Source organism: Muntiacus reevesi, chromosome 22 (genome assembly GCF_963930625.1).
Source record: "Muntiacus reevesi chromosome 22, mMunRee1.1, whole genome shotgun sequence".
In the NCBI taxonomy this organism is placed as follows: domain Eukaryota; kingdom Metazoa; phylum Chordata; class Mammalia; order Artiodactyla; family Cervidae; genus Muntiacus; species Muntiacus reevesi.
In genome coordinates this window covers 821,483-888,070 of record NC_089270.1, presented here as the reverse complement: position 1 = coordinate 888,070, position 66,588 = coordinate 821,483, and the positions used below count along the sequence as shown (strand labels likewise).

At 59.7% G+C, this 66,588-nt stretch overlaps 4 protein-coding genes across 5 annotated transcripts in view; 3 read left to right on the top strand and 1 right to left on the bottom strand.

Moving 5' to 3' along the window:
• The window catches only part of LOC136153064 (basic salivary proline-rich protein 4-like), a 2,990-nt gene extending 2,737 nt beyond the window's left edge, over positions 1-253 (top strand). The window contains exon 6 of the mRNA XM_065914706.1: positions 1-253. This exon is cut by the window's left edge and continues 287 nt beyond it. Within this exon, the coding sequence (XP_065770778.1) occupies positions 1-253 (253 nt within the window).
• Positions 254-9,629: 9,376 nt separating this feature from the next.
• TACC3 (transforming acidic coiled-coil containing protein 3) lies at positions 9,630-19,467 on the bottom strand. Of its 2 annotated transcripts, none has more exons than XM_065914219.1 (16): positions 19,046-19,467; positions 17,332-17,494; positions 17,023-17,165; positions 14,844-15,734; positions 14,257-14,311; positions 13,963-14,116; positions 12,832-12,884; positions 12,498-12,586; positions 12,209-12,413; positions 11,929-12,033; positions 11,506-11,582; positions 11,338-11,381; positions 10,835-10,995; positions 10,214-10,320; positions 9,981-10,101; positions 9,630-9,862 (listed from the first exon to the last, which is right to left on the bottom strand). In XM_065914219.1, exons 2-16 carry the CDS (start codon positions 17,491-17,493, stop codon positions 9,797-9,799), a joined length of 2,433 nt encoding a protein of 810 aa, XP_065770291.1. In that variant the 5' UTR covers position 17,494; positions 19,046-19,467; the 3' UTR covers positions 9,630-9,796. The 2 variants fall into 2 exon arrangements, with proteins under 2 accessions (XP_065770291.1, XP_065770292.1); XM_065914220.1 differs by lacking the exon at positions 19,046-19,467 and adding an exon at positions 17,952-17,988.
• Positions 19,468-19,597: 130 nt separating this feature from the next.
• On the top strand, positions 19,598-24,085 carry TMEM129 (transmembrane protein 129, E3 ubiquitin ligase). The gene is made up of 4 exons (XM_065914221.1): positions 19,598-19,937; positions 21,308-21,782; positions 22,255-22,414; positions 22,546-24,085. Exons 1-4 carry the CDS (start codon positions 19,733-19,735, stop codon positions 22,792-22,794), a joined length of 1,089 nt encoding a protein of 362 aa, XP_065770293.1. The 5' UTR covers positions 19,598-19,732; the 3' UTR covers positions 22,795-24,085.
• Positions 24,086-26,766: 2,681 nt separating this feature from the next.
• Positions 26,767-39,973, top strand: SLBP (stem-loop histone mRNA binding protein). Its single transcript, XM_065914522.1, has 8 exons — positions 26,767-26,909; positions 27,028-27,144; positions 31,577-31,681; positions 34,156-34,215; positions 34,517-34,654; positions 35,194-35,343; positions 36,807-36,888; positions 39,062-39,973. The coding sequence occupies exons 1-8, from the start codon at positions 26,851-26,853 to the stop codon at positions 39,176-39,178; spliced, it is 828 nt and encodes a 275-aa protein (XP_065770594.1). The 5' UTR covers positions 26,767-26,850; the 3' UTR covers positions 39,179-39,973.
• The last annotated feature ends 26,615 nt before the right edge of the window (positions 39,974-66,588 follow it).

The window sequence follows — 66,588 nt, the reverse complement described above, 5'->3', positions numbered from 1 at the left end:
GCAACAACAAGCATGCGTGCCCGCCCTCCTGGGCACCCCCCGGACCCCTCCTGGCCTCCCTCCGCCCAGGCCCCGCGCCTCCCCGCCGGGACTCAGACCAGACAAGGCCGGCCCCCCACTCGCCGGCCCTGACCGCCGGGTGCCCGGTCTCTGCTGCCCACTGTGTCCTCCCTCGGCTCCCCCGTCGGGCCGTCTGCGTGAGGACATGTGGGCCCGGAGCCCGCCCCCCCAGGAAGCAGAGGAGGGCGGGTGACCAGGGCAGGGTGGGGGCGTGGCCGTGGGCGAGTCTCCTCGCCAAGGGGTGGGCCCTGTGGGGTGGGCCCCGTGCGGCCCGCCCTGCAGGGTCGGGGGGGATGAGATCACGCTCCGTGCGGGCGGGCTCGCAGGTCGGGACAGGTACCCGGCCGCACCCGCCTGGCCTCACGGCCGTTGGGCTGGGCTTGGCCGCCCCAGGGCATGCCGAGACCCTCCTGGCATGGGGTAGGCGGGGCTTCTGGTGCCACCCTCAGGAGAGAGGCCCCCGCCTGGCATACCTGATCCTCTAAGAAGTCCCCAGACCCCCAGGCCAGCCCACAGCAGTGCCCTCACGGAGAGGAGGGGGGAGTGGCTAGCCTGACACGGAGGCCTAGGCTTCTCGGGTGGCGTGGGGTGGCCAGGCCTGGACGCTGCTCCTGGCTCTCTGCTCTTGGGCGGTAAGCAGAAGCCCCCTCCTGCCCCCCGAGGCCTGTGCTGTGAAGGTGGAGGCGTTGACTCTTTCCTCCTTGGGTTCTCTAGATGCTGGCCTGGGGGTGGGAGTGGCATGCTCCTGAGAGGAGCCCCCACGTCCAGCTCCCACCTCGACTGGAGGAGCTGGGCGTGCAGGCCTGAACCTCCAGGCAGCGGGAGCAAGCAAGCCTGGCTGTGTGATGGCGGGGCGGAGACCGGGAGGCAGGGCCCCAGTGGGGCGGGCTGGTGAGGATGGGTGGTTCAAGGATCCTGCCGTCGGGGTCCCGTCCTGGCTCAGCTCCATGGTGAGCCGCCCGAGGACTGGATGAGTTGGCTGGACGTGTGTTTCTGGTTTCTTGATGCGTGCCAGCGTGGAGCTCGTGCGAGAGGCACCCCCTTCCTCAGGGCAGGAGGACCTGCCTGTGGCCCCGGCTCGTGGCGTGGGGCTGGATCCCAGTGGGAGGACCCACTTGCAGCCCTGGCCTGTGGCGTGGGGCTGGACCCCGGTGGAAGGCTGTCTTCCAGGCTCGGAGAAGCCTATGGGTCCTTGGCTCGTGACCTCCTGCGGCTGGGAGAGGCTGAGAGGTCTGCCTGTTGTTCGGGAAGGGACAGAGCCTGGCCAGGGTACGGGTCCAGCCCCTCCCTGGGTCACCCCCGCTGCCCCGGCCTCTGGCCCTCGGGCATCAAGGACTCTATCCAGCTGTCCTGGACAGCAGGCACCCCAGGCCGGGAAGCCTGGTGGGTGGGGAGCCAGCATGCTGAGCAGGGATGGGCAGGGTGCTGTGAGGACGTGGCCTGAACTTGCTGGCCGGAGGGGCCCCCAGGAGCTCCCTCAAGCAGCTGCAGCCCTGCCTCCCTGCCCCCCTCTGCCGCAGTCAACCCACCGACGAACTCTGCGATTGCTCATTCATTCCTTCATTCCCCACTCGCCCACCCAACACCCAGCCAGAAAGCTGACTCCACCAGGGCAGCGACTAGATGGGTTGTCCGCGCTGACCCCAGGGCCGGGAAGAGCGCATGGAGCCGGGAAGGTGCTGGTGAACTAAAGAGCCAACGGCTGAGCGTGTGGAGCAGTCGTTGGATCTCGGGATCACACGCCTGCTGATGGCTGGGGAGCAGTGAGTAGGGGTCTGGACAGGAGTCTACCCGGAGTTCGAGGCCCCCAGCACCCCTGCTACCTGCTGGAGCTGTTGGGGACCCAGCCCTGGGCCCTGGGAGGGGGCGGGCATGGATAGACAGGAGCCCCGGGGCCCCACCCCGTCTGGGAATCACCCCTGGGCCAGGCACACGGGGAAGGGCGCCCCGTCTGGGGGGACCCCTCGGGCCCGCTCGCTGTGACCCCAGTGCTCTGGGGGCCCCTCACCCTCCCCGCCCCACCCAGCCCCCAGCTTCTGCCCACACTGGCACCTGCCTGGACAGGCCCTCACTGATGCCCTGTCCAGGCGAAGACCTGGTGGGCAGACAGCAGGTCAGGTCGGTGTCCCGCCCTGCGCTCCCATGGACGTCCACGGCGGCCACTCGGCCAGGCCTGGTTGGGCTCTGGGCCTCAGGCTCCTGCTCCCTTCACGATCTAGCTGCTCTGCCCCCGTCCCAGCCCTGCAGCTGGCTGGTCCTGTCAGTGGCCCCGCTCGGGAGGGGGCACATGGGGGGTGGGCAGACGGGAAGCAGGGCATGAGGAAGGGGGATACGACAGGGCACCCCTGTGGGGACCAGGCCGCCACCACGTGGGGCACAGCTTCACCCACTCACTCACTGAAACGGGAGGGAAGGGGCCGGGCCACAGCAGTTTAAAGAACAACGGAGCCCAAGGACAGGAGATAAACTGATTGGAAACAATAGGTCCAAAATGGCAGAAGAGCTGACTTCCACTAGACCTTGAGCCTCAGAGCTCATTGTGATGGATCAGCAAGCTAAGTGACGCGCGCGCAGGTGCCAAGGCAGTTTGGAGGCCCACCATGAAGGGTCACAAAGTGGGCAGTGGCCCAATTCCTGGAAATCCCCACCCCTTCCCCAAGCTACCCGGAATACTCCGCCCACTCATTAGCCTACGCAATGCATATGTGCATCCTCTGACTCTCTGCACCCTCAGTTGCCTTTACCACTGCACCACCTGAAATAACTCACCCTATAAACTCTGATAGCGCAGTTTAAAGAATCCGCCTGCAATGCAGGAGACCCCAGCTTGATTCCTGGGGTGGGAAGATCCCCTGGAGAAGGGAAATGCTGCCCACTCCAGCATTCTGGCCTGGAGAATCCCATGGAGTGGATAATCCCTGGGGTCGCAAAGAGTCAGACATGACTGAGCGCTTTTCCCTTTCAGTATAAGCACTGACAACCCCCGCACCCTAAGGCTGCTCTAGCCCTCTGAGATGACCCGGAGTCTACAGGGCTTGTTTCTCTCTGAATAAATCCACTTCTTAGCTGTCACTTTGTAGCTCACTGAATTCTTTCTGCCGTGAAACATCTTTAGCTTCATTAAGTCCTGAGACCAGGTGTGTGATCTCAGTTAAAAGGGGGACTTCTCTGTGGCCCGGTGGCCAAGACTCTGAGCTCCCAATGCAGAGGCCCAGATTTGAACCCTGGTTGGTAAGCTAGATCCCATCTGCTATGGCAGAAACTAACCAGGCACCCCGTATCGCTAGCCCTGATCCATCCTGTTCTCCCCACCCATTTTACCCGCAGATGTTTGTCCTCCGACTTTCTTGCTTAACTGCACTCTGAAAATGAGTGCCCTCTCGCTACACCTGACATTTACCCTTCCAAGACAACACTCCCTAACTCTCCCTTCCTCTGCAAGCAGTCTTCATTGCAGAAAGAATGTCACAGTGATGGTGACCCTGAGGACCCCCAAACCTGCCCTGGAATCACCCTAATGATCTCAGTGCCGCCAGGAGGAGAACGCCCAACCACACCAATAACCCTCCTTATCTTCAGCCTGTTTTCCATCCTAAACCATAAGACCTCTTCCAGCTTCCCAGGAACGGGGGCACAGTCTTGGAAGCGTCAGCTTGCTGTGGTCCCCTCTGCCTGGCAAAGTAACAAAGGCACTCCTTTCAGCGTGGTCGCTAAGTCGTGTCTGACTCTGTGCAGCCCTGTGGACTGTGGCCCGCCAGGCTCCCCTGTCCACGGAAGTCTCCAGGCAAGAACACCGGAGTGGGTTCCCATTTCCTCCTTTCTACTCCTCCAAAACTCTGTCTCCATATTTACATTTAGCATCAGCGAACAGAGGCCAGTTCTTCAGCAACACACATGCTAAAGCTAAGCCTTTCCATGCCGCCACTAGAGATCCTATGCGCCGCAGCGGAAATCAAGATCCCACGTGTTGCGGTGAAGACGGTGCCCAGCCGAGACAGAGAGCGGGGTGGGGGGGGCTGCAGGGCGAGCCCCAGGCTGTCTCGCGGCTCTACTCCTCCCCATCCCGTCACTCACTCACTCACTCATTCGTTCTTTCACTCGTGCTCTTATTCACTCGTTCGCTCCTTCACTCATTCATCCATTCGCTCCCTCATTCACTCACTAGCTTATTGCTCATTTCTTCACTCACACTCGCTCACTCGCTCATTCCTTCATTCACTCGCGCTCTTATTCACTCACTCACTTGCTCATTCATTCACTCATTCACTAGCTCACTCATTCATTCACTCATTCATTCACTCACTCATTCACTCACTCTCTTGCTCATTCATTCACTCACGCTCTTATTCACTCACTCACTCACTTGCTCACTCATTCACTCACTCATTCACTGACTCACTCATTTATTCACTCACTCGTTCACTTGCTCATGCATTCATTACTATTTATTCACTCACTCATTCACTCGCTCACTTATTCATTCATTCACTCATTCATTAGCTCACTCTCTTCACTCATTCACTCACTTGCTTACTGATTCATTCATTCACTCACGCTCTCAGTCACTCACTCATTCATTAGCTCACTCATTCATTCACTCATTCACTTGCTCACTCACTCATTCATTAGCTCACTCATTCAGTCATTCATTCAGTCACTCACGTGTCAGGTCATCCCAGCCACTGTCTACAGGAGCCAGGACTCGCCCTTCCTCTCTGCTCTGGATCCAGGTAGGCTGCAGGAGGTCTCTGGGTGCCTGCCCGCCCATCCACTCGTTCCCTCTTACCAAACTCCTGAACTGTCCCGTTGGTGCCCAGCACCAGGTCTGGGACAAAGGCTGTGTCTCCTGCTCAGCCCAGCCCACTGCTGGGTCATTATAGACGTGAAGGTCGTGAGTCCAGCACTTCGTGTGCCTGTGTGTCTGGCTGGGGGGGATGGCAGCACCCACCCCTCTACGAGGGAGCCTGGAAAAGTGACTGGACAAGGCTGGGCTGGGGAGGAAGGTGGGGGGGCCCTGCTGTGGACGGTGCCACGGCCCAACCCTGGGCTTGCTCAGACCCTCGGTGGCGATGGTGTCGGTCAGCTCCCCGCCTTCCCTGGGCCTGGGCCCTGCCCACTGGCCCCTGTGTAGTGGGTGGGCCTGCCCTCCACAAACGCGGGTCTGGGCCAGGCACAGGGGTCTGAAGAACAGAGGGCACTGTGGGAGGGCAGGACCTCGCCCCAGACAGCCGGGCAGGGGACCAGGGAGGCGGCCCCTGGACTCCTTCTGGTGAGGGTCCCAGAGACCCGGGGAGCAGGGGCCGGGCTGGATCCTCGATGCGGTGCGCACCGCCAGCGGGCGTCTCAGGCTGGCCCAACACTGCCCCCTGCAGGTCGCCTGCGCTCCCGACTCCCAAGGGGCCACAGCAACCCGGTGAGTGCATGGGGACTGGGCACCTGAGGGTCCGGGGAGCGGCGGCCGGGGGCGCACGGGGGCCTGAGACCCGGGACCAGGCGCCGGGGCCGGGAAGGGCATGTCTGTACTGACACGGACAGCCCCGCCGTGTGCCTTCTGCCCCGGGGACACGCCCCCACGCGGCCCCGGGACACGCCCCCACGCCGCCCCGGGACACGCCCAACACAGCCCCCGAGGACACGCCCCCACGCGGCCCCGGGGACACACCCCACACATAGACCCGGGGACACGCCCCCACGCGGCCCCGGGACACGCCCCACACATAGACCCGGGGACACGCCCCCACGCGGCCCCGGGGACACACCCCACACATAGACCCGGGGACACGCCCCACACAGCCCCCAGGACACGCCCCACACAGCCCCCGAGGACACGCCCCACACAGCCCCCAGGACACGCCCCACACAGCCCCCAGGACACGCCCCACACAGCCCCCGAGGACACGCCCCACACATAGACCCGGGGACACGCCCCCACGCGGCCCCGGGACACGCCCCACACATAGACCCGGGGACACGCCCCCACGGTGCCCCGGGACACGCCCCACACAGCCCCCGGGACACGCCCCACACAGCCCCCGAGGACACGCCCCCACACAGCCCCCAGGACACGCCCCACACATAGACCCGGGGACACGCCCCCACGCGGCCCCGGGACACGCCCCACACATAGACCCGGGGACACGCCCCCACGCGGCCCCGGGGACACACCCCACACATAGACCCGGGGACACGCCCCACACAGCCCCCAGGACACGCCCCACACAGCCCCCAGGACACGCCCCACACAGCCCCCGAGGACACGCCCCACACAGCCCCCAGGACACGCCCCCACGCGGCCCCGGGACACGCCCCCCACATAGACCCGGGGACACGCCCCCACGCGGCCCCGGGGACACACCCCACACATAGACCGGGGGGACACGCCCCCACGGTGCCCCGGGACACGCCCCACACACACCCAGGCAGGCCCCTGCCCCCCTCACCCCCCCAGGAAGCCCCCAGACAAGCCCCGCTAAGTCAGGAGGGCCCTGCTCACGCCCTGCCCAGGCGGCTCCGGCTGCTCCCCACCAGCTCGTCTCCCAGTGACCCGGGTGCCGCTGGGCCCCCCCTTCTGGGCCCCCACCCCAGACTCCGGAAGAGGAGCCCTGCACCGGGGCAGCCAGGGGCAGGGAGGGAGCTCTGGGGGCGCGCCCGGGTCCCACGGGCCCAGACGGACGCCACCGGTGGGCTCTCCCCGGGGGCCGGCGGCGTGGAGGGGTGGCCAGCCCCAGGGAGAGCCGTGTGCCTGCCTGGCTGCACAGCAGTCCGCACTTGCTTGGACTGTGAGGGGCTGAGGGGGTTTGGGGTTTGGCCTCTGCTGGGGATCGCTATGCATGCAGGCAGCGCTTGACTGAGGGGGGGAACCCGTGGCTGGAGAGGGCTGGGGTCACCCCTGGGAGTGTGGCAGGGTGGGGACACAGAGGCTCAGCGGGGAGCCCCGTGGTCAGCCTACTCTGCCCAGCACCCCAGCGAGAGGGCTGAGACGGCCCAGGCGGGCCCTCTTGGGGGCCGGAGGCCGGCGGTGATACCCATGGACCTGGGCGTCTCCATGAGGCGAGTGCCAGCCCGTGGTGGGTGCGGCCACAGCTGCCCGGAGGACAGGCCTTGGGTGAGACGGCACCCTGGGTGGTGGGGTCGTGAACTGCTCTGGCCTCCACTGCAGGGGACACTGATCCCACAGCCCCTGAGGCTGGAGGGTCACGATCTGGCGGCTGTCGCTGGGCTTCGGGATGCGGGGCTGCGTCCCGCCGACCTGCAGACGCTGCCTTCTTGCCGCGTCCTCGCGGTGGAGGCAGAGAGGCCTGACGTGAGGACACTCGTCCATCCCATCACGGGAACCAGCCCTCAGTTTCCCCCAAAGGGCCCACCGCCTCCTGATTCCATCGCCTTGGCCTTAGGACTCCAGGCCCTGAATCTGGGGGCACGAACGTCTGTTCTGTAAGTGGGGTTCTGGGCCCCTCCCCACTGCCGGGAGGGGCTCACTGACTATGCGTCCAGAGGTGGCTGCCAGGGCTGGGCCCACGCAGCCTCCGCAGCCTCCTCGCTGGCCGACCCCTTCCCGCCCGGCAGAGGCCCCCGGCCATGGTGATGGCGTGCCAGCGCAGGGGTGCGGAAGCCAGGGCTGGGGCTGCGTGCCCGGCTCGGGTCATGTTTACCCACAGGAGCCCGGTGCCAGGCCCCCGCCCGGCCTCTCGGCCCTGAGTTGACTCGGGCCCCAGGATAAACACCCATTCAGCTGCACAAGGCCCCTTTGTCCAGGGCGAGGCTGCCGGCCCAGGACGCTGTCCGGCGGCCCGTGTCCTCAGCGTGGCCAGCCGCCGCTTGTGGCCTTGTCCGGGCCCTGCTTAGAGGCCTCAGCTGGGGACAGGGCCCTGGGTGGCTTGTGGAGTGGCAAGCAGCAGGGGGCAAGCCTGCGGGCGTTCTCGGAGCGGCTGGACCCCGACGAGCCATGTCGCTACAGCCTCGGGGCCCCCCCGCCCTCGCCAGGCACACGCGGGAAGAGGGGTGGGGGGGACCCAGCGCTGCAGGCATCCCTTGCCCACCCCAGCCCCTGCAGGTGGGCCCACAGACCCCTGGGCAAGGCGCGGCCAGCGAGGGCAGGGCCTGGGGTCAGAGGTGGCCGGCCTGGGCCTCGAAGGCTCAGTCTTGGGGCCAGCGGGGGTGACTCTGGTGGGAGACCCGGGACCCTGCAGCCCTGCCCCTGGCTGGGTTCGGGTGCCGAGGACGCCCCCCCAGGAGTTAAGCGGAGTTAAGGGTCCTGCAGGCCCAGCCCAGCGGCTTGGCCCTGACGTGGGAGCCGCGACAGCTTCGTGAGCACAGGAGGGCTGTGTGTGACTCAGGTCAGGAGAGGCCTGCTGGCGGCTTTACTGAGGACGGGGAGTCGGGGGACCCACAGGGTTCCCCGCAGGCTGGACAGGAGGGACTCGAGTATAGGCCCCAGGAAGCCTGGGGCTGGGAGGAGCGGCCCCCCGGTCCCCGCCCCTCTGGCGACAGTGGGGGCTGCAGGGGCGCCCAGGGTGGGGGTGGGGGGTGGGCATCGCCAGGGTCCTGTCGTCCTGCAGCTTGTGGCCAGCAGCGACCCCTGGTGGCAGCCAGCATGCCACTGCGGCCCCCCAGGGGCCTGCCCTCCTGAGGGTGTCGGGGGCCTGCTGCCCCTCTGTGGGGACCGCCACTCCGTGTGCTGGTGGCCCCCTCCTCAGGCCAGCGCCCTGGGGTCGGGGTGGACGTGCAGACCCTGGGAGTGCCCTGCGGCCGTTCCCGGGTCCCGCCACGAGGAGTAACAGCTCCAGAGGTCGACCTTCCGTGACCGGTATCCAGCCAGCGGTCCGGCTGCATCCTCCAAGGCCCCACTGCCCTGAAGGCTGGGCCTGCTAGGTTCAGAAGGGCCCCTGAGGCCGCCCAGCCTCACTGCCCCCAGGCCAGGAACGCCCAACGCCATCCCCACCCCGTGGGAAGGGGCCCAGGAGGAAGACGCACTCTGTGCCGGTGACCAGGGTCCGGTCGGCGGGGACAGCCTCGCCTGGGGAGCAGGCCGCTGGCACTGGGGGTGGACTCTGAGCCCCTTTCAGACTGTACTTCTGAGCCTTTTGTCAGGAGCGGCGGAGGTCTGTCTGGCAGGCCTCTGCAGGGAAACCGCTGTGGAGAGCCCCTGCCCCTGTTGCCATGCATGGCGGCTTCCTGGGTCTCAGGGGACTGGGGGCTTCCAGCTGGGGGGGCAGGTGGGAACTGCCGGTTGTGCGACAGACCCCTCACCCCTGCGAGCGTCCCACTGTGGGCCGGCAGCCCTCCATGGGACAGAGAGCCGACCCCCGCCGCGGTGTCCTTACTTCCACGAAGGCACTGGTCTGCGAGATCCGTGGTCGATACGGGCAGCGTCTACCCAGCACCACGTGGCTGATCAGGCACACCGGGGGGATCGGGGCCCACTCAGCCGACACTCAGGAGGCGCTGGCGGCCAGTCAGGCGGCTGCGAGGTGCAGGGCAGGGACAGCCCGAAGTTACCAGAGGGACGGCGGCTGTGGTCAGGTCAGCAGAAACTGCCCCTTTAATGAAGACCAGGACAGCTCTACTGCTTAGATTTAAGGGAAACTTTATTTTTTTCCTAAAGCAACCTAGTTTAAAAACGAATTGAAAAAACAATTGACACCAATAGAGAAGAAAACCCTAGACAGACAGACAGACAGGCAGGCAGGCACATAGACACACACACAGGGAAGACGGCAAGGTCAGGGCCACTGCATCAGATTCTCTTCATCTTGGAAATGAGGTCGTCGCAGATCCTGGTCAGCTCATCATTCTCTTTAGTCTGAAGAGGAGAATTGGCCCCTGGATTTCTCACAGTGCTTGGAACCTGGAGCCCCCCAAGCCGTGAGGGCTGCCCGCCCCTGCCCCCTGCTCCATCCGGCCTAGGGTTGTGCGCCCACCTTCTGCTCCACCACCTTCTCCAGGGAGTGGACACGCATCTGCTCCTTCCTTAGGACCGCCTGCAGCGCCAGAGCATCTGTCTGGGCCTTGCTCCGGACCTGGGCGATCTCCTCGCTTGCCCTAGAGCAGCAGAGGGCCTGGCTGAGCCGTGGGTGGGGCCAGGCACCCTGGCTCCTGCCCCCCCCCCCAGAGCCCCCCACCCAGCTCCTGCCCCCCGAGCCCCCCCACGCACTGCTGGAGCTTCTCCTCCGCCTGGGCCTTCAGCGCCTGGTACTTCTGGGCTTCCTTCTCCACCCTTCCTATGTAATCCTCCACACACTTCTTCAGCGACTCTTCGTTCTAGGAGGAAGATGGACGCTGAGCCCCGAGCGGAGACTCAGCTCTCTGGGGGGTTCCTGGAGCAGCCGTGGTCGAGGCCACATGGGAGCAGCCTGCCTGTTTCCCTGCAGACAGCCTAGGCCCCCTCCCGACCCCCACTGGGGACCCTGAGCGCCCCTCGAGGCCCTGCCACGGGGTTCCATCCAGGCACTGTGGGGGAAACTGGTTCAGGCACCAGGCCCACGGAACAGCCTGTCCTGTTCCCCCAGCCCCGGGCTCTGGGGGCCGGGTGCCCTGCCGCCCAGCGGTGGGGGTGGGGAACAGCGCAGCGGCCAGCACAGGCCCCCTCGCAGGCACCCGTGTCCAGCTGCAGTTAACAAGCTGAGAGCCCGGGGTGTGGGCAGAGGCAGGGCTGAGCCTGGCCTCACCTGCAGGCCTGCCTTCTCCCCTCTCGCTGGGCTCCACACCAGGGCGCTCAGCCCCTCCTCCTGCAGGACCCCCACCGCCCCCGCCCCCAGGCTGGCCCAGCACCCACCTTGCGGTAGCCTTCGATCACCACCTTCTGTTTCTCAAACCGCTTGAAGAGGTCGGAGAACGACTTCTCCGTGGAGTGCAGGTCTGCCGCCAGCTGCGCCTTCTCCTTCAGGATCTTCTGCATCTCCGTCTTGGAGAGCTCCTTCTGTTTCTGAGCCTCCTCTGGAGGGGAGACCAGCACCTCGGATCGGCAGGCGGCAGGGGGTCTGCCTCTCCCGGGACCTCCCAGGGCGGACCCTCGGGGCTCCAAACGCTCAGAAAACAGCCGTCTCCACACCAGCTGCGCCCGGAAACCGAGGCAGCTGGCAGTGAGCCCAGACCTGTCCCAAACTCGGGGCTTCCAGCCCGGACACGGCTGGTGCCCAACATCCACGGAGGCCACAGCGGGACGCACCCCCCCCATGGCAGGGTGGACACTGCAGCGTCAGGGAAGGGACCCAACCTGCCCACCGCCTCACCCCGGATGGAGTGGAGGGGAGGGGAGGGGAGGGGCGGGGCACTCACCCATCACCTGGTACACAGTCCCCTCATAGCTGTCCATGATCTTCCTGTGGGAGGGGAAGAGAGGAAAGCAGAGGCGTGAACCAAGCTCCGCACGCATGCAGGCAGGCACGCACGCACGCACGCACGCACGCACGCACGCACGCACGCGGCGGGGCCGGCCGCACTCACCCCATCTCCAGGAGTCTCCCCTCCAGCGCCGTGCACTTGCCCTGTAGCGCCTCATTCTCCTTCTGCGTGGCCTCCACCTGCGTGGCCACACGCCTGCGTTGGCCCAGGTCCCCCCCCCCCCCCGCCCCGCTTGGTGGACACCTCCCGACACGGGCGGGGCGGGGCGGGGCGGCCTGAGGTGGGTGGGAGGTGCTGGGAGCCGCAGGGTCCAGCCTAGGCCTCCACCCGCTTAAGACATCGCCCCAGCCTCGTGCCATCACCCAGTGAGGAGGCTGGAGGGCATCCCCCTGGGACAGCGCAGACCCTCATGCCACTGGTTCTGTGACACACGTGGGACGGAAACAGGATGCCCGGCTGCGAACCGCCCCATTCGGGCGCGGCAGGTGGAGCCTGCGACTCTGCCCGCCCCAGCCCCGCGCTCACCGCCGCATCCAGGTCTTTCTGGCTGTACTGTAGCACATCGACGATCGGCCCAACAGGCAGCAGTGGGGCCCCGGGCCTGAGGTCACATGGAGCAGGGCAGGGCGTCTACGGTTGAGACCGGCGGGGCTGTGAGCTCCCCCACGCGGCCCTCTGCCCCACCGGCTCCCCACAGCACAACGCGGCCAGAGGCGACCCCTCGGCCACCACCCACCCCATGACGCCTTCAGATCTGCAGCACAGGAAAGCCGTGCCTCTAAACCAGACGGGACGAAGCACTTACGGGAATGCCCAGGGCTCCTGGGAAGTCCAGGTCAAGCAGCTGGGCCTCCGGGGGGCTTCCAGAGGAAGGCGCGTCCACACCGCGAGCACCGAGACCAGGAGAGAAGCCGCCTGCCATCTGCGTGCGGCCGGGGCTCTCCTCGGAGGCCAGAGGGCCGGTGCTCGGGACAGGTGGGCCCCACGGCCTGTCAGGCGGCCTGCCTCTGCTGTGGGCACACGGGAGCAGACCAGCTCACTAACCAGGCCTCGGGGCGCCGCCCCCGCCCGTCCTTGCCGCTGGCTGGGCATACCTGCTGGGTGCCAGGGCCCAAGGACTGTCCTGCAGGAGTGGGTCGAAGTTGAGATACAGTGACTGCTTCCTCAGGGCCGACTCTTTAAACTGAGAGGGAGGGAGCAGGGTCAGCAGCGTCCCCAGCATGCCTGCCTGCCCCGTCCCTCGGGGGAGCCCAGCACATAGGAGACGCCTCTGGGGCCTGAGCCAAGTGGTCTGGGGGCCGGGGGCGGGGGCCGGGGGGCTGGGTGCGCTGAGCAGAGTGGCTGCAGCAGGGGCCTGGGGTGACGCCTCCTCCAGGGATGCAAAGCCTGCCCCTGGTCAGCGGGGCTGCGGCGACGCTGGGTACTCACCGAGGACGCCCCAAACTGCTCCAGGTAGTCCACCTCGGCCCCTGCACCTAGGACTGAGAGGGGGTCAGCAGCCGCCCCCGCCCGCCACGGGCTGCCCGCCCCCCATGGGCCCCGGATGAAACACGGCCAGGTCAGCCACGTGCCCCCCAGCCTGGTGCTTGGCCGTGCACAGCACCCCTTCCTGCGCTCCTGGACCAAGCAGCCTTTGCTGTAGAGCAAGGCTGCTCAGGGTGCCGGGGGCTGAGGGTTGGGCGGGCGTGCTGTGCACTCCGGAGGCATCACAGAAATGTTCCTTGGGGACCAGGTTGCCCTGGTTGAGAACCACCATGGGAGGGCCTTTAATATCTGATAATCCAAATTCTGCTTAAAAAAACCCAAGGGTGACTCACACCATAGACAAAAAGTTTAAATTGACACCAAAAGCCCAAGCAGCAATGGAACAAATTGGGTTTGAAAGTGGACCTCTGTGCTTCTGAAGACACCATCAAGAAAGTGAAGACAGTTTTTGCAAATCATGTACCTGACAAGCAATTCTTATCTGGATTATATTAGAAATCGGTATAGCATAATTAAAAAAACAGTTCGAGTAAAACCAGGCAAAGAATCTGAGCAGATGAAGGTCAGGAGCACGCACACCGCTCAACATCAGGGAGCAAACCCCCCAGGCAGCCACCCTGGAGGGCGGCACAGGCTGGACCTCAGACCCTGCGGAGACGGGCTGGGTGGCGGCTCCATGAGCACACAGGGTGGGCCCCCAGGGCCTCTGTCCAGAGACAGACAGAGAGCACCTCTCCGGGCAGCCCACTCCTGAAGGCCAGAGCAGCTGCTGGGCCAGGAGAGAAGCCCTGACTCGCCCTGACCCGAGGCAGAGTGTCACCCAGTGACATGTGACGCCAGGGCCCCTGGGGCAGAGCGAGGCGCCTTCCCACTCCCGGCCCTGAGGTCACGGTGAGGACCCCACAGAGACCCTCGAGCTCTCCCGGCCCTGAGGCCCCGCCGCGCCAGGGGGGCTCAGCCTGTGCCCTCGGGACGGGCGGGCGGCTCCTCCTCCAGGGGCCTCGTTCTCACAGCCCCTACCAGCTCGGCGGCCCGCCACCTCCTGTGCCCACGCTTAGGATGGCGACCACGTACCCTCCACAGGGTCCCGGAACTGCTCCCCACTCAGGTCCAGGGTGGGCTCCGGCCCCCTCTCAGTGGGGGGCGTGGGGTTGGTGGGTGCAGTTGGTGGCTTGCTGCTTGGGCTGGCGAGGGGCGCCGACCCCCCGGAAGAGCCTGCGGTCCCCTCCTGAAAGGGAGGCCGGGGTCACTGCGGGGCTGGCTGAGACGAGAGGGTGCGGGGGAGCATGGGCAGCCGGCGTGCCCACCCCTCCCAGCCAGCTTCCCTCTGCCTGCAATGCCCCGCAAACGTAGTGCCCGCGCCCGTACCTCACCCGCCGCTCCTGGGGTCCTTGTCCCGGGTGTGTCATCTGGGCACGCCTGCCTGAAGAGACGGGGTCAGCAGGGCCTGAGCCCACCCCCAGCTCCGCGCTGCCAGGGTCTTGCGACCCCTCCCCTAGAAGCCAGGCTCAGGGCCGCATCGGGGGCCCCACAAAGCCACCCCCACAACCTCGCCTGCACAAGAATCGCTCCTCAGAAGTGGGCAAAGCACCATGAGTCCGTTTCAACTCAAGTAAAAGCAAAAATAAGTGAATCCTATGGCTACTAGGAAATGGCAACAGCAGCCAGCTGGGGAGGTTGGGGCCCAGGCTTGGCACTGTGCGCCCCTGGGAGTGGGCGGCGGGAGGCAGGTTCACTCTGGGAGGGAGACACGGCGCTGGGGGGTATTCCTCGACCTTCCAGAGGCGCAGACAGCCCCCCTGGACTGCGTGAGCACCCTACCCATCCCCGGGGGGCCCCGCAGCAGAGGGATGCTTCCCCGCTGGGCCCCAGGGCCCCACCTGGGGAACATGTGGCACCTCTGGTCTCACGGCTGCCCTGGAGCAGACGACCCGCCCCTGCCAACCCGTGCTCACCGGCTCAGAGGCGAGGCCTCTGCAGTCTGGCCGCTCCGGGGGTGCTCCACGGGCCGGGCCTCCCCACCGCCCACGGCCGGGTTACAGTCTGGGTCGTCCGGCTTGTCCCAGCTCGGGCCGCTGGATTCATGGAGAGCAAGCTCACAACCTTTGCTCGCCTCCTGGGCGGCCTTTCCGGGCCTCGCCTCTGCTCTCCTCAAGGGGGGCTTGAGACCCAGGGTCTTCCCTCGCTTCCGCAGTGGGGGCGGCCTTCTGCTGGTGGCGTCAGAGAAGTCAAACTCCAGCCGGATGGGCCCGCTCCTCAGAGAGCCGGCGGCCTGGCCACCGGCCTCCTCCCTCCAAGCACCAGGGTGTGTGTCCCCTGCGGCCTCTCCGGGGCTGGTCAGGGCCATGTTCTCACTGCCAGCGGCATCCGTGGGGCCCATGGGGGCCTCTCCAGGCAGGTCCATGAGGGGCTTTTCTCCAGGGTGGGCACCAGAGGGTGAGGTGGGCCCAGCAGGGGGAGCAGGGACGCCTTCTGAGTCCCCTCCCGTAGCGCTGAGCGGGTCCTCTGCCGTGTCCCGGGATGCCACCTTGGGGGGCTGTTCTGGAGCCGCGGGGCCGAGGGGCATGCGCTCCTCTGAGGGCCCCGGGGGGACGTGCTCCTCCTGGGCGCACTCGGGGCTGCCGGGCGCTGGGCCTCGGGAGGCCTCGGGGCTTTCCACACTCTCTGGGATCTGGGAAGAGCTTGAGGGACCCAGGCTGACCAGGGGAGCTGAGGGGGGCCCACCAGGAGGCTGGTCTTCGGAAGCTGGTCTCACGTCCTCTGAGGGGGGCTCGGTGTCGGCCGGTACTGGCTTCTGGAGAATTCCATGGGTTGTTTTGGTGTCTCTTTCCTTGGTGAACTGTTGGCTTTTCAGAAAGCAAACTTAGTTAACACTAAGGAACCAGTTAGGACTTTAGTTAGATTTTAGTCCATGTGAAAACATTAAATACACAAATAAGCATTCTGTCAACGCCCTCCTTGGGATCAGCTTTCACAAGAACATTCCCACAAGTCAGTGTTGGCGGGCCCTGGAGACACAGGAGATAAGAGCAGAAGCCTGACCGCCGACGATCAGAGTTGAGCTTCCCCACACCAGCCCACTTCCCCCTTCTGGCTGGGGACCACCAGCCACGTGGTCAGGGACAGTCAGTGCACACGAGGGTCAGCCTTCCCACTGGAGAGAGAAAGGCCAGGTTGAGGCTGCGGCCTTCAGGAGGAGCAGGACCCCGGCTCCCTGTGGCTGGAGCAGCTCAGAGCCGGCGTCTCAGCAGCCTGGCCTCCCTCTCCTCTTTGGGCTCTGATGAAACGACAGTATTTGACTCACTCTAATCTCATTCAGCTGAATTTCAAACAGAAAAGTAAACACCTGAGGTTGAAAAGCAGCAAGGAGACCTGGGTAGAGGGGAGTCAGGTGCAAGGAAAATTTCCATCCAAGGGGAGGTGGAAATGCCGCCTGGGGACATCTTACTTGAGCAAGAGGTGAAGGGTATGCTAGAGATATTTTGCTTTTATACCTTTCTCTGCACATCTAAAATCTGTTTAAGCTTTAAACTGTGTAAGTCGGCAAAAGTCAGAATGAGGCTGACTTTTATGCCAGCGAGGCCCCTTCCCACTCTGGATTCAGTGGGTCCCTTGGGGGCACTCGCTGGGTAAATTCAGCCAAATCTGGGGTGAAAAGCCACCACCAGGGTCCCTGTCTTCAGACAGAGGCAAGAAAGCCCAGGTGTTCACTGAGCTGACCACCACACCCAGCCAGACACCTAATGCCAGGTGAGGCTGCAAAGAAGCACCTGCTGGTCAAAGTCAAGTGTTTCCAACCGGATCCGTCAGACCGGACGGCACAACAGCCAGCCCCTGTGCCTTCAGCAGCAAGGCCTGTCCACGGTCCTCTCCCGGGCTGGCTGTGAGCACAGAAGGAGAGTCCTGACGGCTGCTGACACAGCAGCAGAGCCAGAGCGCCCTCTCTGGAGATTCGGCCAGGGCACTTCAGGAAGTTAGAAGAACAAGAACCAACATCAATCTGCTGGCAAGGGCACAACAGAGAAGCGGAATGTAAAGTTCACACTTCCTCTGTTTCACTGCTCCCTTTTCCAGTAACAAACGATTTCGGAGGTGCTCTGGGCCATGCAGTACATCAAACAACCCCACACTTACTTCTCTTTCTGGGGACAGACTTGGTGGCAGTTTTCTAATCCAATGGGGTCGCCCAGAGCAAAACAGGCTTCGAGCTTGCTGCCCACGCTGGGACTTAAGATCCTGTGTGTCTGTGGGTCCCGCAGAGGTGTTTGAAAAGTCACCTGTTGGGTAGAAAAGAGGGCACCTGTTCAATAATTCAAGTCTTCGACACCCCTCTGGCAGCACCGTGCCCTGCCCGGGTAGCTCAGGATGTTGCCAGGAAAGCAGGTGGCAGGGCAACCTCTCGAGGGACACGGTAGATGGAACACAGGGGCCCGACGTGCTCACCTTCGCAGCTCTGGCTGTGCTCTTCGGTGGCACATTCTCCTTCTGTGACAGGCGGAGAACAGACGGTCTTCCGGGAAGTTCCGGTGGTGAAAACAGGAAGTCGCAACTTTCTGTACTTTTGTCACCAGTGACATTTTCGTCACTGAAGATATGCAGACTCATTCTGGAAAAGCAGAGAGTTTGGTGTCAGGAGGTGGGCAGTGACCCTCTGTTGCCTGGACGCTCACAGGTGACAGTGACAGGGCTGGCCCCACGGTGCTGCAGGGAGATGTCCCCCTTCGGCACAGGTGGGTCAGACGTCAGGCCATGTGTCCTCTGCCAGGCAATCCCCATCCTGCTCCGGGAGAGCTGTCACCTCCCAGGAGTAAGAGCCGGAGGAGCCTTCAGCTCACAGGGCAGGAGGGCAGGCTCAGGTGATGAAAACAACTTGAACTTTGTGGGTAAAACTTCAGAGACAGATAAGGGCTGATCTGTGATGAAACTGAAGCGGCAGAGGAAGCCTGGGCCCCTTCATCAGGTGGAGCAGCTGCCGAGTTTGTGGAGAACAGAAATGTAACAGGGCCCGGCAGCACGGCCGAGGCGGAGCTGGAGAAGGGAACGAGCAGCAGGTGTCAAGTCACCTGTGGGGAGTTGAGTTTCCCCATCAGGGGCCTCCAGGAGCGTCTCATTCCTCCTTCCGGAGGCCCTCATGATGGTCAGTGCCGCGGCGTTCCCAACTTAGGAGTCACCAGAGAACTGGGCATTCTCCTCGAGGGGACACTACAGGTAGGTATTCGCTGGTGGTGGGGACCCTGGGGACTGGTTGAGGCCAGGTGGCTGGGGCAGGGGGAGAAAGGATGGCTTGAAAAAGAGGTGAGGTCAGGGTGACAAGCCACCTCGAAGGGCTTGGGGGTAGGGGCTGCCTGTGGAGGACAAGAGGGGTAGGAGGGAAGGGGGGGAGTCAGAGGCTCTGGCACTGGGTCAGGGGCAGCCTGGTCAGCTCCCCTTGGCAGCAGGCTCACACACTGCATGGGGAGAGGGGAAAAATGAGCCTGAGCCAGGGGCCACTCACTGTGAGGTCTGGCCTGAACAACTGGGTAAACAGGGGAGGGGGCTGGATGGCTGCACGACACAGGACATAGAAGACTTAGAGGACGGCTTTCCGACAGACGCCCCCTGGCCTGGGGAAGGTGCGGGAACAATGACGGCAGCCCTCCGCAGTTTGGCTTCTACTAATAATGAGGGCTTCTGCTCAAGAGGAGGAGTCTTTTGAGTAGAGGAGGGTTGGCCAGGGAGGCGGGGAGGGACTGGGGACCTAGGGTGAGCGGGGTCTGCGGAATCAGGTGCAGCAGGAGTCGGCGATGGGTCCAGGTGGGGCTGCACCCAGAGGGGCGGGGATCGGGAGGGCAGCGCTGGACGCAGGGCAGCGAGCGCGCGTATACTCAGGCTCGGAGTCACCGGGCGTCTCGGGACGCGGGGGCGGGAGCCCCATCTGCTCTGCTCCCGGTTGCGGCCGGGTCGGCGGGATGAGGAAGGCGGGAGGGGACCCTGAGGAAGCGGCGGGAGAACGGCCCAGACCGCGAGGAGGGCGGAGCCGGAGGCGGCAAGGGCCCCGGTCTGGGTGGGGTCGCCAGCGCGGCAGGCAGACCCAGGCCGACAGAGCCCTAAGGCCCGGCTAGAGGCATGTCCGGACCCCCGAGCCGGGACCCCACCGCTGCCGCCGTCGCCCCCTTACCTGTCGGCCGCTACACGGAGCCCAGGGTGGGAGGCGCCGAGTCCGCGAGCCCCTCTGCCCGCCGCCGATTCAAATACCGACGGTTGGCGAGAGCGGCCAATCAGCGCGCGGCTAAGGCGGGGCGCGGGGCGCCGACAGCCAATGGGAGGCAGAACGCTAGACCACGCCCACTAGGAGGTTTCGTTTCCGGGGCGAGGGCACGCTGGGCGCGGCGGACGACTGATTCCTCAGTAAATGCGGCCGGCCTGATGCGCCTAGAGGAAAGGCCGCACGCGGGTGGATGGTGGCTGCGGGGGCCGCCGTCGCCCAAGAATCCCGGGAATTGCTGCGGACGCGCCTGGGCTGCGCGGAAATCAGGGCCCGAGCGCCTCTCCCCCGAGTCTCAGTTTCCCCAGCTGGGCAATGGGATCGAGTGCAGCACCGCCCCCAAGCGGGTCGTGTGGAAAAGCCAAACCCTCGCGAGAACTGTAGCGGCGGCTCGCCAAGTGGGGCCGAACGAGGAGCCCGGGAACTTCATTTCCCAAAATACTCCGCGGAACTCCATCTCCCAGAGGGCCCTGCGAGTGCCCCGAGGGCAGGGACTCCGTTTCCCAGAGCGCCCCGCGCCACCGGGTGCCTACCGGACCCGGACGCTGTGCTGGGTGGCGGGCCTCGCCGGGCCGGTTTCCCGGCGGCGACGGCGGCGCGATGGACAGCCCCGAGGTCACCTTCACGCTGGCCTACCTGGTGTTCGCCGTGTGCTTCGTGTTCACCCCCACCGAGTTCCACTCGGCCGGGCTCACGGTGCAGAACCTGCTGTCGGGCTGGCTGGGCAGCGAGGACGCCGCTTTCGTGCCGTATCACCAGCGCCGCACGGCCGCCACGCTGCTGTGCCACTCACTGCTGCCCCTCGGTAAGCCCGGGGCCGACCTCCGGGACTCGGAGCGGGAGGGACGGGGGGCGGCCTCCCGTGCTGGAGAGCCGAGGCAGCGGGCGGAGCGCCCGTGTGCTCGGGGAAGTGCTGCCCCTTGCAGCTACTCGGCAGAGAGGCGGGCTCAGAACCTTGGGGAAGGGGGTGCTCTGCTCACTGGGGCAGGTGGTGAGCTGGCTCTCGGGGGACAGGTCCCTCGAGTCGGGGTATGAGTTAACTGATACCCCTAGGGGTGGCCTATCCCAATCCTTGGAAGGTGGGTGCGGGAATGGCAGGCAGAGAGGGTGACGGCAGTCGAGTGTCATTTCCGCCTCCAGGGGATCTTCCTGACCCAGGGATAGAATCCGCATCTCCTGCATTGGCAGGCTGGATCTTTGCCACTGAACACTAGGGAAGGCCCCCACCCCCACCCCCAGCCTTTTTAAAAAAATATAATTTTATTCATGGATGTACTGGGTCTTCACTGTTGCGCGAGGTCTTTCTCTAGTTGCGGAGAGTGGGAGATGCTCTGTTGCAGGCCCTGGAGCACCCAGGTTTCGGTAGTTGTGGCTCCCGGGCTTAGTTGCTCTGCAGCATGTGGAATCTTCCTGGACCAGAAATCAAATCCATGTCCTCTGCATTGGCAGGCAGATGTTTATCCACTGCACCACCTGGGAAGTCCTAGAAAAGCCCTTTTGAAACTTCAGAGAAGTGTTAATTATTGCCACATGAGTTACTTATTATGTATCAGTTTGATCAATAGCATTTATTACTATGTTCTCAACTTCAAACCTTTCCTGCAGGTCACTGTCTACTTTGTTAATTTTGACATGCAGATTGGCCCCCATCTGGCCACCAGGGGCCTGGGTGACACGCTCTTGTCAGTCTTCGTTTACTGTCTGGTACAGGACGTCCCAGGTCTGGGATGGGCCAGACTCTGGTCTGCTTCCTCAGAGCAGGCGGGATCCGGAGGCTGAGATCCAGGCCTAGGACGGCCTGTGGGCAGCTCTGCATGAGGTGACACCAGATCCTTGTGCTTCTTTTTGCTTTTCTAGGATTTTCTCATTTTATTTCCTCTACTCATATGTGGTTTGTAGAAAACTAAAGTAGTAAGATGGAAATGTTTTCTGCTCACTGGACAAGTACTCAGTTGAGTCAGCTATGGAGCTGGGCAAGGCCCACCTGCCCTGGGGCACCATGGCCTTGCCCTGGGAGCTGGCCCTGGCAGAGGGCCAGACCCAAGGCTGGGCATTAAAGGAAGAGGCCTCCCCGGAACCCCCCCAAGGGACAGGGACAGCATTGTGGACATGACCTGGGGAGGCTGGCAGCCTGGCAGTCCCAACCTCTGCTGAAGCTTGCCCCATCCCTTTTAGGCTACTATGTGGGCATGTGCTTCGCAGCCCCGGAAAAGCAGCTCTACTACCCCAGCCAGACCCCGGAAACCTGGCGGGCCTTCCTCCTGCTAGCGTTGATGCTGCCCGCTCTCGCCTGCACCCTGATCTACTACTGGTCCCAGGACCAGTGGGCCCGCCACCCCCTGGCCCGCACCCTGGCCCTCTATGCCCTTCCACGGTCGGGCTGGCGGGCAGTGGCTTCCTCCGTGAACACGGAGTTCCGGCGGATTGACAAGTTTGCCACGGGGGTGCCGGGTGCCCGAGTGATCGTGACGGACACGTGGGTGATGAAGGTGACCACGTACCGCGTGCACGTGGCCCAGCAGCAGGACGTGCACCTGACCGTGACGGAGTCCCAGCAGCACGACCTCGCCCCAGACTCCAACCTGCCCGTGCAGCTCCTCACCATCCGCGTGGCCAGCGCCAACCCTGCTGTGCAGGCCTTCGACATCCGGTAGGCGGGCCTGCGGCTGGGGTCGCTGGGGTGGCTGCGCCCTTGGTCTGCTCTTTGTGTTGCTCCGGGGGCGGGGTGGGTGGGAGCTGCTCCCTCTGGAGTGCCCCTCCCTCAGGTCCTCTGCGTTTCCCCTTTCTTCCCAGCCTGCCCTGAGCTGTCTTCCCGGCGTCTCGGGAGGAGCCCACTGGGGGTGTTTGGGGGCCACTGTATAGGACGGAGGCTTGGTGGCTCCCTGGGCCGGGGCCAAGGTTCTTCTGTCTAGTTCAGGCTGTGGCGGGCCCGCCTGCCCCTCTTGGACCCGACTTGGCCTGAACCTGCCGAGGGCCAAGCCCTCTGCCGTAGCTGCAGTTCTCCCACCCTCTGTGCCCCTCCCCACGTCCTGAGGAGAGGCCCGTGGGCAGTACTGGGTCAGTGGACTCTGGCCCCACGGCCATCTCTAGTGGTCCCTGCCCAGCAGCACCCACCTCTACAGGCTGAACTCCACGGAATACGGCGAGCTGTGTGAGAAGCTCCAGGCGCCCATCCGCAGCGCGGCCAACGTGGTCATCCACCAGAGCCTGGGCGACCTCTTCCTGGAGACCTTCGCCTCCCTGGTGGAGGTCAACCCGGCCTACTCGGTCCCCAGCAGCCAGGTAGGGGGCTGGGCAGGGGAGGTGGGTTTCCACAGCTGGGCCGCCATGGACCGCCTCTCCTGGGGTGGGTCAGGAGCCCCATCCCCAGGGCGGCCTGACCGGGCTTCCTCTGACCACCTGCCTGCCTGCAGGACCTGGAGGCATGCATTGGCTGCATGCAGACTCGGGCCAGTGTGAAGCTGGTGAAGACCTGCCAGGCGGCGGCCGAGGGCGAGTGCCAGCAGTGCTACTGCCGCCCCATGTGGTGTCTCACCTGCATGGGCAAGTGGTTCGCCAGCCGCCAGGACCCGCAGCGCCCCGACACCTGGCTGGCCAGCCGCGTGCCCTGCCCCACCTGCCGCGCGCGCTTCTGCATCCTGGACGTGTGCGCCGTGCGCTGAGCCCCCTGGGGGGACCCTGTGGCCGCCTGCAGGGGCAGATGGGCCTCTGGGCCCTCCTCGGTGCTGCCGTGGGTGGCTCTTCGGTGTGACGACTCATTGGTGCCCGAGGCTGCAGAAGGGCCTGGCTGCAGTTTCGGCAGAACCTTTCTGCTGGAGTTCTGTCCCTGGCAGCGGGGTGGTCTTCAGCACCTCTGCCTCCTTCACTCTGTGTTCTTCCGACTAGGGGTCAGTGCTGGGCATGCAGAACATGGTGTTGGATCCATCTCCAGAGCATTCTGGGGCCCCTGAGCTGTGTTCTGGGCGACCCCTTGGTCTGCCTCAGATGACCCTAACCTAGCCACTTGCCTTAAATGTATGGGGCACAAAAGTCTTAACTGCTCCTCAATTACAGGACAGACCTGGATTTGTCTAAGACTGCAGTCTGTCATGCTGCCGTCCCCAGGCTGGCTGCTGGCCCTGTGGCATGGACGCCCTCCACTCCCCACGAGGCCACTCTTGCGGACCTGGTGCACAGCCTGGTGGTGGAGGGCACGAGCATTGCCCAGGATCTCCTGGTGATCGCAGCCAGCCAAGGGCGCCCTCCTGGCGGGGAGTGGCCCCAATCTGCCCCCTACCCAGGGCCTCCTCGGGCTTTCCATCAGGGGCTGTTTTCACCTGCCTTTTCCTTAGCCGAGTGCATGTGGGGCTCCCCTCCCCTTCGAGGGGCCTGTGACCACGTGCCTTCTGGTGCTCCCGCGAGTCCAGGGAATGGGCTGTCTCAGACTCCTGGTTGCACGGCAACATCTTGTGTCCAGACAGCAAGATGGTGGGGGCCCAGCACGAGGCTCCCCGCAGGCCCACCCACTACAGAAGGGACGTGCCCCTCAGTCAAGGCAATGACAGCCGTCTTCCCAGTTCTTGGTGGTGAGGTGGGGTGCAGGGAGGAAAGTGTTAGGCTCCTGGGTACAACTCTGAATGTGGCTATTGGCGGGGCCCTAAGCCTCCTAAACTTGGTCCTTCTAAGCAGGTTAGATGGAAGCAGCTGGCTCAACTCGCCCGAGGCTACACCAAGCCCAGGGATTTGGAAGTGAGCAAGCCCAGATTCATGGTCTTCCGGGGGCACCCACAGGGGACAGCCATCAGAAGGGCAGCCAGGAGCCATGCCCGGCCTCAGCCTGGAATTTCAAACCCTGGCAAGGGAGAGCCAGGCCTGGGGTTGTCTTTTCTATAAGAGAAGGTTACTTAGTTTTATAAAGATGTATCTATTGTAGCAAAGTGATATGCTATTGAATAAAATGTTAGTATGAAGTTATCAATATTTTGTTTTTCCTGATATTCAAACAGTTGGGGTGAGGCCATCTTAGAAGTGGCCACTTTAATGTGCATGTTTTCTTCAGAATAAAGGGAGGCAGACTCTTCATGAATCTTCCCCTGATATTCTAGCTGGGGTCTCAAAAAGCTCACTTCCAGGAAACCTTTGTGGATGGGTCCTGGGGGTTGGGAGTGGGGGTTGGCATACACATGCTCCAGATGCAGGGGCCCACGCGAGGGACCCTGGTGATCCAAGTTGGTGAGCCCTGCTGGGCAAGGCCTCCAGCTGTGTGCTTGCTGCTGTGTCCCACGCGGAGCCTGGTGGCGCAGCCGCTTGGCTGGGGAAGCTCCTCAACAGCACAAGCTCCCTCTCCCTTATGCTGCTGCTGGCCCCTGAACATGTTTATAAAGTACACACGACCCACTGAAAGCCAGTGAACTGGAATTTTTTATATCTTGGAGATACTTGATTTTCTTTTCACTATAGTCCTCTGATTAGTCACTAAGTCATGTCTGACCTTGCGACCTCATGTGTTACGGAGTCCAAGCTCGCTCTGCTCGCTGCACTGCAGGCCAGTGACTCAGAGACGAGGTGTTGAGGCAAGGAATACTTTATTCTGAGAGCCGGCTGACTGAGAAGATGGCAGACTGTCTCAAGAGAACCATGTCATTGGGGTCTGGATGCCAGATTCATAGGTCAGAGATGGGGGAGGTGAGGGAATAGTAAAAAGGCCAATAATCTTGCAAATGTTTTCTAGAATTGCAAACCTCAGGCAGGGTATATGTTAATTTCTTCCTGCCATCTACAGGTGGACAGGGTTCTGAACAAAGGCACTTTAGAGTCAGGCAGAAAAGCAGGATTCTCTGAGCCAGGGTTTACGTATGATTGTCAAAGAGTTCCAGCATGGAGTCAGAATTGGCTTTTCCCTAAAACGTCGACTGTAGCCCTCCAGGCTCCTCTGCCCATGGGATTTCCCAGGCAAGAATACAGGAGTGGGTTGCCATTGCCTTCTCTAGGAGATCTTCCCAACCCTGGGATTGAACCCAAGTCTCTTATCTATTTGCACACAAGCATCACCACCTAATGCATGGAGACTGGCCAAGGGTCTAGCCCAGTGAGGGGGGGAGGGAAGGGAAGGGGTATGTGTGTGTGTGAAGACGTGACGTAGGCCCACAGGTTGTGTGTGTGTGAAGAACGTGACATAGGCTCACAGGTTTTGTGTGTGTGTGTGTGTGTGTGAAGACCGTGACATAGGCTCACAGGTTGTGTGTGTGTGTGTGTGAAGAATGTGACGTAGGTTCAGGGTGTGTGTGTGTGTGAATGTGACGTAGGTTCAGGGTGTGTGTGTGTATGTGTGTGTGTGTGTGTGTGAAGAACGTGGCGTAGGTTCAGGGTGTGTGTGTGAAGAATGTGACGTAGGTTCAGGTGTGTGTGTGTGTGTGTGTGTGTGTGAACATGACGTAGGTTCAGGGTGTGTGTGTGTGTGTGAACGTGACGTAGGTTCAGGGTGTGTGTGTGTGTGTGTGTGTGTGAAGAACATGGCGTAGGTTCAGGGTGTGTGTGTGTGTGTCGGGTGTGTGTGTGTGTGAAGAACGTGACGTAGGTTCAGGGGTGTGTGTGTGTGTGTCAGGGGTGTGTGTGTGTCAGGGGTGTGTGTGTGTGTGTGAAGAACATGGCGTAGGTTCAGGGTGTGTGTGTGTGTGTGTGTGTCAGGGGTGTGTGTGTGTGTGTCGGGTGTGTGTGTGTGTGAAGAACGTGACGTAGGTTCAGGGGTGTGTGTGTGTCAGGGGTGTGTGTGTGTGTGTCAGGGGTGTGTGTGTGTGTCAGGGTGGTGTGTGTGTGTGTGTGTGTGAAGAACGTGACGTAGGTTCAGGGTGTGTGTGTGAAGAACGTGACGTAGGTTCAGGGGTGTGTGTGTGTGTGTGTCAGGGGTGTGTGTGTGTGTGTCAGGGGTGTGTGTGTGTCGGGTGTGTGTGTGTGTGTGAAGAACGTGACGTAGGTTCAGGGGTGTGTGTGTGTCAGGGGTGTGTGTGTGTGTGTGTGTCAGGGTGGTGTGTGTGTGTGTGTGTGTGTGTGTGTGTGTGAAGAACGTGACGTAGGTTCAGGGTGTGTGTGTGTGAACAACGTGACATAGGCTCACGGGTGTGGGCATCTGACGCCGGAGCGAGTTACCACAGACTTTTCGGGGCGCGAAGCCCGCAGCCCGAGGCCGCCTCCCCTTCCGGGTTCCGGGTTCCCGCCAGCGCGGACAAAGTCCCGCCGTGCCGACCAATCGGAGAGCGCCCCAAACCTGGGCTAGGCCAATCGGAGGCGCGCCCTTTGCCCCCTCGGCGCGCCCGTGTCGCCTGCCTCCGAATCTCCCGCCAATACCCCTACCCCGCCCGCGAAGGCGCGGCCAATCAGCATCGAGCGTCCCGGCGGCCTGGCCGCCTCCATGGCGGAGGGGACAACCTTTTCTTAGGGCCTCGCCTCAGTCTCCCCGGCGGAACCCATTCGCCGCCCGGATGGCAGTGCGCGGGGCAGCGGTTTCACGGCGGCCGCCGCAGCCTGGGCAGCTTGCGCGGCGCGCGCTGCCGAGAGGCTACCCCTGGACCCCGGCCCGATGGTCTCGCCCGGCGCGGCGCGCGCGGGAGCCCGGGGGGCGGGGCGTCGCCTGATAAATGCGGTTGGGGGCGGGGCGCGCGCGTCAGTCAGCGCCGCGCTGAGAGAGACTTGCCTCTGCTTCCCGCGCCACCGGACCCCAGGAGCCAGCCAGCCGCGTCGCCATGGCCTACAGGCCGCGAAGCCCCGCCGGGTACGAGAACCGTCGCCACAACGACGCCAGGTGAGGTCGGGCCGCGCGCCGGGTGCTCCCGGGCGGGCGCGCGGCGGGCGGGGTCTGGACGGGGGTCCCGGGCGGGAGTCCCAGGCCACCTCGCTCTGACGCGGTCTCTCGTCGCCAGCTCTCCACCCCCTGCGCGTTGGAGCCTCGGACGCAAGCGCACGGCCGACGGGAGGCGCCGGAAGCCCGAAGACGCCGAGGGCCTCGCAAGGCCGCCCAGCGGTCACAGACCCGACAGGTGGGCCCCTTGCGGCGGCTCAGGGGGCCTGTGCGGAGGTTCCCCTCACCTGACTGACTGAGGGTTGCCGGTGGGTCACCAACAGCACTCAGCTAGTCGGGGCGCCCCTGGGTCACCACCCCTGACTAGCCCTGGCCCCTGTGCGTCACAACAGGACTGGGAGGTCCCTGAGGATCCGAGGAGGTGTCTCAGTGACGGGTGTCAACAAAAACTGGGTTCAGTCTCAGTCAGTGAGCCCTGCTAGGTTCCAGGGATGGCATTGAGGGCCACCACAAACTTTATAGAACGTTCCAACACGACGAGTCAGGCGCCCCCGTGAAAGAGTCAGGAAAGTTGGGTGTTGTAGCAGTCACAGAAGGTGGGTGCCAGGATGCAAACCAAGACTTAACCTCCAGGACCCTCTTTGCACCCTGATGCTCCTGAGGCACTTCCCTTCTGAGGAGCCTTGGCCGTACTTCTGCAATTTGCAGTTTACTTGAGTGTTTTCTAGTCTGGGCAGTGTGTTGGGCAGGTCATCTGCCAACCATGGTTTCTTTTTTGTTCTTATACTCTTGACACGGGTGGGTCAGCAAGTCAGACAAAGTATTTCGGGGAGACAGGAGTTACTGAAGAGTACACGCAGCGGGTGTCCGGTGGTGAAGGCCGGCATGCTCTTCAGATCCGTGGTCTGGGAAGGCCTTGGTCCGGATGAGATGGGAGGTGGTCCCTTGAGGATCCACACACTAGGGCCCTCAGGTGGGGAGGCATTTAGCTAGTATGAGGACTGGCTAGAGGAGGACAAAGTGTGGGGGACAGCTGCCAAGTCAGGTAAAAGGGGTGGTGAAGACCGAGCAGTGGAGACGGTATAAGGAGTGTGTAGCTTAGGGTAGACTTCTAAGGCAGGACTCTCAGTACTTGATGGGTTAAGGGGCTGGTGCAGGGAGGAGTCAGAGACGACTCTAGCTTTGAGACCTGGAGACCTTGGTCTCTTATGAAACTTTGTTAGCAAGAGGAAGGTGTGGACCAGACCTGATCTGGGGAAGAAGTCAGTGATTAGGCTTTAAGTTTTTGAGATGAGTAAAGAAAAGATATTGAGAGAGCAGCATCTAACAGTCTGGGTGGGGAGGCATAAATTGAGTATCAGCGTACCTGTGACTTTTAAAGATTTGCGATTTCTTGGGGAAAGATGTGAGAGAAGGAGAGGCTCTAACAGCCCTGGGGCTAGATGTGAGGTTATTGTTCAGTTGCTAAGTGGAGTTCAGCTCTTTGTGACCCCATGGACTGCGGCACTCCAGGCTTCCCCTGTCCTTCACCATCTTGTGGGGTTTGCTCAAACTCATGTCCATTGAGTCGGTGATGCCATCCAACCATTTCACCCTTTGTCGCCCTTTTCTCCTCCTGCCTTCAATCTTTCCCAGTGTTGGGAGTCTTTTCTAGTAAGTTGGCTCTTCACATCAGGTGGCTAAAGTATTGGAGCTTCAGCATCAGTCTTTGGAATGAATATTCAGGTTTGATTTCCTTGCTGTCCAAGGGACTCTCAAGAGTTCTCCAGCACTACAGTTTGAAAGCATCAATTCTTTGGTGCTCAGCCTTCTTTATGGTTCAACTCTTAACATCCATGCGTAATTACTGGAAAAACCACAGCTTTGACTATACAAACCTTTGTTGACAAAGTGATGTCTCTGATTTTTAATAGCGTCTCGGTTTGTCATAGCTTTCCTTCCCAGGAGCAAATGTCTATTAATTTCGTGGCTGCAGGCACCATCCCCAATGATTTTGGAGCCCAAGAAAATAAAGTCTGTCACTGTTCCACTGTTTCCCCATCTATTTGCCATAAAGTGATGGGACCGGATGCCATGATCTTAGTTTTTTGAATGTTGAGTTTCAAGCCAGCTTTTTCACTCTCCTCTTTCATCCTCATCAAGAAGCTCTTTAGTTCCTCTTCACTTTCTGCCATTTAAGTGGTATCATCTGCACATCTGAGGTTATTGCTATTTCTCCTGGCAGTTGATTCCAGCTTGTGATTCATCCAGCCCAGCATTTCACATGATGTACTGTGCATGTAAGTTAAATAAGCAGGGTGATGATACACAGCTTTATTGTACTCCTTTCCCAGTTTGGAACCAGTCTGTTGTTCCATATCCGGTTCTGACTGTTGCTTCTTGACCTGCATACAGGTTTCTCAGGAGGCAGGTAAGGTGGTCTGGTATTCCCATCTCTTAAGAATTTTCCACACAAAGTCTTTCAGATCAATGAAGCAGAAGTAGGTGTTTTTCTGGAATTCCGTTGCTTTCTCCGTGAGCCAGTCAGTGTTGACAATGTGATCTCTGGTTCCTCTGCCTTCTCTAAATCTAGCTTATACATCTGGAAAGTCTTGATTCAGATACTTTTGAGGCTTAACTTGAAGGATTTGAGCATTACCTTACCAGCATGTGAAGTGAGCAGAATTGTACAGTATTTTGAACATTCTTTGGCATTATCACAAAGCTATCTTTGAGATCAAGCTTTGACCCCTGCAGTGATCTCACTTTTAACTGAAGACAAAATGTTAAATCCTTAACTGCTTAATTGCTTTAAAATTCCTTTGTATTCTGGGATTCCGCCTGTGACTCACAGCCACACAGGCCAACAATGTTCCTGTCCTAGGTGCATTGTTACTGTGCCAACAATGTTCCTGTCCTAGGTGCATTGCCCCTGCCGTTTGTTCTGTGTGCTTTTATTCCCACAATCCCCTGTGGTGGCAGTGGAACATGCATGCAGGTTCTTGGAGAGTGGCGCCATCCACATCTCCATGGATGCAAGAACTGATCCCTTTGGAGGGACGTTAGTTCAGTGTGTAAATAAACCTTTATCTTCCATTTGAGCACTTTCTCCACAAATACTCATACCAAACTAGGGTGAGGTGGTGAATGTAATTTGCCTAATCTAAAACATGAGTTTCAGTTCCACAAAAGATAGTTTCTGTCGAGCTACCAAAATGTGAGATGGAGTAAAAGGGCATTGTTGTTCAGTTGCCAAGTTGTGTCTGACTTTGCATCTCCTTGGACTGCAGCACGCCAGGCTTCCCTGTCCTTCATTATCTCCCTGAGTTTGCTCAAACTCATGTCCATTGAGTCAGTGGTGTCAACCAAACATCTCATCCTCTGTTGCCCCCTTCTCTTGTCCTCAGTCTTTCCGAGCACCAGGGTCTTTTCCAATGAGTCGGCTCTTCACATCAGGTGGCCACAGTGTTCGAGCTTCCACATCAGTCTTTCCAATGAATATTCAGGGTTGATTTCCTTTAGGATTGATGGTTTGATTTTGCTGTCCAAGGGACTCTCAAGAGTCTTTTCAGCACCTTTTAAAAGTTGAGGCACCTGTTATGGCTGGGAAATGCAGACCTGGACCTCTTGACACACTATTTAGAGTGTTGATGTCTAACCCTGGGCACACCTCCATTTGATTTTCCTCTGTGTCTGTGATACAATCTTGAGTCATTTTAACTTGTTCAATAATTTGACTTCAGACCCTGCCAACCATATTTATACTGTGGAAATTTGTTTTTAGGATTTGAGTTTTTCTGGTTGGGGTAACTAAGGGAAGAAATTATAATTACGTAAGGGGATTATTTCTTTGGTTATTGCTGTTGCATTTTCAAAGCATGCCATTGAGTTTTCAGCTAGAATATATAAAATTGTTTGTTGCAGTTGAAGTTAAGTTCTCTTTTTGATGTATCAGTAGTGACCAATAGAAAGTTGAGGAAGAAAGATAAAAATGTGAGTTTACATCTTATCTATAAATAACAGACACACCAACAATTCTAGCTGCCACAGTTCTTGGCATGAAGCCCCATGCTTTCAAATTGCCTGAACTTGACTGAAGATTTCCTTGAGTTCTAGATAGAACTGAGCTCCTAGATTAAATGTATCCAACTCTAGGGATGCCTTTATCAGTAGACTAAGCCCTAATGTGGTAAGAGCTCTGAAGGATATTTTTATTCCCCACATTTTAATTATGATGTGATATATTCTGAACCGTTAATTGCGTGCATCTGGAAGTAAATACTAGCCACATTTATTAGGTGTTGGTCACTCTGCTTAGCACTGAAAGTGTATTAGCTGAAATCTTTCTTTAAAATCCTTTTGAAAAAACAAAACTTTTTACAGAAAAAGTTGTAGTGCACTTCTTGGTGCTGATGATACCTGTTGACTTGGTCTGCCTTTCCCCCCATGGACTGTGTCCTCATGATCTAGCTGACACATAGGGAGTACACGGTTGTTTAGCAAACAGAACCCAGAGAGGCTTGGAGCGAATTGCTGGAACTCGGTGAGCTAGGAAGTTAATGGAGCTGATTACTCTGGAGCCCATTTTCTTGGCACTCTCCAAACAACCTCAGAACATTTCCTGATATATGATTTGAAAGGAAACTGAAAGTTGTGTCATGGTTCAAACGTGCCCTTTCATTGTTTTGCAGCTTTACCACTCCCGAAGGGCCTAAGCCCCGTTCTAGATGTTCAGACTGGGCAAGTGCAGTGGAAGAAGATGAAATGAGGACCAGAGTTAACAAAGAAATTGCAAGGTATATATTTTAGACCACTTTGAAGTGTTATCTGTGGTGTTTTAAAGTGTATATGAAATTTGAGGCATATCCTAAAGTGGTGGTAGGCCCCCAACCAGCCACATCACAGTTCCTGGGAACTTGTGAGAAATGCGGGTTTTCAGGCCCCACCCCAGGCTGCTGGATGGGAAACTGGGTGGGGTCCAGCCACGTCTTAAGCCAGTCTGTTGAGTCTGCCAACTGACGTTTGTGGACCAGTATTCTTGGCGCTGTCCTAGGGTGGCTGGCTGGGCTGTAGACATCTATGGCCATGTGCTCTGACCTTCCACACTGGCTGTTCCCACTTCACTGGGGAGTGCACTCTTGACTGACACCTGCCTCAGGTAACAGCTCAGAAGTGCCAGAGTGCAGGGAAGTCCCTGACTTGGGGTCTGTGACCCCTTTGCAGGCCTGCCCAAAGTTGTGTGTGTTCAAGTTCAATTCCAAGGTACGTCCTCTCCCTCAGCTCCTTACAGTTCAGAAGATGATGGCATTCTTCACCCCTGCTTATCCCAGGATTACGTTGTCCCTGGTGTTTTGGGGCCTTTCTTCCACTTGATATATGCCATCCAATCCAGTGAATGAGCCTTGAGTTAAAATGCTGTGGCTTGAAATTAATTGAAGTATATTGAACCAAGAGTCTGTTGGTTCTTAATTCGGATGAGAAGGTCTGTCCTCACTGTCAGCAGGGAAGCAGGGCCAGACTGCTTCCTCTGCGTCTGCAGTGGTCAGTGGTGTTTAGAGCTGCCTCCATTGGAAAGGACACAGGCACACGTTGGGGTTGGTTATGACCATTTAAGGGGCCACTTAATTTCTTTCAGACATTAAAATGTATGTGGACAGATAGTCTACGTGGGTAGAAGAGTGAACTGGGAGTTGACAGGCTCCAGTATTTTGAATGAGTTGTATTTATATAGATGTTGATTTTTCTCAGCTGTGAAAAGTTAGGCTGTTTGACTTGGTCTGTGCAGCTTTTGTGTTTGTTCACAAGGTTTATAACAACTCTGGTCATGTCCTTATGTATTTTTTTTCTTTTGACTGCACTTGGCATGCAGAATCTTGGTTCCCTGACCAGGGATTGAACCTGTGCTTTCTGCATTGGGAGTGTAGAGTCCTAACCACTGGACTGTGGAACCCCAGTGCTGTGTGTCTTGACCCCCACTGTCACCCCTTGCTGGGGACCAGCAAGGAGTCTCTAGCGCCTGTTTGATGCAGGGAGACCCTGTTTGTCTTGAACCTCCTGTTGTTGGACTCCTCTTTGTTCCTCTCTGGAAGTTGTCCTGCCCTTGTGCTGTTTTGGGCCACTCTGGATCACACCCTTTCTGATGGAAAGCTGCTGCTTTTGAGCAGACCAGGTGATGGAGCTTTTGATGGTGGTGGTCTGCCTTACTTCCCACGAGGTGGTGAGGGGTGAGCAGTGAGCTTGCTGTATGTCAAGGCAGCTGGCTCACACTACACACCAACAGTCTGAAAATTGGAAAATGGGTTTTAGTTACACCTGAAAGTGAAAGTGAAGTCACTCAGTCATGTCCGACTCTTTGCGACCCTATGGGCTGTAGCCCACCTGGCTCCTCTGTCCATGGGATTTTCCAGGCAAGAATACTGGAGTGGGTTGCCATTTTCTCCCGAGAATCTTCCCGACCCAGGGATTGAGCTCCAGTCTCCCACATTGCAGGCAGACTCTTTACTCTCTGAGCCACTAGGGAATCCCTTATACCTGAAAGGGTTCCAGAAAGAATGAGATCCTACAGAAAATGTTTCAGTTCTCATGGGATGGTTCTAGATACACAGAAGGAGATTAATTGATTGTCTCCTGGTGTCCAGACTTCACTGGGATGCCCCAGCAAACTTGGGGCAGGATGAGGCACCAGAATATGTGACATCTTTTGGACCCTAGCATGAACTTCTAGCTAGAGGCAGTTTCCAGGTTAGATTGTACTGTGTGTTTTGGTTGGTGACATAACTTTGCAAAGTTGGGTGTTGGTTGTTGCTGTGCTGGAAAGCAAATTCCCGGTGACATCCACAAGGAAGGAGGTTGGGGGTGGGAAGGTGTACAGTCTTCCCAAGGTGAGCGGTGCCCAACGGGCATGTGTTTCATTAATGAGTGATTGTGGTATTAGAAATAAATACTTCATTTCAGCTCACGTTTAGTTTTTCCTGAAGGTTTCAGGGTTAAGAGAGATGTAAAGTTCCATGGTCTCACTACTTAATAGGCAGCAGTAGTTTTCTTTCAGAACTGGTTGCTTTAAGCATCTTGTATGGTCCTGGCAAGTAGCCTTTATCTTCTCATCAGAGAGTGGTGATTGAGGGAGGTTGAAAAAGAAGCCACCTTACTGTGACTGTTACTTAATCCCCTTACCAGACTGCACCCTCATAGAGGCTTTGTAGCTCTGAAAGCATTGTGTTGATTTCTGTACCTTTGTAAAAACAGCAACATTTATTTACTTTGCTCTCAGATATAAAAGGAAACTCCTCATAAATGACTTTGGAAGAGAGAGAAAGTCATCATCAGGAAGGTAAATGCTATGTAATCATTTCTTTTCTAACTAATAACTCTGTGACTTACTCATGAAAAATAAGGTGAACATGTGAACGTGAAATGCTGACTCTCAATAGTATTTACTATTTTTTCTGTTCTTCACTGATTTGAAATATGTATCCTGTACTAAATTTCCATATAGTCAGAGATTCTAGACTGTTCTGGAGTTAATATAGTTTGGAAATCCAGAGGGCAAATGCTTTTTTATTGTGTTTACACATTTTCTTACATAATGATCTTATTTATGAGGTTTGCTGTGTTATTTTCCTTCTGTTTAGTTCGGATTCGAAGGAGTCTGTGTCTGCATTGCCAGCCGACTTGGAGACGGATGAAAGTGTCCTGATGCGGAGACAGAAGCAAATCAACTACGGGAAGAACACCATTGCCTATGACCGCTACATTAAAGAAGTCCCCAGGTAGTCCTGCGCCACCAGCGTGGGCTGGCCAGGTCACCTGCGTAGGTGGTAAATCTGATTCTGGGTGTTGTTCACCTGCTAAGTGCTGTGTTATTAATGACCTTCAGGCACTTATATAAAGAAGAATCTGTTGGTGACTGCAAAACCAAGGACATGAAGACAAGTAACATTTTCATAATTTAGAATGTTAGGTAACGTTTCTCAGGAATCATAGCTGTCTTATAAATGTGAGAGTACTAAAGTACATGACGGGGAAAAGTTAAGTTCAGGTTACAGATTGTAAAGCTTTTACTAGAGAAGAACATGAGCCTTACCCAGTGTATGTAAGGCGCATGCGTCTTGCTTCCCGCACAAGGATACAGAGGGAGTTTTACAGAGCATGGCAGCTGCTGGGCTGAATGCAGGTGTCCCTTACTGGAGCGTGAATTGCGAGGGATGAGCAGTCAGCGAGGGATGAGCAGTCAGCGAGGTAGCGCTATTCGGCTAATGTTCACATGTGGGTCTAGGTGTGCACCAGGATCATCCCTCTTTCCCTGTAGGCACCTTCGACAGCCCGGCGTTCATCCCAAAACCCCCAACAAATTCAAGAAGTACAGTCGGCGGTCGTGGGACCAGCAGATCAGACTCTGGAAGGTGGCTCTGCATTTTTGGGATCCCCCAGCTGAAGAAGGATGTGATTTGCAAGAAATGTGCGTCTCTTGGAGTCCTGTCCCCCCTGTCTGCGTGATGGCAGCAGCTCTCTCACTGTGTGGCGGGTCCTCCTGTATCGTGGCTGTTCTCTGTGCTAGTGTCCTAAGCCGGCTGTGTGGGCTCCCGGAGGGCTGGGGGGAGGGATGTGCTTCCTGGGTTGGACTTAACTGTTTGTAGCTACGACAAACTCATCTTAGTAGAGGTACATGGGGGTTTGTTTGTTTTTTAAGATAAAACACCTTGAAAAGCTTGAGTAATTGTTGAGCTAGGCGGCTCAGTGGTATGGAATCCGCTTGCAAGAGACTTGGGCTTGATCCCTGGGTTGGGAAAATCTGGAAAAGGAAATGGCACCCCACTCCAGTATTGCCTGGGAAATCCCACGGACAGAGGAGCCTGGCGGGCTACAGTCCGTGGGATCACAGAGTCGCACATGACTTAGGGACTAAACAGCAACAAGTGTGTATACCGTATGGTGGATTCACTTTGCTGTTTGGTAGAAACTGACACGAACTCGTAAAGCAGCTGTACTCCAATAAAAATCGGGGCTTCCCAGTTGGCTCAGTGGTAAAGAGTCCTCCTGCCAGTGGAGGAGGTGTGTGTTCAGTCCCTGGGTCGGGAAGATCCCTGGATAAGGAAAACATCCAGTATTCTTGCCTGGAGAACCCCATGGACAGAGGAGCATAGTGTTTCAGTCCACAGGGTTGCAAAAGGGTCAGATATGACTTAGTGACTGAACAGCAGTGTAAAAGTAAAAGGTTTTCCTTTCTTTTTTTTGGCTATGGAAGGTTTTTATCTTTTAAAACTCTGTCCAGTGGAAAAGGTCTCAGGTTGAACTTCTGCCATGTGGTCCGGATGCCAAGTGGGCGGGGAGGTGGAGGCTGGTCTGTGGTTCTCCTCAGTTCTCTCGTCTGAACGCCTCCCTCCCTCAGAGATGCGGTTAGTCCGTATGTCTGAGTTTCTGCTCTGAGCTGGGGATGTTATTAGAAACTGTCAGGTTTGAAGCGATGTCTAACACGCCTTCATGAGGTTGGCCTCCCCTCCACAGACACACCCTGGTTTCTTTCCAGTTGTCACTATTGTCCCGTTCTCTCTGTCAGCGGGAAATTGGAAAAATGAGTGGTGATGTGTAGTTTGGTGTGTCAGTGTCTGTCCCCTCAAACCGGGCTTTACTGTTGTCACTCCTACTTGCAGGGATGCTTGTGGGTGTGTACAGGCAGTTGGCCACGCGCAGGAGCGGGCAGCTTGTGTGCTCTGAGCGCGGTGGACATCCTGCCTGTGGTGGCTGCTGCCAGTTTCCTTGGGGAGGGCCTGGGCGGAGGAGTGGGGGGCATCCTCTCGTCAGGGCAGAGGCGGTGCAGGGAGCGCGTGTGGGCCTCAAGGACCCGGCCTAGCGTGCGCGCCTGCGTCGCGCGCCTCCTGGTTCCCTCACGTGGTGACTGACACGCATGTGTTCACTGCACAGACATCCTGTGGACCTCGGGGAGATGGAGACTGAGTCCGCAGAAAGCAGCTCTGAGTCCCAGACGAGCTCTCAGGACAACTTCGTAAGTGCCTTTCCCTGGGTATATCCGCACAAGTGTTTCAGATTTATTGTTTATAACATATGTCCCTTTATAAACTGAACTTTAAGCTGAAATTTGATTCTGATGCTTAGAAGAAGGGGTCCTTACCCCTTTCTCTGACTTTATTATTGAAATATCAGATTTGATGGATCCCTATTTTAGATTTTGGGTTCGGTCTGACTAATCAATACCACCATTTTTATTTAAAAGTAAAAGGTCTTTTCTAGTTCTGGTGTTAGATACAGGCCTTGTCATTAGTGTTAATTTTAGGCTATTTAGTTTGTGCTGGTGAATTGCTGATACAGGATCACCGGCTAGTTGTCATAAGTGGAGACATGCTTTGGGCCTAGGGATTTCCCCACATTTGCCAATTTTTTTAAATTGGCAAGTTTTGGGGCAGGAAAAAAAAAAAACTCTGAAGATGAAAAGCAGTGTACAGACTCCTCCGTCTCTCAGTCTGTGTACTGACTGAGTGCGAGTTCTTCAGGCTTCTCTTCGTGTGTGCAAGCCACACACACAATAGCACTTCACAGCAAAGGGTGCCTGTGTTATCACAGGGGCTTTCCCAGAGGCTCAGCAGGGAAGAGGCTGCAGTGCAAGGTCCACCCTGGGTCGGGAAGATCCCCTGGAGGAGGAGATGGCGACCCGCTCTAGTATTCTTGCCTGGGAAATCCCACGGACAGAGGAGCCTGATGGGCTGCAGTCCGTTGGGTCTCATAAAGTCGGACATGACTGAAGTGACTGACCTCTCACTTGTTATGAAGGAGACTGCTCCAGTACTTACATGTAGAAATATCCTGCCCACGAAGTGGAAAAGCAGGTTAAAAACTAGAAGAAGTAAATGTTTTCTTGAAAAACTCAGGCTTTATATAAGACCAGCCTGTACTGTGAACAGCTAAGGAGCAGGTTAAATCAAAGTGCACAGCTGCCTTTCCCTGCCTGCCACCTGTCGCCCTGTAAACAGGTACCTGTCCTTCCAGTTGCGGGGCCACCTGCACCCTGGGTCCTCTCTGTGACTCTGAGAGGTGTTAGAAGTAACACAAACCACCAACGTAGAAGGATGACAGAGATATTCATGAGGGATACAGCTACCACAAATGCTTTTTGAGGACTAGTAACCTGGAAACTTGTCAAATGAAAACAGGATATTTAACCACAGGAGGATCCCAGTTTAGTGGGTATTCAGATGCAGGCAGGACTATAGAGAAAGCAATGCCAGACGATCTCAGCAAGTGGTGTCCTTGATCTGGATTGAGTGACCCTCATCGCAGCTCAGCAAACGGATTCTGATCGTGTGCTTGTGATCAGACGGGTTGGGAGGGCGGCTGTGCAGACAGAGGCGAGGGTCCTTGTGGGGGTCCTGGGACCTACAGGGAGAGGTGATGCGGAGGTGGGGGATGTGAGAGGCGAGAGAGCAGGATGGGTGGGAGCAGGTGAGCCTGCAGGTCCCCCTCGGGAGCAGGAGCAGGAGCCGGGGGGAAGCTGCTCAGCTGAGCAGAGACGCCACAGCGTCACTGCTGTGCACAGAGGCCACCTTGCTAGAATACCGCTGCCGCGTAAACAGGCTGTTCAGGCTTTCCGCTTGTCCCAGTAATACCCTTTTCACAGGTCTTTTTCTCTCTCGATATGGAGTTTAATCAAGGATTACATGTTTAATAGCCACGTCTCTTTAATTCCTTGTAGTTTAGAATAATCTTCCTGTTTTCCCCCATGAAACGACTTCTTAGAGGGGTTCAGGCTCCTCGGTGGGCGGTTTCATGTTGTCCCCTTAGATTAGGTTCAGGTCGAACACCTTGGCCCCTGTTTTGGGGTGGAGTGAGGCCATGTCAGCCCAGGGCCAGAGCTGAGGGTGGCCGTCCCGGTCTGGTTTCTGGCTCAGCAGTGGTTCTGAGCCACATCACGGCTCCCACCGCCTCGAGTGGCTGCGGCTCAGAGGACTTAAAAGGGTTGCTCTCTTTCTCATGGGGCAGGGTTGGGGGCGGGAATTTGAGAGGTCAGCTAACGTTTGACATTATCTGCGAATGTTGATTCTCTCGGAGTTTCCTGCGATCCTGGGGAGTCTTGAGTCCCCAGAGGTTGAGCGGCCCTGCTCAGCGCCCTTCAGCAGCAACTCCTGAGCCCCAGGGGCCACTGAGACTGTGCTTCTGTCTTCCAGGACATGTTCTGCAGCACCCCCACCAAAGTCAGGCACATGGACCGCCAGGCAGAGGACGAGTTCGACTTGGAGGCCTGTTTAACCGAGCCCCCGCGAGACTTCTCGGCCATGAGCTAACCGGCGCCACCTGGAGGCCAACTGCCCAGCATGCATCCTCGTTTGTAACTGGAGGTTCCTGTTAATAGCTTGCTGTCTCTTGGTGAAGTGTTGTTCTTGCCCCATTTTCTTAAGAAATGTTAATTTTATGTACAGGGAGTGTACTTGGCATGTTTTAAATTGTAAATGAAACTAAATTTGAGGAAAATTTAACTTGAAGCAGTCTTGCAACAACCTTAATTGCTTAATCTCCAGCATCCTTGATGGTAACCTGGAAAGTGTACTGTAACTGGTTTTCCACAGGTATTGTAGATGTTAAATTGCTACTCGTCAAATGGCTGGTTTGGGTTTAACTGTTCTTGGGACCAGTCTAGCATTGACTTTCTTTACTGGTTTCTGAATGAGTGTTCTCATAATTGGCTCCTTTACTATCTCTATGGAAAGCGTTAGGTTTCTGGTTGTTTGTCAGTATATCAAGGTGGGATTTTTCCTCATACAGAGCACTGAATAGTCAAAGATATTGAATTGAGCTGATAAGTTAATGGATTTTTTGTGTAAGTTATACAGTCTTAATTTGGTACTTGTAAATAGCACTAAGTGGGCCTTCTACCTAAAATACTCCAAAAGCTAAGGCAGCAGAGGGATTAGAATTTTTTTTTATAATCAGTTAATTCACTTTGTAAAATGGCTGTAAATGATAATGTGTACAGATTTTCTGTTCGTATATTCAGTTGTAAACTTCTAAAGACTGTTAATGTTTCTATTGCTTTTGTATGGAATGACATTGCAAAAATAAAAAGAACCTTCTTTAACTGACTTACTGTGTTGCCAGACAGACTGGCTGCTGGGTGATGGCTGTGCTGGGAGGAGCCACGTCAGCGTTGGTACTGGGCGCGTGCCGGGGAGGGTGGACACGGCGACGGTGAACGACCTCCTTTTAGTCGGGTTGCAGCTCTGCCCTGGGGCCCTGGTGACGCTGAAGCCGGGTCCAGACCTTGGGTGTGGAGCCAGCCACGTCCTGTGTGTGCCTCTCAGCCCCAGTCTGTGACTGAAGGGAGTGTGCCCAGCAGGTGCTAGGAGGCCAGGGCCTCGGCTTGCTGCTTGGTCGGCAGCTGGAGTGCCAGGGCCTTTCCGTGTCTGGGGACCAGGCTGTACAGTCCCCCCTGCAGCCTGAGGGGCCACCCGCCCACAGTGCGTCTCCACGCCCAGGCTCTGCCCGCAGCTGTGGCCACCTCCTTGGAAGTGACACTGAGCTCCTTTTAAGCAAGGGGTGGGCTCTCGCCACTGTGTTCAAAGTGCTCTGTGGGGGCAGAAGCCCTTCCTGGTCCCATCACGTGTGCGGACCTCGCACTGTCCAGCAGCCTCATGGACGGGGGGACACAGACGGGCACTGTAAGCCTGCACTCAGGTACTTGGGGACAGTGAATGTGGCATCAAGTCACAGGCAGGAGGGCTGCGAGGCAGGCTGGAGGCTGGGAGACACCAGGTGTCCTGGGAGCCAGCCGTGCTGCGGGAGCCGGAAGCATTGGCCCCAGGGTGCGGCCAGCACAGAGGCCCAGAGGTGGGAGGGCGGTGACCAGGCTGTCCGCACTCGCGAGGGGCTCGGCCGGGGGTGCGGGCGAGAGCCTGAGAGACGGGCTGGGGGCTGCCTCAGTGCCTGGGAGGGTTGGGAACACTGGGAACGGAAGCAAAGTGGACCCTTGCCTGGTGGCTGCTGGCAGCCCTGTGCACACGGCGGGTGGAAAACAATGACCGACGGGCTGGATGGGGTCTCTGGGCAGGGCCCCAGAGGTGCCTCTGCTTCCCTGGCTCCTGGGGGGATGGGGTGCTGTCTAGCTGGGGGTGGGCCCTTCCAGGTCCTGGCCCACCTTCCCCAGAGACGGGGGAGGGAGGTCCTTAGTGAAGCAGAGCAGGTGGTCAGGACCGTGGAGGTGGAGAGCCTTCCCATCTGAGACGCACAGGACCCTGTCCCCTAGGAGCCCACCGCGGAGAGGGCTTATTCTGAGGAGCCCTCCTGCGTGCCCCCTCTGGTGTCCCCCAGGCGGGAGTGGTTGCCGCAGTGACCCCAGGCTCGCCCATCGCATGGGGTATGTGTGGCGGGGCCTGTCTCTAGTTCACCTGTCCTCACACCCTGAGGACCTTCACCTTGGGGCCTGTATTTAGCGGGACTCCGTCCATCAGAGCCTGTTCCCATGATGGGAGCCAGCACTTCAGGCTGGTGCTGATGGAGAGGGAGTCTTGGGGGCCTTGGGAGGACTGTAAATGATCTGCGGCCGTAGCGTGGACTGTGCTGGCCCTAAGTGGGGTGAAGGAGGCAGGCTGGCTGGAGTAGAGGGTGAGGGATGTGGTCTGGGGTGGGGGTCTGGGGCGGGAGGCATGAAACCTGACTCAGGCTCTAGAGGAGTCACCCCAGCTACCGCTCTGGTGTCACGTCTATATTTTTAGAATGCTCTTAAGCACCAGGGAAATCTGTCCTCAGACTTTAGTTCCTGCCTGTTAGCACTGTTAACATAATCTGGTCTTTCCATGTGAGTGTAACCGGTAACCGATCGGCTGGGACTGACTGGTCTTTATTCTTGACTCTTGTACTTCGAACCCAGAGGTGTCAGAACTCAATTACGTTTGGCCAGCATGATTAATTCTTCACTGTTCCGGGCTGATTGTGATCTTGTCGCCAGCGGAGATTCATTTTCCTGTCTCCCGTGTATAGACGTGGTCGGCTTATCGGGGTTGTCATCCCCAGCTCGCGCCGCTCCTGCACCAGGATGTCGTCTTTCCTGCTGGCCCGTCGGGACTCTGCCATCAACTTGCTGACCCTCTGCCTCTCTGGGAGGAAGATGCTGATGGCGCCTCCCACGAGAGTCAGCAGCCTGCCTGAGCCAAGGGCTGCGCTTCCACCGGGGGTGGATCTTCTGGTTAAAGGAGGCGTTACAGGAGTGTCTTTGTCCCAGGCAGGCAGACTCGAAAGCCCTCCTGGGTGAAGTCACATGGCGGCGATAGGTGAACTGGGAGGACCTTGACGTCAGCGGTTTTCTTGGAACCTGGGTGGGGGAGGGGTATGTGCCTTTTTAATCACCAGTCTGTATATTTTATGTTTAAGAATCTTGAGAGGGGGCTTCCCTGGTGGCAGGCACAGTGATGAGGAAATCTGCCTGCCGACGCAGGAGACAGGTTCCATCTCTGGTCTGGGAAGATCCCACATGCCGGGGAGCAGCTAACCCTGAGAGCCACAGCTCCCGAGCCTGAGCGCCGGAGCCTGGGAGCCACAGCTGCTGATGCCCGTGAGACCGAGCACGCGTGCTCCCCAAAAGGAGGAGCCACTGCAATGAGAAGCCTGCGCACCCCAGTTGGAGGCAGCGCCTGCTCCAGGCAGCTAGAGGAGGGCCTGAGCAGCAACGAGGAAATAAACATGTTAATAGAACACTGTTTTTTTAAGAAAAGGAAGAATCTTGGGGACTTCCCTGGTGGTCCAAAGACTGAGCTCCCAGTACTGGTGGCCTGGGTTCAATCCTTCACTGGGGAACTAGATCCCACATGCCTCAACTGAGACCCAACACAGCCAAATAAATAATTTTTTTTTTAAAGGACAAGTCTTGAGGGGGACTTCCCTGGTGGTTCTGTGGCTAAGACTCTGTGCTCCCAATACAGGGGACCTGGGTTCAATCCCTGGTCAAAGAACTAGATCCCACATGCTGCAACTAAGACCCAGCACAGCCAAAAAAAAAATAGTCTTGAGGATTTTTTTTTGTTTCAGACTTTTGTTGCCTCATTGCCAATGTTTGCTTTGTAATTACATAAAAATATGTAATTTTTATGTAAAAAAAATATGGCTTTACTGAGTCTAAGCCACTTTGTAACACTCACAGTTCGGAGATGCCTGTGAAGTTTTCCTGGAAAGCCCTTGGCGCGGGGTGCGGGACACACAGCCTCCAGCATTGGCACTCCGGCCTCATGGCTGGCCTCCCAGAAGGCGCTGTGTACGGGGTCCCCAGAGCCCGCCGCCTGGCACTTGCAGGCACGTCAACATGCAGCGGGTGGAACGCAGCCTGTGTCGGTGCCAGCTTCACCTTCTCCAGCCGTGCGACGGGGCCTCCGTGTCCCCGTGGACGCGACCGGGCAGTAGCGCCTACCAGCAGGCCGGCCCTGAGGATTGCAGGGGAGAAAGCACGCCGGGACCCTAATGACGTCGTGACGGCAGCTGCTTTGGTGGCCGAGGGCCCCATTTAAGATGTCAGCAAAAGCGCCACATCTAACTCTCACCGACCGGTAGGGCGGGGTGGTCCTCGAACAAAAGTAACAACGCAGACCTTTAGGAAGTGGGCGCCCGCCACACGGGCACAAAGCTGCCTCCCAGAGGCTGAGACTTGGTCGGCCTGCCCGGGGAAGGGGTGCCCCAGATCCCAGTGCTCCTGAGTGAGCACCATGCCACGTGAGGGGCACGCGGCAGGTGCGGTTTCCAGGGGTTTCCGGGTGTGATGGCCACCGGCGAGCTCGCCGTGCTCTTTAAGAAAAGGGTGGAGAAGCCACCTTCCCTCCTTCAGGCGGGAGTGGCGAGCGGGGCCCTGCCACCGACATGGGCCGGCGTGTGAGGCCGGGACAGCTGCCTGCTGCTGTGGGACAAGTCTCCACAGGCTGGCTGGCTTAGCAGACGGTCTTTACCATCCCCAGCTTTCGCGGCTTGGCTGGGTCCTTGCATTCAAGGGGCTGGGATGTCATCTGAAGGCTTGCCTGGGGCGGACCCAGGCCCACGGCCGTGGTCAGCGGGCACCCCACACAGTGTGGACTGGCTCCACCAGAGCGAGTGGACGCGGCGTGGTGGGGGCCTGTCACTGACGCCTGTCACTCCAGTTAGGCAGGAGCAAGTTGCTATCCAGCGTGCCCTCAAGAAGCGGGGCTGTTGGAGCCACAGCCAAACCCACATGTGAGAGGCCCTGGCTGGGCAGCCGGACGTCTGCTGGCACCCAGCTGCATGTTACACAGAAGTCGGCTTCAAACGGGCCTCAGGACTTCCTTAGTGGTCCACTGGCTAAAACTCCTTTCTCCCAGTGCAGGGGGTCTGTGTTCGACCCCTGGTCAGGCAACTAAGATCCTGCATGACCCCGGGCACAATCAAATAGTGGGAAAAAAAAAAAAGGATCTGAGTTAAGTGTAAAAGTGCAAAATTATAGAACTTGTAGAAAACTGGATTCTAGGTCCAGGCAGTGCTTAGGCTGGACACCAAGAGCACGCTCCGTTAAATGGAAAATTGTTAAACGGGACCTCATGAGGATGAAAGATTTGCTCTGGGCAAAACCTGGTGGCAAGACCAGCCGCAGACTCAGAAAAGATGACTGCCAAGCACGGACATGATGGGCTTGCCTCTGGGATGTGCAGAGAACTCCCCAAACTCACAGTAAGGAGCGGTCCAACTGGAGGACGGGCCGCGTGAGGAGGGAGGGATCGCACTGGAGACCACACGCAGGTGTCAGCAGAGCATGTGGGGAGACGCCCAGGGCGGCTGGCTGACGGCCCACGGCGGGAGCCAGCTAAGGATCAGTTGGCCGTAGGTGCCTGAGGTCAACGCCGGGATGCATGGACGGCTGGAAGCGGGGAGACGGTGCAGCTGCTCTGAAAGTACTCAGACCTCCCCTCAAAGCCAGCAGCTACCACTGGAGCCAGCACGGTGCTCCTGGAGAACGCCTGTTCACAAGGACCCCACGTGCAAATGCTCCTGGAGGACGGCAGAGGTCCTGCTGCAGGCAGAGCTGGGCCCCAGGGCACCCACAGCGAAGATGGGTCGCTGGTCACGACCCTGCGCTGGCGTTCTGCAAAATGTTACCCTGGGGGGGTGAGTGCTCATGATGATTTTTCTGGAACACGAGAGAGCTGAAACATCCTGAAAGAGCACGCCATGCTCCTGGGTGTCTTGGCTCAGAATGACCGACACGGAGACACCTCTGGTGAAATGACTGGACTTTAAAAGAAAAAAAAAGATTCTTTGGGCATTTTGAAAAAAGCACATTATATCAGAAAGCATATTAGACTATCATACTTTTACATTTTTTAATTGTTTTTGTTTTCTACATATGTTTTGTTTTGACTTTTTTTTCTCCCCGGGGTCGGGACGTGCGGGCCTGCTCCTCCTGCAGGGCTGCTCCAACATTCAGATCCGCACGGCCGCATCCATCACGCCTCCTGGGTTCCGGGATGCGCCTGTAGCGGAGGACAAGGCGGTGTGCAGGCCAGGAGATCCCCGAACTGCGAGTGCCCCTTTGAAGGCTTCGAGGAGAGGAGGTGAGGCTGCAGGTCTGCCAGCCCAGGCTGTGTGGTACAGGGCCACCGTCGCCCAGGCAGGCACCCCTCCAGGGGGCAGGCAGCGGGCAGCCCAGCCCTGTGGTCTCAGCCTCAGGACGGCCGGCGCCGGGTGGGGGCGGGGGCGTCCTCCTTCCTGGTCCTTGACTCAAGGCCTCAGACTAGCCTGAGTGCTGGGACTGCCACCAAGGAGGCTGGGTGACCGTGGCTTCCTCGTGAGCCAGTGCTGGTGGGCAGCCCCACTGCCCGTCCACTGTGACGGCTCTCACCCACTGGCCTGTGGACCCTCCTGCCCCGGAGGAAGGGTCTTGCCCCAAGAGCACTGCCCCACAATTTTGGTCCACAAGTTCCCAGGCCCACCCCCCCAGAGCACAGGGCACTTTCTGCCTGGAGCCCGAGCTCAAAGGGTGGTGTATCCAGGAGGGAGGGCCCAGGCTGCCAGGTGCCCGAGGGCAGCAGGGGCACCCAGAACTGAAGCTGGGCTTGCTGAACCCAGTGCATCCAGACCACCGCCCATCTCCCACCGGGCCCCCGAGGCTGTCAAGGCTGATGCTGGGCCCGAGGAGGACTTGGACCCTGGCTCCGAGTGGTGGGTTTCCAGACCCACCTCCAGCTTGAGTTTCACAACCTCCCCGGGGTTTCTATTCTGTGAAGTGGGACCTTGGTGACTTGAGGTGGTCATCATGGGTCCAGATGGATTAGAAAAAAGACCCAGCTTCCCTCCTCTGCACAGAACCCCCAGGGGTCTGAGTCTTGCTCTGACCTGGATCACAGAGCTACTGCTCCTGGGGAACCTGGCCAGCACTGTCTGACTCTTGGATTAGAGGCCGGTGGTGTGGACAACTGCAGCTTTGCCAGCCTGCCGTGGACGGCCTGGGCGCCTGCATCACAGTGCCTGTCCCCCAGCCTCCATCCATCCCCCTGGCCCAGCCCCTCACTAGCTATCCTGTTCCCCAGCCTCCATCCATCCCCCTGGTCCTATCTAAAAGAGCCTCCACTCCATCCCTGTCATGCATTGTCTGGCCTCAGGGTCCACAGCAGGCCCTGGTCAGCTGGAGCCCCTTTTTCAATTTCTCCCTGCCCCCAGGCCGAGTCAGCACACAGGTGGCAGGGGGCTCTTTCCCATCAGATGCCTTCTCACCACCTGCAGGAAGCTCAGAGCCTGGGAACTCAGATGGGAGGCCTCTGGACCACACGGTCCCGAAGGCCTCTCCAGGCCGTGACCCCCATCTGCACCCTTTTAATGAGCCGTTTCATTTGAAACAAACGGACTTCCCTTGCAGCTCAGCTGGTAGAGAATCCACCTGCACTGCGGGAGACCTGGATTTGATCCCTGGGTTGGGAAGACCCCCTGGAGAAGGGAAAGGCTACCGACTCCAACAATCTGTCCTGGAGAATTCCATGGACTGTATCGAGTCCATGGGGTCGCAAAGAGCTGGGCATGACTGGGTGACTTTCGCTTTCACGCAGGCTCCTAGCCTCAGAGCTGCCCCCTGAGCTGGGGTGCCAGGGCCCCGTCTGCTGCTGGGTCCAGTGGGCCTGTGGGCCTGGGTGAGTATCCCAGCCGCCCCCCCAGGATGGAAGGCTAGAAGAGGTGGAGCAGGGCCCCTTCTAAGGGCAGGACCGCTGACGGCCAGCCTCATCTGGAGACCCCTCCCAGGTCTGATCATAGCTGCCACTGGGTTCAGATGGACGAGTGCCCAGCCTTCTCTCCAGCCAGGAGCCTTGGACCACGGCCTCGGGGCCTACGCCGCCGAGCGCACAGGGCGGAGCCGCGGAGAGACCCGAGAGAGCAGGAGGCCTGCCCAAGGCCGCACAGCCAGCCCCAGGCAGGGGCAGCGGGAGCGGCGACGGCGGGCCAGCGCTCCGGGCCAGTAGGGACCCCGAACGGCCGGCCGGGCCACCAGCGGGACCGGGCCCTTCGCGCTAGGCAGATCGCCGACCTCGAGCCAAGCGTGCCCCACGCCGCCTCAGATCGCCGTCACCAGCTAGCCTCGCGGTCTGGATGGGGGACCGACACCCACCGCTCGCAGCCGCATTGGCTGGCGGGGATCTGACCCTGCAGGCGGCGCCAGGGCTGTGCAAGCGCCGTTCGCTGGCTCGCCGCGGAAACGCTCCCGGGTCTGCACAGGCCCCGCCCATCGGCATAAAGCCCCGCCCATCGGCATAAAGCCCCGCCCACCAGACAGCCCTTACCTTCACAAACCCCGCCCGCCGACGCACCAGCTCCGCCCACCCGCAGACGGAGGTCCCGCCCCTAACACAGGCCCCGCCGCTCAGGAGCTCGGAGCCGCACGGCCGCCGGCAGACTGTCGCGTGGGCGCTGGGGCGTCTAAGCGTGGCCCGGGAGCTCCGCACGCGTCGGTGCCCGGCGTTTGTGCGGCTGTTCCCTGGGGGCGCCGGGACTGGGGGCTCGCTGCCCGGGGTTGGGACTCCCGCTGCGCGCACCGCCCCCGAATCAGTCCGGACCCCGGGACCCCCCAAGCCCTCTGCACCCCAAGACCTCGCTCACCCTGGGGCCCTCCGAGCCCCACAGATCTCGAGACCCTTGTGCCCCGAGAGCTCTGCGCACCCTGGGATCTCCGTGAGCCCCAGGAGCCCCTGGCGTTGGGGCTCCCGCGCCCCGGGACCCCTGCTGCCCAGGAGTCCGGCGCCCCGAGAGCCGGCGGGGCCCGTGCAGTCCGCCCGCCCTTTGCGTGCCTTTGGATGCCGCCTTTGCGAGCTGCCTCCTCCCAGCGCCCACACCCGCGCCTGAGCGGCTCCCAGGGCTCCTCCCGCGCCTGTCCTCTGGCAGCGAGAGAAGCAGGAAGTTGGACGCGATCGACTGTGCCTTAAGGCGCCCCAAAGGTGGGCCGGCTGGACCAGGGAGGCCAGACCCTCCCGGGGACCTGTGGAAGGCGACTGACTGCAAGTGGATCCCAAGCCGCTTTCTCTGCCAAGAACAAGGGTTCTAAGTCTCTTTAGGACTTTTACTGGGAGTGCAGACGTGTGTTAGGGGGATGGTGTTTTTCTTAATTTCTACTTCATTTCCCCCTTGCTCTAAGTACACTCGCAGGTCTGAAGTTAGTCTGTGTTCAGTTGACCAGTTGTTTGCTTTTGATCATGGTCTACCTTCTCCTTCACTCTCAAGTGTCCACAATTTTATAGTACTTTTCTTTTTAACTCCGTTACTCAGTACTTAGTTGCGTTTATGATGATCTTTCAGTGTTGAGAAGTTAGTGCAAGAGAAGTTAGTTTGACTTCAAGAATGGCTTCAGCTTCACAGTATTTAAAAATTTAATTGAGCTTTAAGATGTGGCTTCTTCCTCTGACCGTCTGGAGTGTGTCCTCATTGAAGCAGGTCTGGACAGAGAAGCACAGGCTCGCCCACTGGCAGTAGAAGTCAGGAAAACAGCTTGATTTTGAAGTTCTAGAATATTACCACCAACTCACCCCCCCCCCCCCCCCGACCAATTGAAATTGAAATGCACTTGTTTAGGAACAAGTGTATGTTGTCAAGGCTGTATATTGTCACCCTGCTTATTTAACTTATATGCAGAGTACATCATGAGAAACGCTGGGCTGGAAGAAGCACAAGCTGGAATCAAGATTGCCGGGAGAAATATCAATAACCTCAGATATGCAGATGACACCACCCTTATGGCAGAAAGTAAAGAAGAACTAAAGAGCCTCTTGATGAAAGTGAAAGAGGAGAGTGAAAAAGTTGGCTTAAAGCTCAGCATTCAGAAAACTAAGATCATGGCATCCAGTCCCATCAGTTCAGTTCAGTTCAGTCGCTCAGTCGTGTCTGACTCTTTGCGACCCCATGAACCGCAGCACACCAGGTCTCCCTGTCCATCACCAACTCCCGGGAGTCCACCCAAATCCATGTCCACTGAATAGGTAATGCCATCCAACCATCTCATCCTCTGTCGGCCCCTTCTCCTCCTGCCCTCAACTTTTCCCAGCATCAGGGTCTTTTCAAATGAGTCAGCTCTTCCCATCAGGTGGCCCAGGTATTGGAGTTTCAGCTTCAACATCAGTTCTTCCAGGACTGATCTCCTTTAGGATGGACTGTTTGGATCTCCTTGTAGTCCAAGAGACTCTCAAGAGTCTTCTCCAACACCACAGTTGAAAAGCATCAATTCTTTGGTGCTCAGCTTTCTTTATAGTCCAACTCTCACATCCATACATGACCACTGGAAAAACCATAGCTTTGACTAGACGGACCTTTGTTGGCAAAGTAATGTCTCTGTTTTTTAATATGCTGTCTAGGTTGGTCATAACTTTCCTTCCAAGGAGTAAGCATCTTTTAATTTCGTGGCTGCATTCACCATCTGCAGTGATTTTGGAGCCCAGAAAAATAAAGTCAGCCACTGTTTCCCCATCTATTTGCCATGAAGTGATGGGACCAGATGCCATGATCTTAGTTTTCTGAATGCTGAGCTTTAAGCCAACTTTTTCACTCTCCTCTTTCACTTTCATCAAGAGACTCTTTAGTTCTTCTTCACTTTCTGCCGTAAGGGGGGTGTCATCTGCATATCTGAGGTTGTTGATATTTCTCCTGGCAATCTTGATTCCAGCTTGTGCTTCTTCCAGCCCGTGTTTCTCATGATGTACTCTGCATATAAGTTAAATAAGCAGGGTGACAATACACAGCCTTGATGTATTCCTTTTCCTATTTGGAACCAGTCTCTTGTTCCATGTCCACTTTAACTGTTGCTTCCTGACCTGCATACAGGCTTCTCAAGAGGCAGGTCAGGTGGTCTGGTATGCCCATCTCTTGAAGAATTTTCTATTGTTTGTTGTGATCCACACAGTCAAAGACTTTAGTGTAGTCAATGAAGCAGATGTTTTTCTGGAATTGCCTTGCTTTTTTATGATCTAGTGGATGTTGGCAATTTGATCTCTGGTTCCTCTGCCTTTTCTAAACCCAGCTTGTTTTTGCCTGAAGCATTACAGGACATTTGTCAGGTGGTGACTTAAAAAATTCCGTCCTTCCGTCTGTGTTTCTGAGTTGGCATTTTCCCCAAAAGAAGAACCTCCTCTCCTCCCCTGCCTTTTCCTTCTTTTCTCAGTTTTTTCTCAGTCTGGGTTCGTGGACCATATTTCCTGTGTGGAGTATGCTCCGCTTGCCTCGATCTCTTGGCGCCTGCCTGGGGCCCTGTCCCACCCTCTCACCTGCCCTGACAGTTGGGCCCCCGGAGAAGCCCCGCGCGCCTCCGGTCCTCTCCCCGCCCAGCCCTGGACACCCAGCATCTCTCCAAGGACTGTGAGGCCTGTTTTTCAAATACTAGTAGTTTTGCTATTTATTTCATACTTGTCACCGCTGCTGTTCCCTTTCTGGGGCTGAGTGTGCTGTGAGCTACCGGGATGGTCTGAGAGACTGGGGCGGCCAGCTCGGCGGGCAGGGGCGGTGTCGCGGCTGCCGGGGGCTGGTGAGGTGGCAGCAGGGCTGGCCTGTCCCATGTCGGGCCCTGGTGAAGCCCCCCTCCCATGAGGGGCCCTGGGTGGGGCCCAGGGGGCCTTGCGGGGTGCGGCAGGGCGAGTGTTCTGTGGCTGCTCCCACCTGTGGGCTGGTGACTAGGGTGTGGGCACGGCGTGGCCAGCTCTGGTCTGGCTCTTGGGTCCGAAATGCACTGAAATGGGGCCACTCCTGCTGCAGAGCTGCCCCCTGGGGACCCGCTGGCCCTGTCCCACCTGTCAGAGCCTCAGGGCCCCCGACTGTGTTGCAAGAGGTGGTCATCCTGTGGGGGAGCCTGGGGGTGCCGTCAGGGCTGAGCGTGCCAGGGGCTAAGGACCCCGCGGATGGGCTTCAGACTGAAGTGCGCTGACGCGGATGCTGCGGACAGCAAGCGCCTCTCCTGGCCTGGAACCAGCCCTGGTGGCGGTCGGCGCCTGTGGTGGGCGAGCTCACGGCCTCCGTGCACACACGCTCCTGCTGGCGAGAGGACCGCACGCCCTGGAGGCCCCTGTCCCTTCTTTGACAGAGGGTGCACCCTGTTCACACCGGGACGCCTCCCTCTCCCCGCCCGCAGTGACGCTGGCCTTGGGGCGCTGTTTCCAGGTCCTTCAGGGGGCCTGTTGAGACCCGCCGAGAGCGTGCTCGCACGTGTTTTAGGATCAGAGGGCGTCCCAGCACCTGTGGAAGTCTTCAGGCGACTTCTCCCTGAATCTGTCCACGGGTTTTGTGAGGGTGAGTGCCCCTTGCGATCCGCGCAAGGCCTCTGGAGTGCTTCCCGTGGGGAGGGGCTGTGCACCAGGCTTTGGGGCAGTGAAGCTGCCCAGATGGTGACCAGATGGTTGGACGTGGGTCCTGGGCCCCTGCCGAGCCCCGGGTGGCCTCAGGGAAGGGGGTCCCCAGGCCCGGGGGCAGGTGGGAACCGGAGTCTGCAGACTCCCGAGCCCCGTCTCCGCTTGCGGCTCAGTCTCTGAGAGCTCTGACTTCCATCAGTGCTTCCTGATCGTGCTTTGTACCTGCGGTGCCTTCTTCCTCCTGCGTCCTCTGTTTCCACCCTCGCGGGGGTTTGCCCGTCTCTCCGCCTCTGTCTGCGGCTTCTCGGGCTGGTGGCCCTGGCAGTGCCCACAGGTGGAGGTGGCCACGCGAGGGGGCCGGGGTGGGTGGCCAGCCGCAGGCTCAGGGCCCTTCCCATCGGCATCTGTGGGGCCTGGGCCCCGCTGCCGGCTCCTTGTCTCTGCGACCCCCGAGATGCAGACCCCCACTCGCCTGCCCGGGAGAGACCCCCAGCTTCAGTTGGGGGCGGGGGCCTCACTGGCTGGGTGCAGTGGGGGAGGAGTGTTTAACTGCTGTGGTCAGCACTCAACGGCCGGGTCGTCCCCGGGGTCTCCCCGCCGCTGGCCGAGGCCTCGGTTTCCCAGCAGCTCCTTGCGTCCAGAGTGTGGCCGTCTGGCCTCCTCCATCTGGCACCTGTTTGGAGCGGAGTGGGGGGGCCGCCCTCGCTGGTTCCCACCCTGTCCACCCACCATCCTGTGATCAGACCACAGCTTTTATTAGGATTTCTAGGAGAAAGCTCGTGTGATCGTTTACACACGGGAAGGTCTTAGGGGGCGAGTTCGTTCACTGCGCGGAGCCGGTGGGATTGCTCGTGGCCCCGTGTGTGTGACAGTTTCTCTTTGCCAACAATAGGCACGGAGTCCAGAGCATCCTTGGAAATGGATTGCTTGTCTTTAGAACCAAAACACATGTGTGTGGTTTAGCTCAGCGCCTGCAGTGGCCCAGGCCTCCCAAAACCTGATGCTCCAGAAGCCCAGGGCCTCTTGGCATCGACAGAGGGCCCGGACCCCGGACCATGATCACCCTCATCATCAAGAAGCTGCAGAGCCAGCGCCTGGACGCCCTCGCCCACAAGAGCTATGATACTGGCTCGGTGAGCTGCCCACCCTGGGTCAGGGCACACTGCCGGGGCTGGGTCTCAGCTGGGGAGGGGACGGGGGTGGGTGGGCCTCTCCCCAGGGAGGCCCTAGCGTCCTCAGAGCTCCCAGAGCCCCCCAAGGTAGTGATAGGGTTCTGGCATCATTAAACCACTCTGAGGGAGAGCCTAGCTCCCCGTGGACATGTGTGTTCCTGGGTGCCCAGCAGGCACCGGTCGGTAGCCGCGCCCAGTGACACCACCCTGGCCTCTGGGCACGGCTCTCCCGAGAGCCTGTCTTGAATTCTGTCTCCCTGGGCTGGTTTTGCCAGAGGCGGAGCCGTGCTCTAGGTCGAGTTTCCATAACCGTCAGCTCACACCCGCCTGGTCAGGCTGCAGGTCCAGAGGGAGGTGACGGAGCGTGGGTGCGGCCCGGTTCTGGGGTCTGAGCCTGCAGGTCTCCGGGGCGGGCACTCAGAGCTGGCGTGCCCTTGGTGCTCTGGGCCAGCTTGTTGCCTGTCTGGCAGGGAAGGCGGTGGGCAGGAGGGTTCACCTGCAGAGACGAGGCCAGAAAGTCCTGCCTGTGTTCTTCCCGCTCTGACACAGGGGGTGCCTGGCCCTCTGCACTAGTGGGCGTGTCGTCAAGAGCCATGAGAGGGTCAAGGTCCTGCAGGGGCTGCACAGACGGGCCTCAGGGCGTGGGGACCGGAGCCTGGGGGACGGGAGCCTGGCGAGGGGACGGGAGCCCATGGGGACGGGAGCCCAGTGTGGGGACAGGTGCTTGGCATCCCCGCTCCATGAGGACCGGCGCTGGACCTGAAGCCGCGACCCATGGGGAGCAGGCCCCTGTTTGCAGGCCTTGGTGGGGCCTGGGCAAGGAGCCCCTGGGGGGGGTGCCGGGTCAGGGAGAGTCAGCGTGTGCCGGCCTGCGTGGGCGTGGCCTCAGCGTGCTGTGTCCTCTGGTGTGTCCAGCTCTGCAGGTACAGACTTAAGTAGGTAGAGAGCTCAGCTTTGAAAAGCCTTAAGTTTAAAAAATACTTTTTTTGTTGAGGTGTAAGTTGCATGGGCTTCCCTGGTGGCCCAGATGCTGAAGAGTCTGCCTGCAATGCAGGGAGACCCAGGTTTGATGCCCGATTCAGGGAAGATCCCCTGGTGAAGGGCATGGCTCTCCACTCCAGTGTTCTTGCCTGGAGATTTCCACAGACAGAGGAGCCTGGGCAGGTTAGAGCCCATGGGGTCGCAGAGAGTCGGACACGACTGAGCGACCGACACTGACTTTTCAGGCTGCAGGCAGTGAAATCGACGGTGAGGTCTGTTGTTGAGCGGGTGAGTCCCCCAGTCGTGTTCACACTGACTCTGTCCCCACCACCCCAAACATCTCTGCTGCCCGCGGAGGTCCCCGTGTGGTTTTCCGGTCCCGAAGGCAGCAGTGTGCTGACTCACAGCATGTGGGCGCCCTGGGGTCTGGGGTGCACTCAGCGCCTGCGTCCCCGGGACTCTCTGTGTGGATGGGGCATTGGCAGGTCTCCCTGTGGCCTGCTGGACGGTCCTCGCCTCCCTGGAGCCCGGCCCTTGGGCCGTGTCCACAGCCGACTGTTAGGAGCAATGCCGCTGTCCGCACTTGCATGCGGGCCTCTGTGTATTGAGCGGGTGGCCTGCCCAGCTCTCTGTCGGCACTGATCTGGCTGTGCCTTCTCCCGGGTCGGCTGTGGTGGCATCACGGCGCTCATCTCGTGTCTCTGATGACCAACGAGATCACGGCCATTTCCCGTACTCCTGTGGCTGTTCAGTTGCTCAGTTGCGTCCGACTCTTTGCGACCCTACAGCATGCCCGGCTTCCCTGTCCTTCACCATTCTCTTGGAGCTTGCTCAAACTCATGTCCACTGAGTTGGTGATGCCATCCGACCATCTCACTTTCTCTATTTTTCCCTTCTCCCCCTGCCCTCAATTCTGTACTCATCAGAGTTTTTTACGTGCTTTTTGGTGTCCTTTTACTGATTTTTGCTTTTTTTGGAGGGGGGAGTTGTGTGTATTTTTCTTATTGGTTTGGAGCAAGTCTTTGCATATTCTGGCTACAAGTCTTTTCTCACCTGTGTATTACGCAAATATTTTCTCCTATCTGGTCGGGCTTGCCTTGTCACTCTAGTTTATAAAAAATTTAATTAATTAGTTGTTTTCGATGGTGCCAGGTCTTAGTTGTGGCTCACGGGATATTTGGTTGCAGCGTGCAGGCTTTCTGCGGCGCCCATGGGCTGTGGCATCCAGGCTTCCTGTGGCGCCCGTGGGCTGCAGCGTGCAGGCTTCCTGAGGCGCCCGTGGGCTGCGGCGTGCAGGCTTCCTGCAGCGCCCGTGGGCTGTGGCGTCCAGGCTTCCTGCGGCGCCCGTGGGCTGTGGCGTCCAAGCTTCCTGCGGCGCCCGTGGGCTGTGGCGTGCAGGCTTCCTGAGGTGCCCGTGGGCTGCGGCGTGCAGGCACAGTTGTGCCATGTGGGGTTAGTTACTCATGGCATGGGGGGGATCTTAGCTCCCCAACCAGGGATTGAACCCAGGTCCCCTGCACTGGGGGCTTTCCCGGTGGCTCAGTGGTAAAGAATCCTCCTACAAGTCAGGAGCCTCAGGAGATGCAGGTTTGATCCTTGGGAGGGGGAAGATCCTCTGAAGGAGGGCATGGCAACCCACTCCAGAGTTCTTGCCTGGAGAGTCCCATGGACAGAGGAGGCTGGTGGGCTGCAGTCCATGGAGTCACAGACAGTCAGATGTGACTTGGCACGCACGCACTCTCCCCTGCTTTGGAAGGCGGATTCTTAACCACTGGGCCACCAGGGAATCCCACCTTGTCACTTTCTTACTGGTGTCTTTTGATGAAGAGAAATTCTAAATTTCAACGCAGACAAATGTATCAGTGTAAATTATTTATTATTATTATTTTTTAATCCTGTTTAAATAGTCTTTGCTAACCTGAGTCTGGGAGACACTCTCTGAAGCGCCGCTCCCTTGCTGCAGCCTGAAGCCTGCACTGTCTGAGCTGTTGTGTGTGGGGCGAGGCAGGTGTGTGGGGGCGCAGCCGGCTGGCACCGCTGCCCAGAACCACCGTCCCTGCCCCGTCAGCGGTCTCGTGGGGCTCCCGTGGGACCCTGTTCTGTGTGTCCCGGGGTCACTCCTGTCCCGGGCGGGAGACGAGGCCCACAGAGAGGAGCCGGCCTCCCTGGGGACGGGCTGGGTGAGCTGGACTCAAGGCCCAGCTTGCACAGCCCCTGGCTGCGCTCCTGGCCCCTCACTGCACGGGTCATCACCGGGTTCCGCTGTGGTGGAGGCGGACTGAGATGGAGCCTCTGCGAGTGTGGAGGGGCGCCGGGAGCCCCGCGAGTGTGGGCACCGGGAACCCTGAGGCACCAGCCCGGGGCCTTAGCCAACCCGCCCTGCCCCCCCCAACTGCCCCAGCGAATGCCCCCGTCCCCAGGGCACGTGGCTCAGCTGGCCCTGTGCTGGGCGAGGAGGCACACAGCCCAGCGGCCCAGCCCTCTCGCAGAGGCCTGGCCCAGCCTGCTTAGCTCCCTGCCTGGCTCTGTCTAGAACCAGAGCTCCGGGGCGCCTACTCGCCGGCCGACCGGGCGGCCTGCGTTTGCACAGCCTGACTGTCGATGGGCCTCCTCCTTCCAGGTGACGAACCCAGCTTTTCACTTACTCCCTCTATGAGAACAGCAGAGAAGTTCTTCGTTTTGTCGTCCTGTGAAACGGTCCCCCTGAGGAGCTGGAGCCCCATAACCGAGCGCTGCGTGCTGTGGAGGAGACTCTGGGTGTGGGAGGCAGAGAAGGCTGAGCGCCGAGTGCACATGAGGTCTGGGGCGAGCAGACACAGGCTTTGAGTAGACGCGGCTCCAAGTGGGCCCTCCACCTCCTGGGGCTAAACTGTGGCAGAGCAGAGTTCCGTGGGCTCGGGCCGGGCCCCACTGGCCGCCGCAGCCCGCAGCTGCCCGCCTCGCTGGACAGAGGGCCCGTGTGACGTGGTCGAGGTGGGACCAGCTTTCTGAGGAGCCGCCCTGCTGAGGACAGCCGTGGTGGGACACAGCGGATACGCGTTTCATGTTCTTTGCTCACCTGAAGACCTGTTAGGTATTTAAGTCTTAAGGAAAAAAAGAAAAAAAAAAATGTATTTTGAGGTCCAGGCCTGCTGCAGTCCACGGGGTTGCAGGGAGTTGGACACGACTTAGCGACTGAATAATAACTTCTCCTTTTAATCACCAGGAAGGCCATTGCTGGGGAAAAACAGATTTCAAGACAGGCCTGTTTCTGAACTGTTCCTGAATCTGCATGTGTAAACCCACAGTACTGAAACTTCTTTCTCTTTACTTTCAGTATTCTGCCCAGAAACTGAGCAAAAGTAGCCACTTGTTCTGTTTTGAGACTAACAGTGAGTGTTTAAAAGCCCCAGCGGGTTTTCCTGGGCTGCTATGGGCTGGGACCATGAGCAGGGCGGGACAGACAGGGTCGCTGGCCCAGAGGCGAGGTCGCCCTCTGCGGGCCTGCCTCCAGGGGCAGCGGCGTGGGTGGGGGCCCGGGGCTGCCGCCCACCTTCTGGAAGCTGCCTGCAGCACACAGCTGAAAGGCCGGCCCTGAGGGGTCCTGTGGCCGGGTCTCCCGCCTCGGCTCCAGTGCTGGGTGCGTGTGTGCCTGGAGGGCCTGGGGCTGCCGGCCCGCCCTGCACGGCATGCCCACACGCTGTGTGCCCTGCGGTCTGAGTGGCCTGGCCGCCGGCGCGGGTACTCCGGCCCCAGTGTGGGTGCTCCGGCTGAGTGTGGGTGCTCAGGCCCGAGTGTGGGTGCTCCAGCCGGAATGTGGGTGCTCCGGCCTGAATGTGGGTGCTCAGACCGAGTGTGGGTGCTCAGGCCGAGTGTGGGTGCTCCGGCCCGAGTGTGGGTGCTCCGGCCTGAATGTGGGTGCTCTGGCCCGAATGTGGGTGCTCAGACCGAGTGTGGGTGCTCAGGCCGAGTGTGGGTGCTCCGGCCCGAGTGTGGGTGCTCCGGCCCCAGTGTGGGTGCTCCGGCCCGAGTGTGGGTGGTCCGGCCCGAGTGTGGGTGCTCCGGCCCCAGTGTGGGTGCTCAGGCCCCAGTGTGGGTGCTCTGGACCGAGTGTGGGTGCTCAGGCCGAGTGTGGGTGCTCAGGCCGAGTGTGGGTGGTTCGGCCCGAGTGTGGGTGCTCCGGCCCGAGTGTGGGTGCTCCGGCCCCAGTGTGGGTGCTCCGGCCCCAGTGTGGGTGCTCAGGCCCCAGTGTGGGTGCTCTGGACCGAGTGTGGGTGCTCAGGCCGAGTGTGGGTGCTCCGGCCCGAGTGTGGGTGCTCAGGCCGAGTGTGGGTGCTCCGGCCCGAGTGTGGGTGCTCCGGCCCGAGTGTGGGTGCTCAGGCCGAGTGTGGGTGCTCCGGCCCCAGTGTGGGTGCTCCGGCCCCACTGTGGGTGCTCCGGCCGAGTGTGGGTGCTCAGGCCGAGTGTGGGTGCTCCGGCCCGAGTGTGGGTGCTCCGGCCCCAGTGTGGGTGCTCCGGCCGAGTGTGGGTGCTCTGGCCCGAGTGTGGGTGCTCTGGCCCGAGTGTGGGTGCTCAGGCCGAGTGTGGGTGCTCCGGCCGAGTGTGGGTGCTCCGGCCCGAGTGTGGGTGCTCCGGCCCCAGTGTGGGTGCTCCGGCCCGAGTGTGGGTGCTCCGGCCCGAGTGTGGGTGCTCCGGCCCCAGTGTGGGTGCTCCGGCCGAGTGTGGGTGCTCCGGCCCGAGTGTGGGTGCTCAGGCCGAGTGTGGGTGCTCCGGCCCGAGTGTGGGTGCTCCGGCCCGAGTGTGGGTGCTCCGGCCCCAGTGTGGGTGCTCAGGCCGAGTGTGGGTGCTCCGGCCTGAGTGTGGGTGCTCAGGCCGAGTGTGGGTGCTCAGGCCGAGTGTGGGTGCTCCGGCCCGAGTGTGGGTGCTCCGGCCCCAGTGTGGGTGCTCAGGCCGAGTGTGGGTGCTCAGGCCGAGTGTGGGTGCTCTGGCCTGAGTGTGGGTGCTCCGGCCCCAGTGTGGGTGCTCCGGCCCGAGTGTGGGTGCTCCGGCCCCAGTGTGGGTGCTCAGGCCGAGTGTGGGTGCTCCGGCCGAGTGTGGGTGCTCAGGCCGAGTGTGGGTGCTCCGGCCCGAGTGTGGGTGCTCCGGCCCCAGTGTGGGTGCTCAGGCCGAGTGTGGGTGCTCCGGCCCCAGTGTGGGTGCTCCGGCCCCAGTGTGGGTGCTCCGGCCCGAGTGTGGGTGCTCCGGCCCGAGTGTGGGTGCTCCGGCCCCAGTGTGGGTGCTCCGGCCTGAATGTGGGTGCTCCGGCCCGAGTGTGGGTGCTCAGGCCGAGTGTGGGTGCTCAGGCCGAGTGTGGGTGCTCCGGCCCGAGTGTGGGTGCTCCGGCCCGAGTGTGGGTGCTCCGGCCCCAGTGTGGGTGCTCAGGCCGAGTGTGGGTGCTCAGGCCGAGTGTGGGTGCTCCGGCCTGAGTGTGGGTGCTCAGGCCGAGTGTGGGTGCTCAGGCCGAGTGTGGGTGCTCCGGCCTGAGTGTGGGTGCTCCGGCCCGAGTGTGGGTGCTCCGGCCCCAGTGTGGGTGCTCAGGCCGAGTGTGGGTGCTCAGGCCGAGTGTGGGTGCTCTGGCCTGAGTGTGGGTGCTCCGGCCCCAGTGTGGGTGCTCCGGCCCGAGTGTGGGTGCTCCGGCCCCAGTGTGGGTGCTCAGGCCGAGTGTGGGTGCTCCGGCCGAGTGTGGGTGCTCAGGCCGAGTGTGGGTGCTCCGGCCCGAGTGTGGGTGCTCCGGCCCCAGTGTGGGTGCTCAGGCCGAGTGTGGGTGCTCCGGCCCCAGTGTGGGTGCTCAGGCCCGAGTGTGGGTGCTCCGGCCGAGTGTGGGTGCTCCGGCCCGAGTGTGGGTGCTCAGGCCGAGTGTGGGTGCTCAGGCCGAGTGTGGGTGCTCCGGCCCCAGTGTGGGTGCTCAGACCGAGTGTGGGTGCTCAGGCCGAGTGTTGGTGTGCGGGCCCACCCCTGGGTGCCCCCTTGGACGCAGCCCTGCCGTCCTCTCTGACTGACCGGGTGTGCTCCTTCCTCAGGATCTCCCGGGGCAACCTGCTCTCCTACACAGGCCCCTTGGGCTCCAGGCCCAGGCCGCCTAGCTGGGGGTGACAGTGGAGGCTCTGGGGCTGGGGTCGCTGTGCACCTAGGCGACCCCTACAGAGTGAGCCGGCTGGGGCCTGAGCACCCACACTCGGCCTGAGCACCCACATTCAGGCCGGAGCACCCATACTTGGCCTGATGTTCCCAGTGGGCAGGGCCCCTCGGCCCCGATGCCTGGAGGCCGGGGTGCAGGCATGGGGACGCGCACCCCTCACCCGTCTCTCTGTTTCCGCAGCAGAGGAGCACCGCCGGGAGGACGTCGGTGGAGGACGGCCCGTCGGAAGCCAGGTGGCCATGGTCCCAGCCAGCCCTTTCCTGCCCGGCCCCCGCGGCCTGAGCGTGGGCACGTTCAGCGCCCGGTCGCCCTCGGTGCTGCCCACCAAGCGGCCCGGCCGCTCCCTGTCGGAGCCGGATGAGCGGGCGAGCGGCGGGTCCCCGAGGCACCCCGGCGGCCCCAGGGTCTGGACCCCGGTCACCAAGAGGCGCTGCCACAGCGGCGGGAGCGCCTGGTTGCCCGGCCGCGCCTTCCCGGCCATCAGCGCCGCTTCACCCCCTGCGCCATGGCCGGCCTCGGCCAGCGGCAGGCTCCCCGCTCCAGGCCCGGGCAGGCCACCCGCGGGCGCCCGCACGCCCTCCCCGCGACGCTGCCTGTCGCTGGCGCAGGAGCGCCTGGTGCCGGCGGGCGCGGCCCCACCCTCGGCCGGCAGCGCCCGCCGCGTCCACGCCCGAGCCGGGCCGCCGCCAGGGCCTGTTCCGCTGCGGCTCGCAGGCGTGCGTGCGCGCACTTCCTGAAGATGGCCCGGGTGAGGCTCCCTCCGGCGTCGGGTGCTGGCGCGCCCCCGCTCGTCCTGTTCCCCAAGCCGCTCTGTCCTCGGAGCGTTGCCGAGGACAGACCCACGTGTCCGCGTTGGTCGGTTGAGCCTGGTCCTTGGGGGTCAGCTGGGCCTGGGGCTCCCGTGTCTGTTGGAGATGATTCTGGGGGCTGTGCCGCCCCGCGGCCCCTCCCCGTTGGCTCTGGCCCGCCCCGTGCTCTGTCTGCTCGCTGGTGGAGAACCTTGTCTGCCGGCTGGTCCGGTGCTGGGGGTGTTTCCTTTGTCCCGCATCCCCCGTTTCCTGCAGACCGTGTCGTCTCGTTTGTCCTCAGGCCGCCTCACGTGGCAGGCGCTGTCCCCAGGTGTCTGGAGATGCTGGGACCCAGAAGCTGACCTGTGGCCTTGCGTGTGGGTGCGGCCTTTCCACCGTGAGCTTTCAGTGGGGTGCTGGGATGCCCCCATCTGCGTCCCCAGTTCTCCAGAGAGGCCGTGGCGCGAGCCGCCTGGGGAGGCTGGGCCCAGGCGGGTGTGACCCGCTGGGTGCTTGTGTCCTGCCTCTGGCGGACCGCGGCCCCCCAGCCCCGTGGCAGGGGACGAGGGCCTGGGGCCCTGAGGTCGGTGGAGGTGTGTGTCTACGCACCTTGCCGCGGCCGGAGCCCCGATGCCGGGCTCCACGTGCTCCAGGCAGTCAAGGACCCCTCCCTCGGCCGTCCGTGCCGTGGCCTGTGGGCAGGGTCAGCTCTGCCGTGAGCACGGACGCTGGGCTGTGTTCCACGAGGGAGAGAGGTTGAGCGTTTGTCTGGAGAATGTCCGATGCCACGGCTAGGGGCGCGTGTGGCGGGGCAGGTCAGCTCTTGGCTCGTGGAACGGTGTCTGTTCAGGGCCGCATGTGGCGGGACAGGTCGGGTGTCCTCCCTGCTCTCGGCTCAGTCTCGGGGCCCCTTGGCTCCAGCCGCTGAGCCTGGGTGCATCTCCGCTCCCACGTAAGTCGGCCGATGCGGACAGGCATGTCCATACCGACTGTTTTGCACACAAGATGAGAGACCCCATAAGATTGAGGGCCCCCGTTTCAGACTCAAAGTCTTGACCTTTGATTTTTTGAAAAAGTATTTTTTGTTCACCTGGTTAGATGTAGGTCACCATCAAACCGGAGCAGGACCGTCCAGTGACGAGAGTCGTGCGTGTCGGTTCAGGTCCCCTGACCAGCTCGGACTCTGTGGATTTGTGACACACCTTTTTGGGCCATGAAGAGGTGGTGGTTTCTCGCTGCGTGTGGCCTGAGCCAGGAGCGTCCAGAGCTGCCCCTTTCACACTTGAGCTGTAGCTGTGATCACGTCTGGGCTCGTGTCCCGGCTGCAGAGAGATCTCTGGGCCACGGTTTTTCCGCCTCCCGGCAGGTTTCAACCATCCAACAGAAGGCCCAGCCTCTGTGCTGTGACTTCATGGGTGGAGAAGCGGGGAGGGTCTCGCCGGTTCTGCCGCCAAGTGTGCGGGGCTGGGCCTGCCCTTCAGTGGGGCGGGGTGGTGGTGGAGTAGGAAAGTGACCTTGGCTGGGGAGTCCACCTGGATCTGAACGCAGAGGAAATTCTTTCACGAGCCCTCATTTCGTGACCAGAATGTGTGGCCAGCTGTCAGGTCTCTGAAGACTTGATTCTTCAGTTTCACGTTCCAGCGGCTCACTCGTTGCAGTAGAGCAGGGGCCGCCGAAACCAGGCCGTTTGTCTGCTGGAGCCAGCCACTCCAAAGTGCCAGCTCCAGAGGGACAGCGGGTGGCCGGGGGGCGCTGTTCTAGGACATGCGTGTCAGAACCCCGGCTGCGGGGAGCCCGGGGGCGCTGTTCTGGGACACGCGTGTCCAGGACCTTGGCTGTGGGGAGCCTGGGGGCACTGTGCCCTGTAACCGCTGCCCACACATGCGTCGCCACCTCGTGCTCTGCCAGTGGCCTGAGAAACCCTGAAGCGTGCAGTGACAGGTCTGGGGAAAGCGTGGGCGGCCTGGAGGTTGCTCTAGACACTCCGTGGACATCCCGTGGCCCTGCAGGATTCAGGGTGAGGGCGGGCGCGGTGTCAGGGGAACGGGGTGCTGGCCATGCGAGGGGCTGCCGCTGTGTCACTCCCGCTGCTCCTCCCGGATCAGGACCCCGGGGTGGCCTGGGGTGGCCAGTGGGCCTCGGCCGCCCGTGCGACCACCAAGGAGAGGTACCTCCGAGTGGGTGGGCGTGCGTCTGCCGCTGGGGCCGTGCTTGGTCTGGGGGCACGGACTGGGGATGCCATTGTCAGGGGCAGGGCCGTGGCAGTGAGGAGCTGGCCGTGGGGGGCGGGAGCCCGTGGAGCGTCTCAGCTGGGCGCCCTGGGCTGGGCCGGGAGATGCCCGCTGGCTTGGAGGGGGAGGCGGCTCGGGAGGCTCCGGTGTGGAGTTTGTGTCTGTCTGCAGCTGAAAGGTGAGGACGGCTGCAGTGTGTTTGTGTTGAAAGCGGAGCCACTGGACGAGGAAGGGCTGAGGAGGGGCTGGGGAGGGGCCGTGGGGGGCTTGGCTGCCTGGAGCTGGGGGCCCTGATGGGCGCCTCCTGAGGCTGCGGAGGCAGGAGTTGGGCGGTCTGCTGAGCGGGCAGTTGGATGTGGACCCTGGGCCTCCGGCCCACCTTCCCCTGGGTATTTCATGGGACTGTGGACACAGCTTTGGCCTCGGGTCCCGGGCCCCCACCCCAGCGCACTGGGTCTCAGTGGGACCGCCTGCCCGAGGCAGGGGTGGGTGGGCAGGGCTCTGAGAAGGTAGCCCCCCAGGCAGGGGTGGGGTGTAGCGTGGCCAGGGGACCAGGGAGGTTAACGTGGACTCGGGGACCCTCGGGCCAGTGGGACACCGCCTTGCCCGTGACCTCCTGGAAGTGCCTGAAGCCTGCGTCTCTTCCCTTGCAGACTCTGAAAACTTCAAAAAGCCTCTGCCCTCTCGGTTACGAAGACGAGGACGAGGACGCCCGAGTGAGGACGGCCTTGTCCTCCCCCGTGGCCTCCGCCCTACCGGCCCCGACCTGGGGTCCTGGTGAGGCTGGGCCACCGGCGAGGGCGAGGGTGGGCGCGGCGGGGACCCCGGTGACTGGGACAGTGCTGGCGAGGAGGGTGTCCTGCCCCTGGACCCGGCGAGCTGGACCTGGAGCAGATGGAGAGCAGCTGATCGGCGTGTGGGGCCGGGGCAAGCGCCTCACCTCTTCCCCGCCAAGGCCCGGGCTGTTCTGAATGTGAAGTGTCCCTTGGATTAAGTCTTTCCTAAAGCAGTGTTTTGGATTTTTCATTTCACAGTTCTGAGAAAGTGTCTCTGTTTTGAAAGGAGTTTTCAGATGCGTGTTCTGTTAACAGGCTCTGTGCGCACACTGGCGTGGCCGTGTGTCCTGCACAAGAAGCTGTGTTCAGCTTCTCCGGACCCCGCGGCACGGTCCCCGCGAGCCAGCTGCCCTGTCTGGAGTGGGGCCGCATCTCGGGCCGCTGGCTGGGGGCTCAGGGCTGAGGCCTTGGGCTGGTGAGGACGGTCCGGCCTCTCGTGCCCCTCCCCGGGCAGGTGCAGGGTAGGGTGGTGGACGCACGGGCCTCCGTTTGCTCCTTCTGACTCAATAAAACCCTGAGATTTCCACCAAAGATGTTGATCCAAGGAACTTTGGATAAGAGACGGAGCTTGAGAGCAAAAGGAAACGTTTATGACCTTTGCAGAAACGTCCTTGATTTTCTTTCCTGAGAAATTGTCGTGGGGCCCTGTGGAGAGCAGAGGCACCCTCTGAACTAGTTTGGATGTAGGCGGAAGGCAGGCAAAGCGGGGAGGGGGGCTCGTCCTGCTGGGACCTCACCCTCAGGCCTCCACCTGCGAGGTGAGGGGCAGGGACCCCTGCCTCAGTGCTGGGGCCTCTCCTGGGGACGTTGGGCTGCCTGCCAGGCACTGACCCATCTCCTGCAGGGACCCCGGCAGCACCTGCCCAGCGGCCGGAAGGATTTCTTCCCGTTGGCGTCAGAGATGTCTGTCTTGTGCTACAACCTCGGCTGCAGCCTGAGTCCTCAGACACACAGTTTGGCTCCTGGCTGTTCCCCTGGGGGTGGGGGTGGATGTCCGTGCCCCAGACGGATGCAGAACGGGCCGCCTGTCCCGTCGGAGGCTCCCCACCACTGGTGGTCTCTCTGGGGTGTCACCTGGACGGCGGGGCTTTGGAAGCTCCTCAGACTTAGCTGAAAGAGGAAAGGTCAAAAATAAGCGGCCAGGGGAGCTGCAGAGCACGGGGTGGAGGGATGGGACGGAGGCCTCAGAGGACCTCGCGGGGCAGTGGCGGGCCGCCTCCTCGGGGGCTGGGTTTGGAGGGTTGGTCTCCTCCCCCCAGATGCCTAAGATCCACCTGAGCTCTCGGCCAGTCAGTCGAAGTTCAGTGGGCATTTGCCGAGCCCTGGGTTCAGGGAATAAAAGGATAAAAGTGAAGAAAGAGGAAACAGGTAATAAAATAGGGGCAGAAAGGGAGGACGTTGACAAGCCCGCCGCGAGGAGACTGGGGGTCCTGCCTCTGCTGGACTCAGAGGACGGCTGGGCGGGATGACCAGAGAGGGACTGGGGGGGGGGGCGAGAGGAGGGGTGCACCCCTGAGGGCCGCAGAGATGCTGACGCTGGGGAGGGGGCGCGGTGGACAGGGGAGGGGGCAGGGTGCAGACACAGGCGCTGGAGTCAGAGCCCGGGGACCCCGCAACCGCTGACTGTCCTTCAGAGACCACGCCCACCCAGGACGGCTTTGGGCAGACCCCACAGAACACACAGACGGGGTTCCAGGTGGAGCCACGCCCCTGAGAATCGAGCCAGGCCGGGGACCCTGGTGTGGACAGCATGGGGGGACCGTGGGGGTGGGGGTGGAGCTCAGTGGTGGCCGGGGTCAAGGGTCAGGGTGGATAAGGTCGAGGGCAAGCAGGATCCAGCTCCTGCAGCCTCCACGCCAACCCTCCAGATCACAGCAGGGAGACGGCCCTGGTCCCACCAGCCTGGAGGCCCCAAGCCCCTCCCCATGTCTCCCCGGGGCCTCTGACCTTGGTCCCCCACGCTCAGCGGGGCCCCCTCCCGAGGGTTTCTGCTCTGGGGTTCAGTGGAAGGGGAAATGACCCCCCCCCACAATCATGCACCTCTTTCTGCTTTTCTGCAGGTTTTTTAGTTCATTTAAAACCTATTTAAGTTGATTTTGGTGATTTATATTGTCTTAGCACGTTGTCAGTTTCATCAGGAGTATCCTCCTCTCTAACCTGTCACTTTCGATCCCGGCTCTCTGACCCCCGCAGGGCCCGCTGGGCCTCTGTGTTCTCCCGCTCTGTTGATTAGCCCGTCAGACGTTTGTTTATTTTATTTATTTATTTTGAGGCACCAGCTCGTGGATTTACTGAGGAGTTCCCCCATTTTTCTTGTTTCCAATTCATTAATCCGCCTTTATCTGTACCCCCCTCCTGCCTCCCTGGATTTACTTTATTGTTGTTTTCCCTCCTTGTGTCCAATGTTTAGTTCATTTATTTTCAGTCTCTCTTGCTCAGTAATAAAAATATTTAAGGCTGTGAATTCTCCGCCAACTCCTCCTGAAGCTGGTTCCGCGGACGTGCGGTCTCTCTCTCTCTGTACAGCTGTAAAATCGTCTGTCACAGTAACTTTTATTTGCTCTCTGACCTAGGAATTATTTAGGAGTAGCTTTGAATTTCCAAATCGTCTGGCTTCTTTTGAAGATCCTTTTAGCAATTTTTAGATTCACTGCATTAGCCTAAATAATGAGGCCTATAAATGTTTTATTGCTTGGAATACTGCAAGATATATGTGCATGTGTGTTCATGCATGTGCATGC

Coding starts and splice junctions, on each gene's coding strand:
- TACC3 (XM_065914219.1), bottom strand. CDS start 17,493: ATGAGTCTGCATATCTTCAGTGACGAAAATGTCACTGGTGACAAAAGT. Junction 14,312..14,843: donor GAGGCCTCGCCTCTGAGCCG/GTGAGCACGGGT, acceptor CCGTCTCTTCAG/GCAGGCGTGCCCAGATGACA. Junction 9,863..9,980: donor AGAAGGTGGTGGAGCAGAAG/GTGGGCGCACAA, acceptor TCTCCTCTTCAG/ACTAAAGAGAATGATGAGCT.
- TMEM129 (XM_065914221.1), top strand. CDS start 19,733: ATGGACAGCCCCGAGGTCACCTTCACGCTGGCCTACCTGGTGTTCGCC. Junction 21,783..22,254: donor GTGCAGGCCTTCGACATCCG/GTAGGCGGGCCT, acceptor CCACCTCTACAG/GCTGAACTCCACGGAATACG. Junction 22,415..22,545: donor ACTCGGTCCCCAGCAGCCAG/GTAGGGGGCTGG, acceptor GCCTGCCTGCAG/GACCTGGAGGCATGCATTGG.
- SLBP (XM_065914522.1), top strand. CDS start 26,851: ATGGCCTACAGGCCGCGAAGCCCCGCCGGGTACGAGAACCGTCGCCAC. Junction 26,910..27,027: donor CGTCGCCACAACGACGCCAG/GTGAGGTCGGGC, acceptor TCTCGTCGCCAG/CTCTCCACCCCCTGCGCGTT. Junction 34,216..34,516: donor AGAAAGTCATCATCAGGAAG/GTAAATGCTATG, acceptor CCTTCTGTTTAG/TTCGGATTCGAAGGAGTCTG.